This window comes from Rutidosis leptorrhynchoides, chromosome 4 (assembly GCF_046630445.1).
Source record: "Rutidosis leptorrhynchoides isolate AG116_Rl617_1_P2 chromosome 4, CSIRO_AGI_Rlap_v1, whole genome shotgun sequence".
Lineage (NCBI taxonomy): Eukaryota > Viridiplantae > Streptophyta > Magnoliopsida > Asterales > Asteraceae > Rutidosis > Rutidosis leptorrhynchoides.
The window spans coordinates 498023419-498095507 of record NC_092336.1 but is presented as its reverse complement, the minus strand read 5'-3'; the positions used below and the strand labels follow the sequence as shown (position 1 = coordinate 498095507).

Here is a 72089-nt window from a genome sequence, read left to right as displayed (position 1 = left end):
GGTTATGCTAAAGGTATCACCTTGTAAAGGTGTAATACGATTCGGAAAAAGAGGTAAACTGAATCCAAGGTACGTAGGCCCGTTCAAGATCATCGAACGCATTGGACCGGTAGCTTATCGACTCGAGTTACCACAACAACTCGCCGGAGTACATAATACCTTTCACGTCTCAAACCTTAAGAAGTGTCTTGCAAAGGAAGACCTCACCATTCCTCTTGAAGAAATCCATGTCGACGAGAAACTATAATTCGTCGAAGAACCAATCGAAATCATGGACCGTGAAGTTAAACAGCTCAAGCAGAGCAACATACCGATAGTTAAGGTTCGTTGGAGTGCTAGAAGAGGTCCCGAGTTTACTTGGGAACGAGAGGATCAGATGAAGCAAAAGTATCCACACTTGTTTCTCGATGACGCAAAATAGGTACAATTTTAAAATTTCGGGACGAAATTTATTTAACGGGGAGGTAATGTAACGACCCGCACTTTTTCGATCATACTATACTTATAAGATTAATATTTACATAAATTAAACCTTGCCAACATGATAAGCAATCCAAATTGTTGAGACTTATGTTTTCGAAAAGAGTTTTACACAACGTTTGACCGTCTAGTTTGACCGATGATATCACGAACTATACAATATATGATAATTATACGTTTGTGTATATATATGTATATATACATATTTAACATGATCTAAGAATGTTTTAATATCTCATTTTGTATTAATAACAACAAGTTATAAGTATATTTTGAAACTACTAACTTAAGTTTTCAAAACGATAACTATACGTAACGTTATTTGACATAAATACTTATAACCTATAATGTTTATACATATATCGTATAAGTAATGTATTTAATCACTTTTAAAGATTTAAATACATAAAACCATATAAGTGTATTCACAAAAGATAGCTATATTTGAATCCTCATTCCATTTTTCACAAAATTTCTATACGTATACCTAGAGTATTTGTACTCGTATCATACCAAGCTCCTATACGTATTTACTAATAGTAAATACACATCAAAATCACCACCTAACCAGCCATTATTCATGCCATGAGGGCTAGGTAATTGAATTTGGAAGCAATTAGGACTAGATACATAAAATTATAACTTGGAATTTTTGTCCATATACACCATGGAACACGTTTTTGGTGTATATATATACATGATCATTTTGCTTCATTTACTACTTCAATTTCCTAGCTAAAACACACACTCTTTCTTACTCTCTAAACTCCATAACAACCCAGCAAAATTCCATAAAGATCTAGCTTCAAAAACCTTACTTAATTACCATAAGAAAACCATACAAAAACACTTCAAGAAATCCCTCCAAGAACACCAACTTACTTCCAATCTTTCATCCACTTCCAACACCCTTTTGATTCTAGCTTCTTACTTCTCTCTTACAGCAACTTCATCCAAGGAACTTGAGGTAGAATCTATGTTCATAACCTTATTCGATTCATATATATATAGCTATCATATTTTGTGGTATACAAGTTTAACAACAAGAACATAGTTTGAATGTTTTCAAACTTGTTTGCAAACTAAATAGATCCTTCTAACTTAACTTTTAAAATACTTCAAGACCTGTAATATAACTTATGTATATGCTAATTTAACAAGGTAAAACTTGGTATTTCAAAGTATAAGTATTTTTAGAAAAATGGTCATTAAATGATTTTGTTGTAACAAAAATGTTTAACTTCATATGTTTCACTAATGTTTCACTTATGCCGTATGATTTTGAATACAAACCAAGGTATTTACAGTTCATAGTCTTAAAGAAGAACTCGATCCAAGAAGATGGCAATTTGAATCAACGAAAACGGATTTGTAACGAAGAAACTATGACCGAAACAAAATTGGTTATCCTAGATCATTTCAACTACGGGATCAATTGGAAAAAAAAGACATAAAATCACATCTTTATAAGATAACATGATATTTTATATATATGTACTCATAATTCAATTTCATATGGTTCAGGATCACCCGTAAGCAACACGAGAAGATTAATCATAAGATCCCATGATTGTACGCAACACGTCATTTGACAACACCGGTACTTTATGTACGCAACACGTCATTTGACAACACCGGTACCATGGGTCAAGATTAATCTCGACCAATACACATACGATGGGGTTTTATTTATTTCGTTGGGGGTTTTATTTATTTCATTGCGGGTATATTAAACATCTAAAAATGAACCATTAAAATTGAATTACTAACATCGGACTGCTAACTACGGACTAAGGAATTATTCAAAGTATTAAAAGTATAACAAGTATATATTTATAACGTTTGTTTAAAAATGAAAACATATTGATATATTATATATGGATAGGTTCGTGATATCAACCGGAAGACCGAGTCAAATTATTTATATCATCAAGACAAGAGTGAGTATATAGTCCCATTTTTAAACTCTAAATATTTCGGGATGAGAATACATGTATTTTATGTTTTACGATATGGACACAAGTAACTGAAAAATATGTTCTACGTTGAGTTGTACCACTGGCATACTTCCCTGTAGCTTGGTAACTATTATTTACAGCGGTATTGTAAACGCGAATCCTGTTGATAGATCTATCGGGCCTGACAACCCCAACCGGACTGGACGACCAGTATTCAACGGTTGCACAGTACTTCGTTTTGTGACTACACTTGGTACGGTGTAGTAAGATTTCATATTAAAGGGAATATGCGACGTGAAAATGTTAAGTATGGTTACCAAGTGCTCAACCACTTAGAATACTTTTATTAAACTGTTTATATACGAAATCTTGTGGTCTATATATATATTGCTGCCGGCATTAAACCTATATCTCACCAACTTTATGTTGACCTTTTAAAACATGTCTATTCTCAGGTGATTTCTAAAGCTTCCGCTGCATCATGTTGGATCTAACCAGGATCTTGCGTACGCATGTTTGTGTCAAAAATAAAACTGCATATCCGAGATGTTGTATTGTAAAATATGCTAGAAACCGTGTTGTTGTCATCATTTGTAAAGTTTGTAAGTCGAAGATTATCGCTAAACGTTAATCTTCTTTTTATTGTCTTAAGCTTGTAACAAAAATAATGGTTATGGTTTGTAATGTATAATATATGCAGTTTTCTTTCAAAAATGTCTCATATAGAGGTCAATACCTCGCAATGAAATCATACGTTATCTAACGCGTTCTTATGGTTAAGGACGGGTTATGACAAGTGAAGTTGTAAGTTTGAAGAATATTTGTATGTGATATATTATTATAATCAGTTTTTCATATGGAATTGTAGTAGTTGAATTGTATATTAGCTACTAAGTATGAACTTAACGGGTAGGTAGTACCCGAATCTAAACTTATAAAATGCTAATATGAATAAAAAGCTTTTATAAATGAGTTCATATTATGCTACGAGATACTATTGACTACTCTTAATATTCTGTATGATTAACTTGTTTCATTTGACTATTTTGAAGGAAATGGCACCGACTACTCGACACACCTTGAATATGAGCGAAGAGGAATTTCGTGCCTTTCTTGCTTCAAACATAGCCGCAGTACAGGCCGCGCTACATACCAACAATAACTCTGAATCTAGTAATACAGCTAACGGCGCAAGAAATCGTGTAGGATGCTCCTACAAGGAATTCACTGCCTGCAAACCTTCAGAATTTGATGGGACCGAAGGACCAATCGGATTGAAATGGTGGACCGAGAAAGTTGAATCGGTGTTTGCCATAAGTAAGTGTGCTGAAGGAGACAAAGTGAAGTATGCTACGCATACCTTCACAGGTATTGCGTTAACATGGTGGAATACCTATCTAGAGTAAGTGGGACAAGATGCTGCTTACGCGCTACCGTGGTCAGCATTCAAGCACTTGATGAACGAGAAGTACCGTCCCAGAACCGAGGTCAATAAGCTCAAGTCAGAACTTAGTGGGTTACGAACACAGGGATTCGATATTACTTCGTACGAAAGACGATTCATAGAATTGTGACTATTGTGTCCGAGAGCGTTCGAAGATGAGGAAGAGAAGATCGACGCGTTTGTGAAAGGGTTACCGGAGAGAATCCAAGAAGATATAAGTTCACACGAGCCTGCCTCCATACAAAAGGCATGTAGAATGGCTCACAAACTAGTGAACCAGATTGAGGGAAGAATTAAAGAACAGGCGGTCGAAGAGGCCAACGTGAAGCTAGTCAAAAGAAAGTGGGAGGAAAACGGTGATAAGAGTCACCAATACAACTACAACTATCCCAACAATCGCAACATCAATCGCAACTACAACAAACGGCACAACAACAACAACAACAACAACTACAACAATCATCTCAACAACAATAACAACCGCAACAACAACAACAACAATCAGAAGCAGCTATGCCAAAGGTGTGAAAAGTATCACTCGGGGTTCTGCACCAAATTTTGCAACAAGTGTAAAAGAAATGGTCATAGCGCGGTGAAGTGTGAGGTCTACGGACCAGGGGTTAACAGAACGAAAGGAACAAATGGTGTCGGAACGAGTAATGGTAGAGCAAGTAGTGTCGGAGCAAGTTATGCCAATGTAGTTTATTATAAATGTGGAAAACCGGGCCACATTATTAGAAATTGCCCGAACCAGGAGAATACAAATGGACAAGGTCACGGAAGAGTTTTCAATATTAATGCGGCAGAGGCACGGGAAGACCCGGAACTTGTTACGGGTACGTTTCTTATTGATAATAAATCTGCTTACGTTTTATTTGATTCGGGTGCGGATAGAAGCTATATGAGTAGAGATTTTTGTGCTAAATTAAGTTTTCCATTGACGCCATTGGATAGTAAATTTTTACTCGAATTAGCAAACGGTAAATTAATTTCAGCAGATTATATATGCCAGAATCGAGAAATTAAACTGGGTAGCGAAATATTTAAGATTGATTTGATACCAGTAGAGTTAGGGAGTTTTGATGTAATAGTTGGCATGGACTGGCTGAAGGAGATGAAAGCAGAGATCGTATGTTACAAAAATGCAATTCGCATTGTATGAGAAGAAGGAGAACCCTTAATGGTGTACGGAGAAAAGGGCAACACGAAGCTACATCTTATTAGTAATTTGAAGGCACAAAAACTAATAAGAAAAGGTTGCTATGCTGTTCTAGCACACGTCGAGAAAGTACAAACTGAATAAAAGAGCATCAATGATGTTCCCGTCGCAAAAGAATTTTCCGATGTATTTCCGAAAGAATTACCGGGACTACCTCCACATCGATCTGTTGAATTTCAAATAGATCTTGTACCAGGAGCTGCACCAATAGCTCGTGCTCCTTACAGACTCGCACCCAGCGAGATGAAAGAACTGCAAAGCCAACTACAAGAACTATTAGAACGTGGTTTCATTCGACCAAGCACATCACCATGGGGAGCTCCTGTTTTGTTTGTTAAGAAGAAGGATGGTACATTTAGGTTGTGTATTGACTACAGAGAGTTGAATAAACTTACCATCAAAAACCGTTATCCACTGCCGAGAATTGACGACTTATTTGATCAACTACAAGGCACGTCAGTTTATTCGAAAATCGATTTACGTTCTGGATATCATCAAATGTGAGTAAAGGAGGATGATATTCCAAAAACTGCTTTTAGGACGCGTTATGGTCATTACGAGTTTATGGTTATGCTGTTTGGATTGACTAACGCACCAGCTATGTTCATGGACCTTATGAACCGAGTGTGTGGGCCATATCTTGACAAGTTTGTCATTGTTTTCATCGATGACATACTTATTTACTCAAAGAATGATCAAGAGCACGAAGAACATTTGAGAAAAGTGCTAGAAGTATTGAGGAAAGAAAAACTGTACGCTAAGTTTTCAAAGTGTGCATTTTGGTTGGAAGAAGTTCAATTCCTCGGTCACATAGTGAACAAAGAAGGTATCCAGGTGGACCCGACAAAGATCGAAACCGTTGAAAAGTGGGAAACCCCAAAAACTCCGAAGCATATGCGTCAATTTTTAGGATTAGCTGGTTACTACAGAAGATTCATCCAAGATTTCTCCAAAATAGCAAAACTCTTGACTGCATTAACGCATAAAGGGAAGAAATTTGAATGGAAAGATGAACAAGAGAAGGCGTTTCAGTTATTGAAGAAAAATCTAACTACGGCACCTATATTGTCATTGCCTGAAGGGAATGATGATTTTGTGATTTATTGTGAAGCATCAAAGCAAGGTCTCGGTTCTGTATTAATGCAACGAACGAAGGTGATTGCTTATGCGTCTAGACAATTGAAGATTCACGAGCAAAATTATACGACTCACGATTTGGAATTGGGTGCTTTTGTTTTTGCATTAAAGACTTGGAGGAATTATTTATATGGGGTCCAAAGTATTATATATACCGACCACAAAAGTCTCCAACATATATTTAATCAGAAGCAACTGAATATGAGACAACGCAGGTGGATTGAACTGTTGAATGATTATGATTTTGAGATTTGATACCACCCAGGAAAGGCGAATGTGGTAGCTGACGCTTTGAGTAGAAAGGACAGAGAACCTATACGGGTAAAAGCTATAAATATAATTATTCGTACTAACTTTACTACTCAAATAAAGGAGGCGCAACAGGGGGTTGTAAAAGAAGGAAAGTTGAAGAATGAGATACCCAAAGGATCAGAGAAACATCTTAATATTCGGGAAGATGGAACCCGATATAGGGCTGATAGAATTTGGGTACCAAGGTTTGGAGATGTGAGAGAAATGGTACTTAAGGAAGCACATAAAACCAGATATTCAATACATTCCGGAGCGGGGAAGATGTATAAAGATCTCAAGAAACACTTTTGGTGGCCGGGTATGAAAGCCGATATTGCTAAATATGTAGGAGAATGTTTGACGTGTTCTAAGGTCAAAGCTGAACATCAGAAACCATCAGGTCTACTACAATAACCTGAAATCCTGGAATGGAAATGGGAAAACATTACCATGGATTTCATTACTAAATTGCCAAGGACTGCAAGTGGTTATGATACTATTTGGGTAATAGTTGATTGTCTCACCAAGTCAGTACACTTCCTGCCAATGAGAGAAGATGACAAAATGGAGAAGTTGGGGCAATTGTATTTGAAGGAGGTTGTCTCCAGACATGAAATACCCGTCTCTATTATTTCTGATAGGGATGGTAGATTTGTTTCAAGGTTCTGGCAGACGTTGCAACAAGCATTGGGGACTCGTCTAGACATGAGTACTGCCTATCATCCACAAACTGATGGGCAGAGCGAAAGGACGATACAAATGCTTGAAGACATGCTATGAGCATGTGTTATTGATTTCGGAAACAGTTGGGATCGACACTGTGATGACCCGGGAAATTTTGACCAAATTTAAACTTAATCTTTATATGAATTCGACACGATAAGCAAAGTTTATAAAGTTGAGTCTCAAAATCTTTGGAAATTGTTTATATGAATTCAGTTAACCTTTGACAATGCCAATGATTCACGAACAACTGTGTGTAAATAATTATGTAAATAAAAATATAAGTGTATATATTAATTCGAATGAATATTATATCATGTAATCATTTGAATTGAATGAGTAAAGTAATATACAGAATAAATACGTTGTTATTAAATAAATATATATAAATATTATATATAAATCCTGTACACAATTAATATTACATATATGTTCTAATGTGTATATATATATATATATATATATATATATATATATATATATATATATATATATATATATATATATATATATATATAAAATATATACTAATATTAAATATGTTATCATGTAATAATAAGTATTACATAATTAATAATATGTAATATTATTATGTTAAATTTAATTACAAGTTAAAATATAGTTATTATATTTCTGTTATTATTATTATTGATTCTAAAATTATTGATATTATCAATTCAATATATATATATACCTATATACATTGGATTTGATAAGCATAATTAGTTATATCAACCTCATTATTATTATTAATAGCAATATTAATTTTTATAGATATAAAAATTTAAACAGGTAAATCGATATTACTAGTATTATTATTAAGTATTATCTTTGAGAATCAATATTGTACATTATCATTATATTAATATTATCATTAATAATATCCTTATAAACATTATTATAATTATTAGTATTATTATTATATTATTAGGATGATTATTATGAATAGAATTATTATTATTTTTGTTAATATAATTATTATTATCATTATCATTATTAGAATTATTATTAATATTAATATATTATTTAATTATTTACAATAACTGAATATAATCTATAAAAATAGGAAAACAAATCGTACCAGTTGTTATCTGTCTCGATCAGATTATATACTCCTGTCTGTAATACAACAAAATTTGATATATTGCAGATACCAACTCAACTTAATTTCACTTTCAAATATATCTCTTTTCTTTTCTTTCTGTTTCTGATTTAAAAAGTCTGTTGGAGTAGGTTACTATAAAACAAACCATTCCAGCTGTTAATACGACTTCACATTATCTATTACAAATCACAAGTGTCTTTTACAGCATTTAATATAATCAAAATTATTTAAGAAATACAAGAATATGTCGACTTCCGCCTCTGTTCTTGATTTTTTTTCTCAAATCTCGAATTCAAACGAAATTTTAAAAACTATAAGTGCAGTCTTGTTAGGATTTTGATACTAAAACTTTATGCGAAAGCTAAACTTCCAATTCCTTCCATTGAACTCGAATTTCGGAGTCAAAGTTTTTGATTTTAAAAGTCAACTATAGTTCATCGATGAAATTCGAATGTTCTGTTGCAATTTAAGTCAAATTAATGATCGAGATAGTTTCTAGGAATGATTTACGAAATTTTTTGTGTAGAAACCATTAGTTAAAACGGCCCAGAAACTTAAATTTGATCTGGGTGTTCTTCGTTTCATCAGGGTGCTACTGCTACTGTATTTTTTTTTTTTTTTAATTTCTTTTGTTTTAACAGCTTTTGATTAACACCATCGAGGGATTTAAATTCTTTTTCACCTTTTGATTCAGGTTTTAAAACGTATTATTATTTATTGAGTGAAACTTGGTCGATTCAGTTATGGGAAGAAGAAGAAGCAAACAGAAAACATTTTAAATGTAATTAGATTGGATAATAAAATAGAAAAATAAGACCGGCTGGATGGTTTGTGAATGTTTCGGGTTTTCGAGAGGTCATGGGTTCGAGTCTCGTAGTGGGCAAATCTTTTTAGGCAAGGCTATAAGGGTATACACCATAACTCTTATGTTTATTATTATCATTATTTGTTATTATTATTATTTGTTATTATTATTATTATTGTTATGTTAATTGTTATAATTGCTATTATAAATATAAATTATTATTATTAATAGGGTTAATATCATTATAACTATTAATATCATTGTTATTAGTATTATTATGAATATTATTATAATTAGTATTAATGTGATTAATAAGATTATTGTTATTATTATCATTTTAGTTATTATTATGTAATATCACTAAGTAATACTATTATTATTATTATTATTATTATTATTATTATTATTATTATTATTATTATTATTATTATTATTATTATTATTATTATTATTATTATTATTTTCATTAATATAAGTAAGATTATGATCATTACTATATTTATCAACGACAAATATAGGTATAATCATTATAATTATGTAGACATAACTATTAAGACTAATGTTATTATTGATTTGTTAATAAGTAATATCATTAAGTATTATTAATGTTATTATTAGTATTATTAATATGGACGTAAGTATTAATATTAATATTAGCACTTTCGTTAACAAGAATATCATTAACAAGTACTATTATTATTGAAAATTTATATAATTACTAAGTGTATCATTACTTTAAATCTATATTTTTATAAAAACTATTAATAATACTATCATTAATATTATTAGTACTATGAAAATTATTATTATTATCAGTATAATTATTCTAGTATTATTATAACTAGTATTTTGTAAACAAAAGAGTAAATTACATAAAAGTATATTAATATACATAACTTAACTATATTAATATCTTTATATACAAAAAGAATACCTTTAATTAAATAATGAAATATATATAAAAATTATAACACTAATAATAATATATATATTTATTTATTCAATTACGATTACATGTATTGATATATATACAAATGATATAGGTTCGTGAATCCGAGGCCAACCCTGCATTGTTCAGTTTCGTCGTATGAATATTTTTACTACAAAATATTGGATTGTGAGTTTTATTACTCCCTTTTTAAATGCTTTTGCAATATATATTTTTGGGACTGAGAATACATGCGCTGCTTTTATAAATGATTTACAAAATAGACACAAGTACGTGAAACTACATTCTATGGTTGAATTATCGAAATCGAATATGCCCCTTTTTATTAAGTCTGGTAATCTAAGAATTAGGGAACAGACACCCTAATTGACGCGAATCCTAAAGATAGATCTATCGGGCTCAACAAGCCCCATCCAAAGTACCGGATGCTTTAGTACTTCGAAATTTATATCATGTCCGAAGGAGGATCCCGGAATGATAGGGATATTCTTATATGTATATTGTGAATGTCGGTTACCAGGTGTTCAATCCATATGAATGATATTTTTGTCTCTATGCATGGGACGTTTATTTATGAGAACTGAAAATAAAAATCTTGTGGTCTATTAAAATGATAGAAATGTTTATTTATGTTAAACTAATGAACTCACCAACCTTTTGGTTGACACTTGAAAGCATGTTTATTCTCAGGTACAAAAGAAATCTTCTGCTGTGTATTTGCTCATTTTAGAGATATTACTTGGAGTCATTCATAACATATTTCAAAGGACGTTGCATTCGAGTCATTGAGTTCATCAAGATTATTATTAAGTCAATTATAGTTAGATATATTATAATTGGTATGCATGCCGTCAAATTTCAATGTAATGAAAGATTTTCTTTTCAAAAACGAATGCAATGTTTGTAAAATGTATCATATAGAGGTCAAGTACCTCGTGATGTAACCAACTGTTGTGAATCGTTTATAATCGATATGGACTTCGTCTGGATGGATTAGGACGGGTCTTCACAGACACCTACCGTTAGCAGAATTTTCCTACAATAACAGTTATCATTCTAGTATTGAGATGGCGCCGTTTGAGACACTTTATGGTAGAAAGTGCAGGTCTCCGATTTGTTGGAATGAAGTGGGGGATAGACAGATTACGGGTCCGGAGATAATACAAGAAACTACCGAGAAAATCATTCAAATTCAACAACGATTGAAAACCGCCCAGAGTCGACAAAAGAGCTACGCGGACAGTAAAAGAAAAGATATAGAGTTTGAAATTGGAGAAATGGTAATGCTTAAGGTTTCACCTTGGAAAGGCGTTGTTCGATTTGGTAAACGGGGGAAACTAAATCCAAGGTACATTGGACCATTCAAGATTATAGATCGTGTCGGACCAGTAGCTTACCAACTGGAGCTACCTCAACAACTCGTGGCTGTATATAACACTTTCCACGTCTCGAATTTGAAGAAATGTTTTGCTAAAGAAGATCTCACTATTCCGTTGGACGAAATCCAAATCAATGAAAAACTTCAATTCATTGAAGAACCCGTCGAAATAATGGATCGTGGGGTTAAGAGACTTAAGCAAAACAAGATACCGATTGTTAACATCATAATATCATGATAACATAATAATTTAACATCTCATTTGATATAATAAACATTGGGTTAACAACATTAATTGAGATCGTTAACTTAAAGGTTTCAAAACAACACTTACATGTAACGACTAACGAAGACTTAACGACTCCATTAGAATGTATATACATGTTGTGTTTTGATATGTATTCTTACACTTTTGAAAGACTTCAAGACACATATCAAATTACTTCTACTTAACAAAAATACTTACAATTACATCCTCGTTCAGTTTCATCAACAATTCTACTCGTATGCAGCCGTATTCGTACTTGTACAATACACAGCTTTTAGATGTATGTACTATTGGTATATACACTCCAATGATCAGCTCTTAGCAGCCCATGTGAGTCACCTAACACATGTGGGAACCATCATTTGACAACTAGCATGAAATATCTCATAAAATTACAAAAATATTAGTAATCATTCATGACTTATTTACATGAAAACAAAATTACATATCCTTTATATCTAATCCATATACCAACGACCAAAAACACCTACAAACACTTTAATTCTTCAATTTTCTTCATCTAATTGATCTCTCTCAAGTTCCATCTTCAAGTTCTAAGTGTTCTTCATAAATTCCATAAGTATAGTTTCATAAAAATCAAGAATACTTCCAAGTTTGTAAGTCTACTTTCAAGCTTTCTAATCCATTCCAAATAATCATCTAAGATCAAGGAACCTTTGTTATTTACAGTAGGTTATCTTTCTAATTCAAGGTAATATTCATATTCAAACTTTGATTCAATTTCTACAACTATAACAATCTTATTTCGAGTAAAAATCTTACTTGAACTGTTTTCGTGTCATGATTCTGCTTCAAGAACTTTCAAGCCATCCAAGGATTCTTTGAAGCTAGATTCATTTTTCTCATTTCCAGTAGTTTTATCCAGAAAACTTGAGGTAGTAATGATGTTCATAACATCATTCGATTCATACATATAAAGCTATCTTATTCGAAGGTTTAAACTTGTAATCACTAGAACATAGTTTAGTTAATTCTGAACTTGTTCGCAAAAAAAGTTAATCCTTATAACTTGACTTTTAAAATCAACTAAACACATGTTATATATCTATATGATATGCTAACTTAATGATTTAAAACTCGAAAACACGATGAACACCATAAAATCGGATATACGCTGTCGTAGTGAAACCGGGGGCTGTTTTGGTTTGGATAATTAAAAACTATGATAAACTTTGATTTAAAAGTTGTTCTTCTAGGAAAATGATTTTTCATATGAACATGAAACTATATCCAAAAATCTTGGTTAAACTCAAAGTGAAAGTATGTTTTTCAAAATGGTCATCAAGATGTCGTTCTTTCGATGGAAATGACTACCTCTTTAGTAATTGACATGTAACTTTAATTTCCGACTATAAACCTATACTTTTTTTGTTTGGATTCTTAAATTAGAGTTCAATATAAAACCATTGCAATTTGATTCACTTAAAAAGGATTTAAAATGAAGAAGTTATGGGTAAAACAAGATTGGATATTTTTGATCTTTTTTAGCTACGGAAAATGTTTAACAAATCTATACAAATCATATCCTAGCTAACTTATATTGTATTATACATGTATTCTAATATATTATGTAATCTTGGGATACCATAGACACGTATGCAAATGTTTTGACATATCATATCGACCCCTGTATATATATTATTTGGAACAACCATAGACACTCTATATGCAGTAATGTTGGAGTTAGCTATACAGGGTTGAGGTTGATTCCAAAACTATATATATACTTTGAGTTGTGATCTAGCCTGAGACGTGTATACACTGGGTCGTGGATTGATTCAAGATAATATATATCGATTTATTTCTGTACATCTAACTGTGAACAACTAGTTGTAGGTTATTAACGAGGACAGCTGACTTAATACACTCAAATCTTTAAAACATAATAAAAATGGTTGTAATTATATACTGATCATACTTTGATATATATGTACATATTTGTATAGGTTCGTGAATCGATCCGTGGCCAAGTCTTATTTCCGAGGAAGGAAATATCTGTGAAAGTGAGTTATAGTCCCACTTTTAAAATCTAATATTTTTGGGATGAGAATACATGCAGGTTTTATAAATGATTTACAAAATAGACACAAGTACGTGAAACTACATTCTATGGTTGAATTATCGAAATTGAATATGCCCCTTTTTATTAAGTATGGTAATCTAAGAATTAGGGAACAGACACCCTAATTGACGCGAATCCTAAAGATAGATCTATTGGGCCTAACAAACCCCATCCAAAGTACCGGATGCTTTATTACTTCAAAATTTATATCATATCCGAAGGGTGTCCCGGAATGATGGGGATATTCTTATATATGCATCTTGTTAATGTCGGTTACCAGGTGTTCACCATATGAATGATTTTTATCTCTATGTATGGGATGTGTATTGAAATATGAAATCTTGTGGTCTATTGTTACGATTTGATATATATAGATTAAACCTATAACTCACCAACATTTTTGTTGACGTTTAAAGCATGTTTATTCTTAGGTGAATACTAAGAGCTTCCGCTGTTGCATACTAAAATAAGGACAAGATTTGGAGTCCATGTTTATATGATATTGTGTAAAAACTGCATTCAAGAAACATATGTCGATGTAATATATTTCTATTGTAAACCATTATATAATGGTCATGTGTAAACAGTATATTTTAGATTATTATTATTTGATAATCTACGTAATGCTTTTAAAACCTTTATTGATAAAATAAAGGTTATGGTTGTTTTAGAAATGAATGCAGTCTTTGAAAAACGTCTCATATAGAGGTCAAAACCTAGCAACGAAATCAATTAATATGGAACGTTTATAATCAATATGAACGGGACATTTCATTAAGTGTTTTGACGGGGCCATCACAACAGGTGCTGATGTTGGTGGTACTGTTGGTGTCGGTGATGCTGCTGGTGCTTGTAAGTTGTGCACCATATTCTCCAAAGTCACTACTCGAGCGCGAAGCTCGTTGACTTCTTCCATTACTCCAGGATGGTTGACGGTTGAAACGAGTGGATGAATAAAGTTCTGAATTTGAGATAGTATATAATCATGGCGAGATATTCGAGAAATGAGGGTGAAAATGGTATTTCGGACTGGTTCGCCGGTAAGTGCTTCAGGTTCTTCGCCAAGAGGTGAATTTGGTTGATGGAAAGGATCGCCTTCTTCTCGTTTTCATTAATTTAAGTCGACTACGAACTCAACCCCAATTCATCCAGAATTGATGATGGTTGATTGGTTGATCCATTCCGGTTACACTGCTTTCGGAGCTCGAGTGGAAATCCATATCGGAATAGCTATCTAAATCAGAGGAACTTGAACTAGTTAAGAGTTCCATCTTGTGCGGTAGGATAAAGGATTTTTGATATGAATTGATTTTCGAATATCAGATGATAATCTACTTACATAGAATACCTATATATAGTACAAAAGATCCCGTAGATTACGAAGGGAATTAAGGAAACATGTCAGACAAGGTCTAATGTGATGGAATATGAATTAGTATGTACACCATCTATGCAATAATTGCAATAAGACGTGTCGAGACTGAAAATGATAAGTAGACATTTTTCGACAAGGAATGATATGCAAAACTTTTGACATGCAGACAAGGTCCAAGTCTAGACTCATTAATGTATCTTAACAATTACTAGGTCAAAGTCCAGACTCACTAATGCAAGACCTGGTTCGCTAAGACCACCGCTCTGATACCACCTATAACGACCCGTCCTAATCCACCTGGACAGAGTCTTCAACAGATGGTCCCATTGCGAGGTTCTGACCTCTATATGCCATGAACGACTCCATGTAATATCTTTAAAATGAGCAATTGCACAGCGGAAGATTTCTTTCAAACCTGAGAATAAACATGTTTTAAAAGTGTCAACCAAAAGGTTGGTGAGTTCATAGGTTTATCATAAACAATAAAATTCATAATTTTGATAGACCACAAGATTTAAATGTGCATGGTACAAATGGGCCCGAATCCTATACCCACCTGTAATGTACACGCGATATCTTTTAAATACAGTACACCTTTCTCGTGTACGAAACCATTTTTCATAAATCTTAGTAACCATACACATATCTCGTGTACAAAATAACACACAGATAATATGTGTATAAAATCATTCTCTCGATATATAACATTCACTTTGCTTTCTTTGCTTGGCTTGGTAACCGTCCTTAACATATAATGTGCATCAATAATATACCCAAAATAAACAGAACTTTCAGTCTGTAATAAATATATAAACCTTGAAGTACTAAACACCACGCCCACTAGCTCTTCCGTCTAGTGAACATTCTGGGTGGGGGTGTTAAACTCGGTAGCTACCTTTTGGATTCGCGTGAATTAGGGCCATATCCGTTTTCTAATTCTTAGGTTACCAAGCTATAATAATCAAGGGGAAATATTCACATCAATTAGTGGCAATTATCATGTCCAACTAATTCAATAATAATCAACAGAACATATGTCTGTATAATAATTTATTCGAGGAATGTTTTGCTTGTGTCTATCTCGTCAAACATTTATAAAAGCAGTTCAAGTATTCTCAGTTCAAAAATATATCTTAAACGAATTTAATAAAGCAGTTATAAAAACAGCGCATGTATTCTCAGTCCCAAAAATGTAAAGCGTAAAAGGGAATCAAATGAACTCACGATATGATATTTTGTAGTAAAAATATGCATACGACGGAACTGAACAATGCAAGGTTGGGCTCAGATTCATGAACCTATATCAATTGTATATATATATATATATATATATTAACACATTTCCCATTAAATCAACTAAGTTTACTTATACTTTGTAATTTATAGTTTTACTTATTTTCATACCTATATATATACATATATATATATATATATATATATATATATATATATATATATATACACATATATATATATATATATATATATATATATTATCATAATATAAATAGTAATAATACTTAATAATTATATATTAATAATAACGTAACAATAAAGTAATATTGATGATTATAATAATAATAATTAATAATTAATACTAATAATAATAATGTTAAAAAATAATAATAATGATGATAGTTTTATTAATAATACTAATAATCTTAATGATATTAATAATAATACTTATAATGATATTAGTAGTAGTAGTAGTAGTAGTAGTAGTAGTAGTAGTAGTAGTAGTAGTAGTAGTAGTAGTAGTAGTAGTAGTAGTAGTAGTAGTAGTAGTAGTAGTAGTAGTAGTAGTACTAATAATAATAATAATAATAATAATAATAATAATAATAATAATAATATTAATAATAATAATAATAATAATAGTAGTAGTAATAATAATAATAATAATAATAATAATAATAATAATAATAATAATAATATAAATGATAAAATGAGACTACCTCAAAGTAAAGGCTTGTAAAAAAAATATAATGCCTCATCCTAGGCTCGAACCCGCAATCTCTCGCTCACCCACAAACACCTTTAACCATTCGTCTGCCTTGTGTCTTTCTGTTTTATTATTGATTTTAACTTCTTTTGTCTCTTTTTCTGTTTCCACCTTTTTCATTTATCATTTAATCTATATCATTGTTACCTTAACAGACATCATTATCTATTTAACCTAATAGTTATCCTCTAACCTCGACTATAATCCCCATGGCCATCGTTAAACATCCCAGTTCGATATCATTATCACCTTCCATCATCATCATGATTCATCATTGCCGTCACCATGTTATTATAGTAACAGAAAGAAGATCCGAATAACAGGAAATAATTAGAATCAAACGGTAGTTGTAGGGGATAGTAAACAGCAACAAACGAGGTGATTGGGTTGGTGAATTTACGAATGAAGTGGAAACAGATTGGCAAGCAACAACCATTTGGCAGGTGGGTTTATCTCAGCCCAATTAAATAAATAGTTCACGGCTCAAAGACACATTCGCTGGCCCATTACAAGCTGTCTTAGCAAGCCCAAGCCTACATGTTGAAGCAACCCAGCTTGTTTGGAAGTAAATCTGTCGGTGGTATTCGTTTGGTAACAGGAATCGGATCAAGCAACATAAACCGTAATAATTTAAACAACTTTATCAACTTGCCAAATATTTATTTAATACCTTGCATAAGTGTGTTATCATTGATAGAGTGTGTCGGCCACAAAAAGGAATACTCATCATTGCATTTATTATGCTTTTATATACTTATTTCCTTGAGCAAGATTGAGAAGAGAAAAAAATAATAATACGCATATTCACCACTTGTAACAGAAGTTGGTTGAACGCGTTATAGGAAGAAGCTTGCAGCATTAAACAAAATGGTGGAAAGCAAGGGGTTCAAGGTGGTGTTTGATTCGTATGACAGGCTTCAACAACAGCAACCATACAACAATTATTGTGGTGTTTTTGGGTTGTCGAAAAAAAATAAGAAGGCAATTTGTGGTTCATGATCAATATTAGGATAGAGAGAGAGAATGGTGGTGTAGTTGTTTGCTTTAGAATGGAAACAGAAAGAGTAGGTGTCGTGTCGCAGACCTTCAGGGATGATAGGTTAAAGATGGTGATCAAAGTGAAGGTGATTATACGTGGTGAAGGTGGTTCTTGACGATAGTGAAGGTGTTTGGTTTATTGATTAATCAAAGTAATAAACAAGGTTTGGTGTTATGGCGGTAACCAGAAGGTATGTAAATGTATATATATCTAGTATGTATGTGTATGTGTTTGTATATATAGAGAGAAAATGATTTCATCGTGTGAAGGTGATGGTAGGGTTTTAATTGATAATGGTGATGGATAAATGACTGACTCCTTCATATCATTATGTAACTTGTTTCATTTATAGCTAAAAGGGTCGACAAGGAGAATCAATCCGAAGGGATACCAACAAAATAGAAGAAGATTGAGAAGGTTGACAGAAGTATTCGAGCCAGGAAGTAACAAACAAAAATATATAAAGCAGAAAGTGAAGTGTAAAAAATTCGTACGATATATACAACACAAGATTCGATTACAGTTTGTTTTGTAGCTTTGATTGGGTCGACAGAAGAATCAATCGGGTACAGATAAAAATATATACAAGTTGAATAAATTTGATTGTTTGATATCGATATGTAACAAAATTTTGTTTTGTAATGTGAATTGATCTCGACGTGTAACAAATTTCAGTTATATGTATCTGTGATTCTTGCCATCGACTCTTATATTCAATGTAAGTGAGATATTATTACAGTACTAGATTCGTTGGAATTTGTTATGTAGTTAAGATTGTGTCGACAAGCAATATTCGTTCAGGAATTTAACAGAATATGATCAATTGATTAAATTCAACAGAGTGGTACGAATTGATAAAGATGGGTAACAGATTAGAGACAGAAACAAAATCAGATAAAGACTGAATATGATCTCTAACTGATTTGTACTATATTTTCTGTTTTTATAATTTATAAATAATATAAATATATTAATAATAATAATAATAATACTAATTAATAATAATTATAATTATAATAACAATCATAATATTATTTATATGATAATAATAATAATACATTTAAAAATAATGATAATAATAATAATATGATGATAGTAATAATATCCATGTAATGATAATTTCAATAAGTTTAATAATAATGTTAATAAAAATGATAATAATATTATCAATAATCAATAATACTAATAATAATATAACAAATTACATGTAACAAATTTCATATTATAATTTTAATGATACTAATAATACTAATAATACTAATAATAATAATTAATGTAATAATATAACAACTATAATTCAACTTGTAATTACATTTAATATATTAATATTACAATTTACTAATTAGAAAATATTATATTATATGATAACATTTATTGAATATTGAATATTTATATTTTTTTATATTGTAATATATTAATAATTATTAATAGAAATCATATATATATATATATATATATATATATATATATATACATATATATATATATATATATATATATATATTTATTTTAATAGTAACTTAATTATTCTATTTATTATTTTACATTTTTAATTCCTATTTATTAAAGTATACTTATTAGTTCAAAGTAGTATATATATATACACACTTATATATATATATATATATATATATATATATATATATATATATATATATATATATATATATATATATATATATATATATATACATACATATTTATTTACACATAATTGTTCGTGAATCGTTGGGAGTAGTCAAAGGGTAATTGCATACATGAAAATAGTTCAAAATTTTGACTCTCAACCTAACAGACTTTGCATATTGTGTCAGGAATATTAAATCGTATCGAGAGTTTGGTTCAAAATTAGTCGAAATTTTTTGGGTCGTTACACAATGACGATGAGAGCGAATTTCGTTATTGTAATTAACCGATGTGAGAAGTGTAAGAGTTGAGAGATACGTGACAGTGTTCAAGAGTGTTGTAAGTAGTGTTCATTTTTATAATATTGTTCATATATAGTGAAATTTAAGTGGCCGTTGGTCCCGTGGTGTTTACTCTCTCTGAGAGGTTTTTCACGTAAAATGTTGTGGCCGTGTTGCTTTTATGTTTTGTCGAACTAATATTGACTTATACATGATTGTGTGGTTTTTATTGTGCTGGTGATCGATTTAAGAGTGGTATGTGGGTGGGGTTGATCCCAACAATACGTTCAATAATTATTGGCTGTTAAGAGCATCATAAAAGAAATTATACGAAGTATACATATTAGCCTTCTAGGCTTTAATAATTACAAATCTTACCTTTCATATTTTTTTTAAAAGACGTTTCAGTTATTTCATTTCATATCACAATTAATTCCTTTAAGCTTAATCACGCCAACAAATAAATCATAATTTAACTAATGAATTAAAAAGGAAAAAACCAACATAAACGTTGATATTCGTATCAATTTTTATATCATGTGTAGAAAATTAGCTTAGCAGATAAATTTGTAACGCACTTTCAAAATTTTCTAGGAAAAAAGGATATATGTAAGTCTGTTGAGGAATTGAGGGATATTTTTACAGGCAGATTAAGTACAGAAGAAGCTGAAAAGATTGTTAACCCGTAACTGATGATGAGATCAAGGAAGCAATGTTTGATATAGATGATAACTAAGCATCTGGCCCAAATGGGTACTCATTTATTTTCTTCAAAAATCCTGGAATATAGTTGGTCAAGAAATATGTGAAGTCGTGGAAGAATTTTCCAGCTCAGGTAAACCGTTAAAGGAAATAAATACCACTTTGATTGATCTTATCCCCAAGTTAGATACCCCCTGTAAAGTATCTAACTTCAGACCAATTGCATGCTGCAATGTTTTGTACAAATGTATAAGCAAGTTACTCACTAACAGAGTAAAGAATGGGCTCAACAAGTTAGTGAATTGCAATCAGAGTGTTTTTTTCTAGATAGATCTTTTCTTCATGATAACATTCAAAGTGGCTCAAGAAAACCTGAAGCAGTATAATAAAACTAGAGGTGCAAAAAGGTGTGCTGTGAAGACTGATGTCAAAAAAGCTTACGATACAGTTGATTGGATTTTTCTGAAAGACATTCTGGTGAAGTTTGGTTTTCATGATAAAATGGTTAAATGGAACAAAGCTTGTGTTACTAGTTCATCTTTTTCAATATGTGTCAATGGTGAATTAAAGGATTCTTTCAAGGTGGAAGGGAGATTTAGACAAGGAGATCTAATGTCACCTTATCTCATTACATTAGTACTGGAAGTGTTCTCTTTGATCATGAACAAAAAGATCATTGACGACCCTGGATTTAAATGTCACTATAAGTGCAAACAAATGAAGCTTTCTCACATCTATTTTGCGGGTGACCTTTAGTATTTTGTCACGACATGACAATTACTGGGTGTTATCAAAGAGGTTATGGAAGAATTTGGTTAGGTTTCTCGATTAATGTCAAATTTAAGTAAAAGTTTGGAAGTGTTCCTAGTAATATTAAAGATAAAATTGTTCAGATATTGCCTTTTTCTGTGGGTTTCCCTATGAAGTACCTGGGAGTGCCCCTGCTGTCCAAGAGATTGGGGATTAAAGACTGTAAATGCTTTGCTAATAAAGTGAAAAAGAAGGTAAACAATTGGAAAAACAGGAAGCTTTCATATGTCGGAAAACTTAAGTTAGTAGTTTTTGTGTTGAAATCAATGAATATCTATTGGGCTTCAATATATGCTTTACCTCAAGGGGTTATAGATGATATTGACAAAGTGTTGAAAGGTTTTTTATGGTGTCAATCTGATAATTCTAAAGGTAAAGCAAAGGTAGCTTGAAAGGATGTTTGTGTGCCAAAGGATCAAGGTGGTACGGGTATGAAATATTTTGTTGAATGAAATGATGCTCTTCTGGTGAAACATTTGTGAAAAATCATTGCCCAAGTAGTAACATGGTAATTTCAATTGACACATAGTAACCTGGTAATTTCAATTGACGATACTTACAATAATCTGAGAGCAATTTCAGACGTTCAGAATCCTGAACAACCACACAACGATGGCAGTTTTCGATTTTTGAGGTTGAATATGAAGATTTCCATAGGGTATTGAGGCGAGTGTAGTATCCCGATTGAAATTGTGATTTGGTTTTAGGAGTGATTGTATTTTGCTCCGTGTTTTTTAGGTAAAAATGGAAGATTAACGTTATATTAATTTTTATTGCTTAATAATTAAATTTTAAGATAATAGATGGTTAGATCATGAGGTTAATGAGATTAATTTTTCTAATTATCCTCTAATATTAAATCCTAGGAGGATTTACTGTTCACATAGTTATTAGAGTCATTTTACACATTTTGTTTATTTATTCGGTTCTTGACATGTTACAATTTTGATTGTTGACATACTACCCTGGACCTGAATTAGAATATGGACCGGAGCCATTAACTACATGCCCAACATCAATCATGTTATTACAATTAAACGGCCCAATTGATACTTTAAGCCCATTAGCATCTAGAATTTTTGTCTCATCCTGATTTTATATACAGTACTACTTTTCATGTATGGGCATTTATTCTCACAAACTACTTTTTGATCCATATACACTTAATTATCTATTTTATCCTTAATTATACTTACAATAATAATGTACGTTCAACTCTCTAGGGATATAACTGTGATTTTATGAGACAAAAGTGTAGATGAATCAAAAAGCGGTGTGTGAGAATCACCTCCCTTCATGTATAGATATTTAACTATTACAATATTATAACATATAATAATATATTTAATTGATATTTGATCATACATATAGATTCTTATATGTTATATATAATACTCCTATCAAATCGTTCAAAATTAATATATAAAAATAAAAATTAATGTCATAAAAATTTCAAGATATATAATCACAAGTTACATATAATTGTTTTTTTTAGATCTACGATTTATTTTTATATATACCAAGTGTGGTGAGATTTTGTTAATGTTCACGATGACAACTTTGTAATTACTCCTAACTTCGAGAGTAATTTGGTTTTTTTACCATTTCTTTTTAACTACTTTTTTACATTTCCTTTGTTCACCTTTGTTTTTCATTTCCCTATTTTTTTAAACGTTCAACTAACTATCAGTTAAACCTTTTTTTTTAAAAAACAATCAACGTTCAACTAACCAACTGTCAACTTTTTTTTTAACCGTTCAACTAACCGACCGTTAACCGATCAAACTTTTTTCACTTCCTTTTTTCACCTTCTTTTTTCATTCCTTAATTTTTTAAACGTTCAATTAACCAGCATTTAACCGTTTATTAATGTTTAGTTAATCGATCGCTAAACATACAAATCTAACCCGCGGTGAAACGCGGGCCTTTTTATCCTCGTCAATATTACAAAAGTGCCTTTCTTTTAATTTACAGGAGGGAAGGAGAGACTATACAAAATTATTGGGCCATAATTGAAAAATTAAGTATATGGTAAATGAGAGTCCTTTATATACTGTAGCAAAGCAAAGAAGTAGAGCCACTTGAAGAATCTACCGTAGCAGCCTGCACCTGATCAAACTATTCGGGATCTTCCTGTTTGGTATCCTTACCTCCTTTCCCCTTTACCCTTTTCATTTTATTTTTCAAACCTTTATTCGATTCGATTGACTTTTGTTTTTTATTTATATATAATTAATTATTATAGTTTAATTATGTTTCTTTGGGTCAGTGTAGCTGGGCAGCTCCGGTTGCAGATCCGATCCGATCCGATATGGGTTCAGAGAACAAACTTCTTTCACTTGCGGAGGTTTCAAAGCACGATAACAAAAACGATTGTTGGCTTATTATTTCTGGAAAGGTATTAACTTATTTTACATTTTTCTTCTTTTTTTTATATGATTTTTTTTTATGTGGTTCCCAGATCTGTCTCATCAGTAGTTATTTTATTTTTTTATTTTTTTTTTTTCTGATATCTAAGTCTTCAATTATTACAATTTCTTTGTTACTGTATTTTACTTTGTTAGCAATATGATGGTGGTAATGAGTAGAGTTAGGTTTTAACTTTTAGCTCATATTCATCAATCAAAGTGTCCCAATTTAGGGTTATCTTTATGGCTGTGTGTTTTTTTGTAGTAGCTCATTGTTTTGGATTGGATCCATCTATGAATTCTAATTTCAATGTCGCACCTAACGCCATCTTTATAGTTCTGGACAATCGCAAGAAATTAGTATCATTAAACGGAGTATTATCCAGAATCGTACCAGGATTATCTATTTATCTGAACCAATAATGTGTAACGGACTGTGAATCGAATTTATCGTATTTGATTCTGTAAATGTTTGACTGGATTCTGGTTTTGCATTCGACATCAAATTAGGTCGTTTGAAACTCCTGAATCTGAAATGATCTTGAATTTTATTAGATCATGGTTAATCAAACCCTAGTTGAACAGAAGTTTGATCAGTTTGATTAATTGATGAACAAACATGAAGTAATCCTGATATTACACATTGCGAAAACAATTAAGCCTGTAGCTCTGATACCATATGAAATGCAGAAATTAATTCATCAATTCGACCATAACTGAACAGTATGAACAAACTTTATTCATCTTATGAATCGGAATTACAAAGAGACATAGAATATGTACGATTCTTTTATACAACCTAAACATAATTCACAGTGATTAACAACCTGACTAATTTGCAACAACTTTTACATATTTTACACTTTACACTCTTATAGTTTAGGTATTTACAGTTCAAGTTGAACTTATATTTACTTTGTATAGCTGCTAATGAACTTAATATTGTGGATATGAGGTTGTTTGTGGGGTCAATCTTACCTGATCAACCCGTTTTGAATAATTGAGCTTGTGTCATAGTAATACTTCTAAGTAATACAACTATAGTACAATTATAGCAGTATAGTGCATACCAAAAAGTGTTCCTTGATGCATATCCTAGTTAGGAAATGGTATCGTTTTAATTTTATTATATGCTGCAATTACAGCCCTGTAATTTTGCTGAAAAACTTGTGTAACTACTGACATAATGTAATTTTGACTTCAAATGACTATAGCTTTCATAGTGAAAACAGTCACGAAGATGAAGATTTAAAGGAACATTAGTTTTTGACTGTAGTTTATATTAAAGGAAGCATTAATGTATTTCTTGAAATGATTTTCTCACCGCCCATTTGTCATAACTACCTTAGCTCTCCTTTAATACAATTTATACTTTATAAAGAAATAGGGTACATCTTGAATATATTACAGTTTTTAGACTTTCTATATTTAAACTCGTGTTATTGTGTAACCACCTAACGGCTCTAGTTATTGAGTCGACAGCAAGCGTCGATTTATTAGCGACTTGACTGACTCTTAGAGCTTAAATTAAAAATCTGGCAGGATTTAAAACCCGTGGAAATTTGATTTTAAAATTTTCATGGCGTCTCAATTTTATTTTATTTTTAAATTTTTTTTTCCTACTTATTGGCCGGAGGTCCACTGGGAAGCAATCTCTCTATCCGTCGAATAGAAAGAGGGATGACTTTATCTACTTTTGAGAGTGTTTTCACTCGGTGGAGAAATGACTTGTTTTTATACTCGGATAGGGGAAGGATTGCCTATATCTCACCTCCCCCATACACTACTTATGTGGTATTGGGTTTTGTTGTTGTTGTTGTTGTATTGTGTAACCACCTACTATTCCATTACGTATAGCTAAGGTTTTATAAGTCGCAAGTTGGGTCGAGTCGGTCGGGACCTTGGAGGGAGTCATGAACGATTCGGGCGTTGACCAACGTTGACCTTTAGTAATAAATAAATTGAACACATATATATTACACATAAATGTATCTCACATAAAACATAAATATTTCAAATATAGATATAGGACACAAAATCTAATCTTAAAAATAAAATTTTGACCAACCTTGACTGACTATGACCGACTCATACCCGACTCGGTGCGGCGCAACCCGCCTCATATCAACCTACTTTGACCCGACTTTTTAGCATTGACCGACTTTTTAGGCGTGGTTGGTGAACAGGACGGGTTAGTCCCCAAACTGACGCGTTGGCCGACGTTTACAACAATGCGTATAGCTCCTACTCATCTTCTTCACCACCATTGACCATACCCTAGACAACAACGCGTTGGCCGACGTTTACAACAATGCGTATAGCTCCTACTCATCTTCTTCACCACCATTGACCATACCCTAGACAAGCCAGAAGAGTATATCGACATTACTGATTCACCGCTTGAATAAAATTTTGTATTTTTCTGCATTGTAACGGTAACCCGCCAGGGTAGACAAACTGACTTTTATTTTGTTGGCTGGAGGTCCTCACGGAAGCAATCTCTCTACTATGGAGTAGAGAGGGGATGACTTTCTCTTCCGGTGGGTGGAGAATTTTTCTCAACTCGTGGTTAGAGAGACTACTTCTCTTCTAGTCTAGGGTAGAGGAAGGATTGTCTACATCTCACCTCCCCATACCTCGCATGTGCGGGATTGGGTATTGTTGTTGTTGTTATTCTGTATATAAATTTATTTATAACCAATGGAACTCTACCAATATAATTGTAAAGTGGATGTTGCATTGCTAGTGTCAGTATACCAATTTTGTTCTCAGTTGAAAGTAAAGAAAAACGATTCTTAATATCCATTTGGTTTAAATATATACTCCACTAAGTTGCAAAGTTATGTAGAGATTTTGAGGATTTAACCCCTAAGGACAATTAATTAAAATTATGAAAGATAACAATAAAATTATAAGCTATCACAATCAGGTTTTGTTTTACTCTAAAAGGTTTTTCAATGTATTTTGGTTACTAGGATTAAGGGATATATAATGTGTGCCTATCGTGCACTTGAGGTTTGGTTTTGCATTGATACTCGGCTATCTAGAGTTGGTACAAAAGGGTGTCCGGAACTGACTAGCGATTGGTTCGATGTCCACGATTAACGAGTTTAAGTGAGGTCATTTTTCTCTATAATCCTTGCTAGGGTTGTAATCAAGCCAAACATCTACTATTAGCAAGTTATAGTGAGCTTGTTTTTCTCTACGTTTAGCAAGGCACACCGTACAATGATATATTATTTCACCTTATTTTAAATTCGGAGTAGCACACAACGAGACGTTCTTTCAAATTTGTCCTAATTGAATCTTAAAAGAAATTTTAGGTAGTTAATATTGTTTTCGACAACCCAATAGAAAGCATAGAGGTAAGTGGTGAGCCCACCTAGGACTATGGCACATAGTCATATCATAAGTGCATATCTTACTTGCGTTAACATGTTATGGATATTATCTTGTTTTTGTCTATGTTGGGACTTGGGTTTTTGTTTATGAACGTTCAATATTGATCGTTTCTATTCAAACCCGGTCCGCCTGCCCCTCGGGATGGTTTAAGGATCGGGTTCCTGCAATGCGATTCGGGTTTCCTCCCGAAAGTGCGTGTCTGCATGGCAAATGATCGTAAAGGTGGTTAAGTCTCTCTGGGTGGTGCCGACAACTTGCCTTTAAAAAAAAATAAAAAATAATATAGATATGTTGGACCAATGTATTTTGGTTACTAGGTCGTGTAAATATGTTGGACCAAATGATATTGTGAGAATATAACTTCATATTTTTGACATATTTTTTTTACTGTGATATATATATAGGTGTACGACATCACTCCATTTTTGGATGATCATCCAGGAGGTGATGAAGTCCTAACTCAGGCCACCAGTAAGACCACCAATATCTTCCTTCCCTCTATTTCCTGTTTAAAATCCATTGTCTATACATTTATACGTCGTCGTTTTTGCAGAGAAAGACGCAACTGAGGATTTTGAAGATGTGGGCCATAGTCAGAATGCAAGAGACATGTTGAAAGATTTTTACGTTGGCGATATTGATGTCAGCACCATGCCACAAAAAGGACAATACAAGCCATCTTCAAGCTCGGGTTCGGGATCTAAAGAAGCTTCTGAGAGCTCATCCAACACCACGGCCATGGTGGTTTTACCCATAATCATTTTGGTGTTGGCGTATGCCCTTTATTATTATGCCACAAAAGATAAGGTCATTAGTCAGGCCTAAATGGAGGAAGATTTGGGTACTTAAAAACTATAATATCGTTCTTGTAATTCTGTAGCTAGAAGGATCTCTGTCTAGCTGCTCATATTATGGGATTTGATGTTTATGTTTACTTTGGTTTATCATTGAAGTACCTATGAACAAGATATTTATTGTTTATGTTGGACCTAAATGCCTTTTTGATAAGTGCCCGTATAGCTTGGTTTATCTGGGTTGAGACCTCCATCTATTCTATTCTACTCTAATATTTAGCTAAAAGTATGATGTCATAAACAAGGCTTTACATAGCTTAAAAAAAATCAAAATAAAAAAAGAAAAAAAGATAGGGCCTTTGATGATGTCATTAAGGAGGGATTAATTTTTAATTAAATTAATTAAACAAATACAGGAAAAAAGAAAAAGAAAAGAAATAGCGTGGCATGCTGCCTTTCAAAAAAAAAAAAAAAAAAAAAAAATAGCACGCATGCTTTTGAAAATCGGCTTTTTACGTTACCAAGGGCTTCACCAAATTACTCCTGCTCAATAAAATTGGTACCCTCATTTTTCCCAATGAGCTTGCAGAGATTAAATATGCTTCTTCACAAACAAAAATTACATCTTTCAAATCTCCAATTCAAAAAAAAAAAAAAAAAACTACTCAGATCTTCGCCTACTCGATAGTTCTGAATGAATTAATTGATTCCACTACTTGCGATTATGTAAAATAATTAGGGTTTTTGAATTGTTGCTTTTATGTTCTTCAACCTGCGATTTTGGAGGCAGATAATGGTTCTTTATGTTAGGATTAATACTATTTCTTCTTCATCTTCTCAAAGGTTATCTTAATCTTCCTTTCTATGAGCTTCAACAAGTAATCAATCTTTTGAGTTTATGGTTTTTGCAGGTTTGAAGAATGATACTTTGGAAGCTGTGGTTTTTGAGTGGGGGTGTTCAAGAATGGAATGTCATTCTTAATAAGTTTCAGATATGAGAAGGGTAAGGAAGCAAGAATTACTATAAATTTTGTCTATGATTTTACAGACATGACAAAATGGGCGGGTTGCGTTGAGTTTTGTAAGTATGAGCTAGGAGCTATTGAACATAAAACATGTTCAATCAACTTCATTTTATTATGATTACTACGTTCTTTTATCAGGTACACCTCAATGTAGTTCTTCCTTACTTATTTTAAGAGGCTCAAATTTCAAAAGCTTCGGTGCAGGTAAACCTTTTCTAGAGGTTCAAGGGTTCATGTGGTTTTATGTTCATGGGTTTCCTATCTTCATGTCAATAGTCAATTTTCGTTACTGTTGCTTAGTACTCTAGAGCCTTTTGGATATGTCTTATAATTATAAGGTTCAAGTAATGGGTTATAAAGTTGAATTCAATGATGGAGAGACATTTCTATATAGGATTGAGTTTTAGCTATTCAAGTCTTTTGCAATGCATATGAATGGAGGCTGCATTTTGGTTTTTATGCATAGGGTTCTTTAGTGGAATATTTAGCATTTTAACCCATAAGATGTTTTAGATTTAAGTTTGAGAGCAACATTTTGTTGGAGTATGATACATACATAAGGCTAGCGGAAGCAATTTAAAACTTACAAAATCATACTCTTCCAAAGGATCATTGTACAAAATTTTAACAAACGAAACATAAAATTAATAAAGAGAAAGATAAAGATTACAACCTTTGTAGTCTTTGTTGAAGATCCTAGCTTGGAAAGAACCCAAATGAGAGCTCCTCTAAACGATTAACACCCAAAGTTCCAACCTTGTTTACATTTACACCTTTTAATTCACCAACACCCTTTTTCCCTTATGTTTTCAAAACCACCGAAAAGAACACACACTTGTGTGAAGTATTTTAGATCTTTTTTTTTGTTAAGCTACTGCCTTTTCTATTTTTAAAATTGACAGAAACTTAAAAAAGGAATCTTAGAAACCGATACTTATCAAGTGTGCTCAATTCTTTTCTTGGTCAAAAAACCCTTTTTTGTAAAAGGAAAAGGAGAGTGGGGTATTTAAGATGCCAAGTATCGGCTCTTTTCAAGACAAGCATGCACATTTTGTTGCTTTTGAGATAAGCATGCTTAGAATTAATTAATTAATCAATTATTAATTAATTAATATCAAAAATACATTTAATTTATTAAACCAATTAATAAATTAACTCCCGATTAGAAGGTGTATCAAACAATTTACGATTAGCCTTTGTGTGTGACCGAATAGGATAAAATGGACTTTATATTATTTAATGTCATGGGCATACCTTCGGAATATATGTACCACGGTCAAATTACAGTTGAAATGTAACCAACCCGAGAACATATTTCCAACAGACTCCCACTTGCACTGACATTAATAATATTGGTTAGTCTTAAAAGACACACCATGTGTAACAACTAGTCAGTTAAGTTACACTCCTATATTTTGATTTATATCAATCATCCTTTTGTTCTAGATATCTATATGAACGTGTGACATGGTTAAGTGTCAATCATCATCGTTCAAGATTATGTTTCCCGATTGAGATTTGTGGTGATCAAATAGACTGCAATTGCATTAATTCAGTCGTAGCATGGCCATGCATTTAATTTAGCACAAATCAACGAGGGGCCCAGAGATATCGCTTCAACTCGCTAAAAGAAGAAGGAACAAATTGCTTCAACTGTATAGACATCCACCACATTCCATAATGTACCCGATCTATTCCCTTATGACTGGCATTTACGCACAGCGTTAGAAACAGGTCAAAGTGCAACACAGTTTGTGTCAGGATTCCTCATACATATCCACTCTAGGATAAATGATGTTGCCATCTTAGAGCTTACTTGTGACTTAAAACCATGAAGTAGCATCTAAGTGTGGTCATTCCAGAACCTTGAATTAACTATCAAGTTCCTCATGAATGTAGTTTCATATAAACCTATATTACTACACTTCATAACAGCCTTAATTCAATTCTCTCTTCCTTAGAGAATGACCGACTGTGGAGGTTTATGAAATAATATTCATTGGAAGTTAAAACATGCAAAATGAAACATGGTAATATACAATGAAATGATCGCATCGTGCGTATAATATAATCTCAATATATTAATCATCAGATCAATTGCGACATATATTATTACCCAATGTTTAAAGTTTCAAACTTAATATAAATACAATCAAACTTTATCATTAATGACACGAATGCCAATAGACATGCTGTGAGCATCATGCTTAGTCTGTGGCAAAGGTTTGGTGAAAGGATCAGCCAAGTTATTAGTCGTGTCTACTCTACTTAATAATATGTCATTTTCTGCTACAAGTTGACGGATGTAATGGTACTTTCTGAGTATGTGCCGTGTGCGCTTTTGTGACCTCGGTTCTTGTGCCAAGACAACCGCACTCACATTGTCGCAGAAAATCTCAACAGGATCATGGATTGTAGGAACCACACCTAGATCCCCGATGAATTTCTTTATCCACATGGCCTCTTTACCAGCTTCATTTACCGCTATATACTCGGCTTCTGTCGTAGAATCAGCAATAGTACTTTGCTTAGAGCTTTTCCAAGTGACGGCTCCACCGTTCAACATAAATACAAATCCTGATTGTGAAGAGCAATCATCTCTATCTGATTGGAAACTAGCGTCAGAGTATCCTTTGACGCTCAGCTCGTCATTCCCACCATAGACCAAGAACATCTCTTTAGTTCTCCTAAGATACTTTAGAATGTTCTTGACTGCTTTCCAATGAGCTTCACCAGGGTTGGCCTGATAACGACTAGTCATGCTTAATGCATACGATACGTCAGGCCTAGTGCATATCATGGCATACATGATCGACCCTATAGCCGAAGCATATGGAGTTCGACTCATGGTAGCTGATTCCAAGTCAGAATTAGGACATTGAGACTTGCTCAATATCATTCCAGGGCTCATAGGAACACACCCTTTCTTGGAGTTGTACATACCGAATTTCTTCAGTATCTTATCTATATATGCACTTTGGCTTAGCCCAATCAATCTCCTTGACCTATCTCGATAGATCTTAATTCCCAAAATATATGATGCATCTTCCAAATCTTTCATGGCGAAACATTTCCCTAGCCAAGCTTTGACATCTTTCAATGTCGGGACATCGTTTCCAATGAGTAATATGTCATCGACATATAGTACAAGGAAGACTACAACACTCCCACTAGACCTAACATAGACACATGGCTCATCTTCGCTTCTGATAAAACCAAATTCTTTGATTTTCTCATTAAAGCAAAGATTCCAGCTACGAGAAGCTTGTTTAAGTCCGTAAATGGACCTTTGAAGCTTGCACACACTTTTAGGATACTTAGGATGTACAAAACCCTCAGGTTGTGTCATAAACACATCCTCTGTTAGCTTACCATGAAGGAAAGCTGTTTTTACATCCATTTGCCATATTTCGTAGTCATAAAATGCAGCTATGGCAAGAAGTATTCTAATGGATTTCAACATCGCCACTGGTGAAAAAGTTTCATCGTAGTCTACACCATGTTGTTGTGTGTAACCCTTAGCCACTAGTCTGGCTTTGAATGTGTGTACATTTCCATCCTTGTCGGTCTTCTTCTTGAAGACCCACTTACACCCAATGGTTTTAATTCCTGGTGTATGATCAATCAAGGTCCAGACTTGATTATCATGCATGGATTGAATCTCATTGTCCATAGCCTCCTTCCATTTGGCAGACTCGGGGCCTGTTATCGCTTCCTGATAGGTAATAGGTTCATCAGAATCTATATTTTCGTCATCACCCTCAAATACGTGTAAACTATATTTCTTTGGTGTTTGACGTACTCTATCAGATCTACGTAGGGGTGGTGGCTGTAGGTCAGTTTCTCTCTCAACAGCAGGCTCGTCGACCTCTTGAAGAGAATCAGTTCTAATATCGGTTTCCATGTCTGTTGATTCTTGAATTTCTTCAAGGTCAATTTTGCTCCCACTGGTTCCTTTTGATATGAGATCCTTTTCAAGGAAGACTCCCCTTCGAGACACAAAGACTTTGTTCTCCTTAGGGTTGTAAAACAAATATCCAAAAGAATCAGTCGGGTATCCAACAAATAAACACTTTTCGGATCTGGGTTCAAGTTTATCTTGAGCTTCACGACGAACGTAAGCCTCACAACCCCAGATTCTTAGATATGAGAGAGACACAGTTTTACCATGCCATATCTCATAAGGTGTTTTGGAAACTTTCTTGGTTGGGATGAGGTTAAGGATCCTTGCGGCAGTTTGTAGGGCATAACCCCAAAAACTGATTGGAAGCATTGTACGGCTCATCATGGATCGAACCATATCAAGTAATGTTCGATTCCTCCTTTCAGCCACACCATTATGTTGTGGTGTTCTAGGAGGAGCTAATTGTGAGATTATCCCACAACCCCGTAGATGATCACGAAATTCATCATTAAGATATTCACCACCTCTATCAGATCGGAGAATCTTAATTCTTTTGTTCAGTTGATTTTCTACTTCGTTTTGGTATGCCTTGAACACTCCCAAAGTTTCAGACTTTTGTTTAATTAAATAAACGTAACCATATCTACTGAAGTCATCAGTAAATGTAACGAAGTATCGTTCATTGTGTCTAGTAGGCGATCTGAACGGACCACACACATCAGTGTGTACCAACCCCAACAGATCCTTAGCCCGTTCACAGTTTCCTGTGAAAGGTGCCTTTGTCATTTTTCCTGACAAGCAAGATTCGCATTCATCATATGATGCTATATCAAATGATTCTAGAATTCCATCTGACTGGAGTTTAGCTATGCGTTTCTTGTTTATGTGGCCTAAACGACAATGCCATAGATACGTTTTATCCAAACCATCTTTGGAATAATCAACATTATTGATTGAACTATCATTTAGCTTTGCTGTGGTTTCCAAGATGCCTTTACAAGGACTAGCCTTGAAATAAAACATCCCGTTTTTGTGAACAAGTATTGATCCATTATCAAAACTAAAATTAAAACCATCATTAAATAAAGCATCAAAAGATATAATGTTTCTTGCCATTTCGGCACTGTAGCAAACATTAGATAAAACAATACATAAACCAGAATCAAAAGAAAGCTTGTATTCTCCAATCATGTCAACAGAGGCAACGTTCTTATTCCCCATGATTAGATTGAGCTCTCCGGTCTTCAGTTTCCTACTTCTTGTGAGTCCCTGCACATTAGTACAAATGTGAGTACCACATCCTGTGTCCAATACCCAGGAATTAGAAATAGTAGTATTGTTTAGTTCAATCATGAACATACCTGAAGGTACGGCGACTCCCTTAGCCCGTAGTTCATTAAGTCCCTTCAAGTACTTGGTACAATTGCGCCTCCAATGTCCTTTATCCCCGCAAAAGAAGCATATTGCTTCTTCAGGAGACTTGGTTTGTGGGATCTTTGAAGTAGAAGAGTTAGCAATGCCCTTAGGTTTAGGTTTGAAGTTGGACGTGCCAACCTTACCCTTGCCCTTGTCTTTGCCCTTTGCTTTGTTTTTCTTCTTCTTAATCCCACCTTCACGAATGGCTAAGACGGTAGTTGCGGGTTTAGCTTTGGCCATGTTAGCCTCAGCGGTTTTCAACATGCCATGGATTTCCATGACTGTTTTCTCCATATTGTTCATATTATAGTTCATAATGAACACTTCATATGCACTAGTCAGCGAGTTCAGGATAAAATCTATTGCAAGCTCCTGACCTATGGAAAAACCAAGACGCTCTAATCGGTCTATGTACCCTTTCATCTTTAGTACATGGACACTAACGCTACTTCCCATTGCCATTTTGCAAGATACGAGAGCTTTCACGGTGTCAAACCTTTCTTGCTTTGCTTGTTGTTGGAACATGTCTTTGAGTTGGTTAAGCATGTCATACGACCCTAAGCTCTCCATGCCCTTTTGGAGCTCTGGAGACATGGTCGCCAACATCAAGCATGCTACCTCATTAGACTCGGAACGACGTTTTTCGAACTCATCCCTAGCCGCTTGAGTAGCTCTCGATCCGGGTTCTGCCGGTAAGGGTTCCTCAATTGCCCTGATCTTTCCTTCCATCCTAAGAACAATTCTTAGGTTGCGAAGCCAGTCCATGTAGTTCAAGCCCGTAAGCTTGTCCTTTTCGAGGAGCCCTTTAAGGCAGAAATTAGTGATTGATGACGGAGTAGGATTTGTGTTTGTTGCAGACATCTGTCATATTTTTAAAGTAAGTTGTATTAGTTAGTTTGATATGTTTAATCCTTGTTAAAATAATTACCCTAGTGTTCAATATTTTTAACAATTATAATTAACAAGGCTAAGATCCATATTTCACTTATGGTAACGACGGGTTTACCGCGGATCGCCAACCATAAGCTATTTAGGTAGGTAACTATATTACCAATTTCATCCATTATGAAATTCTTAGGTTCTGCGGGATTTAGTGATAATCAATTATTTCACTTGGCATGTTTAATCCCTTCTATGCTAATCCTTTCTCGTGGCGGGTTTGCCTCGAACCACAAGTTTAGATTGTAAACCGTCCGTGATAGATACACGTGAAATCCGGCCCAAGACTCTCGGGTATCGCGAAATTCACCTCACCCTTCCCAACACCCAATTAAAGTCCGGCCCAAGACTCTCGGGTATCGCGAACTCTAACAGGTAGTAGGTTCGGATGTGTGTACTACTCATGGATAGCATAAAGTTTACATTTAAAACGGGTTTTTGTTTTTCTTTTAGCAAAAGTAGTTTATACAATTTTAAAACATTTGCTAATTATGTATTGCGTGTTGCGTTTGTTAAACCAATTTTAACCAAACCGTTTAATATGATTATTGTCCTTTTGTTTTTATACTAATTTTCTAACTAGCATGGCATCAACAAATAAGAACACAATAATAATCATGACACGCAATTATCGGTAGTATGCCTCAAATCCTATGTGTTTTTTTCGGTGAGCCAACACACGAAAAACGGGGTCAACTAGGGACATAAACCTTGTGTGAGAATAGGCTCCCACTAAAACCGCTATCTCCATTATATGCTCGGATGGGCCGCCTTGTGAACATCATCTTCGTGATTCCAATCTTGGTTGCATTATCTTACAAAATAACTATTCTATTTTCTATGCTATTACAAATACAATATGAAAATGAAATACGACATGCAAGTCGTTTAATAAATATTACATTCATCCCGAATAAATAATAAGAAAGACGACATGCAAGTCGTTTAATAAATTATTACATTCATCCCGAATAAATAATAAATTAAATCACACAACCAAACATTCACACAAGGGTCTAATAGAGGCAATACTACCGAATACATTCAATAACCACACATAACAAATGGAGTGACAACCGTCCATTTTATAAAACACGTTTCAATAAGGATTGATTTTATACAACACTTAATGGCACACAAAATAATCAATCCTTGTTTACATAACTTATGTATGTAAACTCACTTCATATTTTGTAAGTATGATTTTCATGCCAAAATCATCCAAACAAACATATTAAGTGAATCAAAAACATGTTGGAGATTTATTCATTTTAACAAGGCATAAAGTCTAAAATTAACAATTTTAATTTTATCATTTCATGTAAAACATGAATATATTTTATGTACTTTATTTTCCTAAACATTGAATCCTTTTAGTCAACATGCATGTCATTTTTTTTCAAATTTTCGGAATTCTGGCAGATTCATATATGCTACTTTAAATGGTCATATCTTACTCATTTCTAATCCGTTTTCGATGAATTTTTTTTTCAAATTTAAGTTTAATCAGTTAGCTTTCAAATGCAATTGGCCTCATACGAAAATACTGAGTTTTGAAACTCGAAACAGTCCATTAAAGACGGACTGTCCAAGCTGAAAAAAAAACTTTTAAAATGAGATTAACCATTTAACATATTGCCAAAAAACCCAAGATTCAAATATTATTTAGGAAACATAAAAACACAAATTATGATAATAGTTTTGCATGTTTGTTATGTATAATCATCTCCAAGAATCATGCATAACACATTCATCAAAACCGATTATCTTAAGAAAAAGTTTGCTAAAACGTGTACAAGATGGCTCGGATACCACTTGTTGGAGTATGATACATACATAAGGCTAGCGGAAGCAATTTAAAACTTACAAAATCATACTCTTCCAAAGGATCATTGTACAAAATTTTAACAAACGAAACATAAAATTAATAAAGAGAAAGATAAAGATTACAACCTTTGTAGTCTTTGTTGAAGATCCTAGCTTGGAAAGAACCCAAATGAGAGCTCCTCTAAACGATTAACACCCAAAGTTCCAACCTTGTTTACATTTACACCTTTTAATTCACCAACACCCTTTTTCCCTTATGTTTTCAAAACCACCGAAAAGAACACACACTTGTGTGAAGTATTTTAGATCTTTTTTTTTGTTAAGCTACTGCCTTTTCTATTTTTAAAATTGACAGAAACTTAAAAAGGAATCTTAGAAACCGATACTTATCAAGTGTGCTCAATTCTTTTCTTGGTCAAAAAACCCTTTTTTGTAAAAGGAAAAGGAGAGTGGGGTATTTAAGATGCCAAGTATCGGCTCTTTTCAAGACAAGCATGCACATTTTGTTGCTTTTGAGATAAGCATGCTTAGAATTAATTAATTAATCAATTATTAATTAATTAATATCAAAAATACATTTAATTTATTAAACCAATTAATAAATTAACTCCCGATTAGAAGGTGTATCAAACAATTTACGATTAGCCTTTGTGTGTGACCGAATAGGATAAAATGGACTTTATATTATTTAATGTCATGGGCATACCTTCGGAATATATGTACCACGGTCAAATTACAGTTGAAATGTAACCAACCCGAGAACATATTTCCAACACATTTTGTTTCTGTTTCTTTCTCCATTGTATTTTGGTTGGCAAGAGCTCATCTTTTGTCCAATGTATTGTTCTCTTTACTTTGTAATCTTTTGGATGACAAGTCTCATTTCTAATTTAAGTTTGGTTATTGTTAAATCTTCTTTTTGTCTTAATGACGTGTTTGGTTTATTATGGATGTACATCTCTCAATTTGGCCAGGCCATTCTGCGTGCATCTAAGTAATGATTTTTTGAATGTGTTATCATGTACCTAATGGTTAATAAAATATAATTCAACAATTTTTCTTATACAATCCCGTGAAACCACGGGTCCCTTCACTAGTTTATAAATAAATGGGTAAACTCATAATATTTTTCCCCTTCAGCTACCAGAGGAAGGAGTGTGTTTATCATTGAAGTACCTATGAACAAAATATTTATTGTTTGTCGGACCCAAATGCTTTAATAAGTGTCCATTTAGCTTGGTTTATCCTGTTTGACATTGTCAATATAAATAAACAGGTGAATGGATAAGATTTTCTTGTTCAGCCTACCAAAAGAACCAGGAGAGAGTCTTTTTAATCATATGTGGTCAAACTTGGTTATTTTGTGACCGTTTTTGACCCTTTACGTGGCCATCTAAATGTTAGTGAGGTTTGAACATGAGATCTCTTGTGATGATATCAAGGCTCTAATGACTATGCTAACTTGGTTAAAGTGAGGAACTTGCATCGCCTGAAATTCTGAAAACTTGGTGTAAGATGCTATTAGTGTTGTTAATACTTAATATTAGGCAGATGTAATGTAATAAAAAATATAGCATTCAGGTCATATAATCAAGAATTATGTATGCATCTCCTATGTATTGCAAGTCTTATTTTATTGGACTTTTATTGTGCGTGCACCCATTGTGTATGAGGTCTTGTTACCTAAGACCATGTGACCAAACTTAGATTTTGGGGATCGAAACATTGGCGCATTGCTAAGAAGCCACAACACGTTTAGCATCGTGATCAACCTAAGTGAATCGAATGGAGAGATCTGATTTCATACATCTCATATGTGGTGTCCCTAATGCTTAACAATGATGATAACAATGTATAATCTAATTGCAATATCCCCGACTTAACTCCCTGTATACATATGTTGCAAATCCCATACAATAAACCAGAATACTAGATTCATTATGTTGAATACCCACCAAACCATATTCACATTGGTGTTAATAAACGTGAAACATTATAACTCTAAATTTTAGGGGGTCATGACCCTCTCCTGCTCCCTTAAGATCCGTCCTTGCATCCAAGCCAAGTAACATCGGTCCATGAAGTCGATGACGGTAGAGGTACTCAGTTACTGCAAGAAGGGCTAATGATGATTGTCACATTGCAAGTATTGTATGCATTTTCTATAGATGCAAATGAAAATAAACATTGCCATGAATACATTTAGATGTGTTTAATATCCTCAAGTACCGGAAGTTACCTTCAGTTTTACTTTAGAATGAAAATACATAAACAAATTATCGTCATACCTGAGAATGATATGAGGTCATATTTTAAAATTAGCAAGGGTATAATAGTCCATATCAAATGGTTAAAGGAACCTGTGACATCATGAAATGAAAGGAAGGATAGACTATTTGTGATGATGTGCAGTTGTAGAGGAAATTGTATTTACGTGTTAATATTTATGTTAATATTGTGGGTAAAATGGGTTATTATGAGAAAGGTTGTGCAAGAATTATTGGAAGGTTGTTCGTAATATGATAAAATATGACTTGTAATTAAGTTAAAGAAAAGAAAATATAAAAATTAATTAATATCAACCAATCAAGATTTAACGAAGTACGTTGTTATGACTTATGCTCCACATCTCAAAACTACACCTCAATAACCCCCCTCACAATAGGCGTTGTGGGCATTTTTGAGCTGTCATTTCACGCCAAATATCAAAAACAATGCTTAAATTACATTGTAACGTGTAGTGTAAGATTCAAATTTTGACTACCCATTCAAAGGTTGGGATGATCCTATTTTGTTTAAGTTTAAGAAGCCAACGTATTGTGATTTTCTTATTATATACAAGAAGTAGATTGATGAACTATTTATGTTATTCAATTTTTTTTTCTGATCTTTATTACAAAATAATTTCTTTTTTTTTTCAATGGCGGTAAAATAGTTTTGTCGGTTTTCGTTTTTCTTACCTTTCTTGTTTCATTAAATTGAATGACAATGCTTTATTTTTCAATGATAATAATCTATTTAATCATCAAGAAAATGGAAATTAAAATATAAATACTCGTAAATAACAATAACACTAGGCACCCTTTGGTTGGAACTGGAGTATAAGTGGTAGAGAGGTATACAAGAGGGAACTTGTGGTTGAAAATTCATAAAAGGAACAAGGGTGGGTTTGCATCAAAGGGCAATAGAAGCCACACAAGCCATTGCTGCCCTGTCTGCCCCAAATTTTTTTACATTAAATTAAATTAAAAATTAAAACTAAAAAATACGTATAAAAAGTGCACGGGGTGTGGCCTTTCCGGTTACACTCCCCCATTAAAATTCAGCCACGTGTCCATCACTCTAACTCCCTTTGTGAGCCAAAATCGTTTCTAGCCTCATAATTTTAATTTTATTTTTATTTATCCGAAATCCCCAAAAATAGTAGTGGCTCAGATTTGTTCTCACAAAACAAAACTCTTCTCTCTCGTCTTCGTAATCAAAACTCCCATTCTGCTTCTACGTTTGTTTCTTAGATTTGGAGCAAATCGCTAAACCATTTTTTACTTCACTGAATCCTTAATTTTGTGATGGAATGATTCGTTCTTTGTGTTGATGCAAATCAATTTTAAGATCATTAGTTTCTTCATCTTATCATTTATCATCGCAATCATCTTCATCCATGACGAGTATCTTCGAAGGTATCTGTTTCTGTTTCCGCTTCTTCTAGATCCTAATTAGGGCTTTTGATTGCTTATGTTCACTTATGAGCTTTAATTTCGTGTTTTTTGTTTTTTGTTGCATAAGGTTTTGGCATCTTCCGGCTTATTTTGGTGAGGATTTTAATAAGGAATTTGTCCTCTCTATCTCTGTTACTGCTCATCACTCCGTATATATTTTAGGTTATTAATCAAAAGAAGTGTATGTTTGTGTATATCTAATGATTGATTACTGTTAATTTCAGCTTAATATTAGTAAAAGAGTTATTAATTGAACTGTATAAGATTGAACTGTTATCCTAGCAGTCAGTTAATCAGTTAGTGAACTGGATATTGAAATTGAAATATTAATTAGATACTATTACTTGTGCTTGTGCTAGCTGTTGTTACATTTATGGTCTTTTGCAGTAGTGTTACCTTATCAGGTGCTTTTGTTGAAGAATACGAAAACGTCAACCGTTAACCAGCGTGCGGAATCGGCTGCTTCGGACTGGGATGAAAGAAACTTGTTACTTGTTCCTGAGGATCTGAAGCGGCTGCTGCTTCCTTTAGATGGACTCCTACTCTTACTCCTCTGGAGACAAAATCAACATTAAGGTTTCTGTTTATCTATCTGTTTAATCAACGCCGTTTATGTATCTTATCCCTTTAGTGTAAAATTTTACTTTTACTTATCCTTATATTGCAGACGAGAAAACCTTATACGATAACAAAACAACGTGAACGGTGGACAGAGGACGAGCATAATAGTTTTTTAGAAGCCTTGAAACTTTATGGGCGAGCTTGGCAACGTATTGAAGGTACCTAGCCTTTTTCATCTGCCTGCTATTTTACAATCGTTGCCTAATATATTTCTAAAACCCTTATTCTTGGTTCCTTTAAGTGCTAATCACATGACATATATATGTATATTTCTTATGTTGGACAACTTTGTTGATGTTAACCTATACCTAACCTTTAATTGGAGACGAACTTTTGGTGTTAATGCAGAACACATAGGTACGAAGACTGCAGTGCAAATCAGAAGTCATGCCCAGAAATTCTTTACAAAGGTCATAATAGTTTTTGTTTCATATGTGTGTGTTTTATCACCATCACATCACCTAATCATGAGATTTATCTCAAGTACACCATAACCAGAATTCACCCTTTTTTATATAATAACAAAATATATTTCTCAAAAATGAGAGACACGTTCTCTGTTTATCCAACGATACACATATGACATGTCTTTTATAGTTTTTTACAAACTTGTTGGGGTTAGGCTCAAATACAAGTACACTAAACACTAGAAGGATGTGATGCCATAGAAAGTATGTAAAGGTGAACCTTTGGGCATGAAAAACTATAAGTCAATCTTCTATAATCAAACTAGCTGAATACCCGTCCAAATGGGAAGTAAACTTAAGTTTAACATACACCAACTTACATGTATAGATCGAACTGTGTTTTTTTAATGTTCATTAATTAAAGTTGTTCATTTAACAACTATAAAAAAATCCCTAAAAGTAAAGACTCATATATGCTTAATATGATATGAAAGGTTTGTATTAGTTATATCTAGTATGTCTTTGATTATGAAGAATGGTGAAATGAAAATACACAATATAGTAGTTTAAATGGTATTAAGTTTACAAATAAATTTATCATTCAATTCAATAAATTGGAATATGGAGGATCATAGATGAAAGTACAATTTCACTGTGTACATCGTGGATATGTATAGTTTGATAATGGTTTTTGCCATCTTCGCCTGATCACAGTTAATTAACATGAAAAACAATATATCTCATCTTAAAGAGTAATACATATACGCATTCACTTTCTTAAGTGTTCCTTTTGTAAACCAATGTCTGCAAAAAGATTCAAAGACCTGTCATACATATAAGAATGATGAAATGTAATCTTAAATCATTAATGATTAACCTTTGTATTAGACTACATGAGTCAAAGGCTTTCATTAAGTCTTCCAATAGTCAAATTACAAATCGTTTGGGATGCGGGAAATAAAGTATTACCTATCACCCATTGACATTAATCAATCTGTGAAGGGAATTCAAAACATTAGAATCACCTTTGGAAAGAAACAGTGACGTTACGTTGGGAGGACTGCTTGAGTTGCAACATCGACTAGGCCGACTGGTCCCCGACTACTCGGGATTTTGAAGTAGCCCGACTAGTCTTGGACTCGTCCGATTCATTTGGTCAAAGTTGTCAAAAGTCCAATTTAGTCGGTCAAAGTAGGATTTATTAGTTCATAGTCGGTATTATTTGGTCAAAGTAGGTCAAATGCAATTAAAGTCAAAGTTGGTCAACGTCTGACTAGTTTCCGATTAGTGTACGACTTGGCCGATTAGTCCCTACAAGGTCCCAACCGACTAACTCCCCGACTAGTGACTTTTACAACCTTGAACATCAGAACTAAATAAGTAAACAAAAAAATCGATTATAGGTCTTCACTGAGTTGTTCATAAAGTTTCGAATTATTCTATATTCAAAAGTGACAAAATTAACATTTAGTTTGTCGGTGTGATACCTCAAAGCTCTATCAAACACTGTAATGGATTTATGTAATTGTAATACTGTTTTTTTATATGATTTCTATTCTAAATTATGATTAGTTTACATATGGTTTTTACCAATATTCGAGTTCGTATTTGCTCCCGATTCTATCTGTATAACATGTGAATATATAGTAAAAGTTGAATACTGTTTTTTCTTTTCATGTTCGCATATAGATTTAGGTGGTGTTTGTTTTCCTGTCTGCAGACCTTATTATGTCTTATTTCTGCGCGCCCGCAGACGTTGTTACACCGTTTGTTTTTCTGAAGACATAAGATAAAATAATGTCTTATTATGTCTGCAACCTTGCAGACTTAGAAATGTGCTTCTAAGTGTTGCAGACAGAATTATGTTGCAGACATAAAAACAAACAATCTTCATTATTTAGCATACAGACCGTCAGACCACATCTTCTTAACAGACATGGTCCGCAGATCTTCAGACAAAAACATCTTGAAAAATAAACAGCACCTTAGTATTATCATTTGCAGATCTGTGTAGGATGTCTCTTACCACTACCAGCTATTCTTTATATTGTGTAAAATCAAATAAAAGACTAAAAGGTCAACATGCTAAGTTTTTTTTTAATTGAATGGAAAATTGACATGCTAAGTTACTGAATCTGAAGCTTGAAAATAGTCACAGACTCACAGCCCTCTCATACCACTACCGGCTTTCTTTTTCTTTTCAGACCTGACATAATTTAAAAATCAGTTAGCTGTGTTTCATTTTTTCTATAATAATTCTAGCACGTTTTTATGCATTTTTCATTTTATTGTAAAAATATATAGTTGGAGAAAGAGGCTGTTGCTAAAGGAGTTCCGTTAAAACAAACTCTTGACATAGAGATTCCCCCTCCACGTCCTAAAAGAAAACCGAATTATCCCTATCCTAGGAAGACAGATAATTCACAGGTGGCAGCAGATAAGGATGTTGTGAAGGAACCAACTCTAGTTTCCTCTCTGCAATCGGGTATAAAAAAACTGGACCTCGAGAAAAAACCCCATTCAGAGGTATACATTTTCTAGCTGTTTTCCTTTTTGGAATTGTGTGTATTATGTGTGCTCACTTCATTTTGTTTCTTTTCATTACAGACAACTAACGGAAAAGAGAAGCTAGAAAATATAAATACGAATGACGAAGTGGGAAATGGTACTGATACTCCCTCAGATTATGAAACTTCCATCCCTAGAATAACAGCTGAATCCGTTAATCCAAAAGTTTTTAGAGAGTTCATACCTACATTGGAAAAGGAGGCGATTAATCATGATGAAATAGATGAAACTTACATCACCATTGAAACCAGAAAGGATCAGAAATTGGATCAAGATGACATTAGCCACACAAATAATACATCTAATGACTCCTCTTTTGAACCACATGAAAATATCATTCAAAGTCAATATTCTGCTAAGCTGAGCCTGTCAATAAATGATACACGGTGCGTTCAAAACTGCCCTAGACATGTTCCTGTACAAGTTGTAGATGTAAATCTGAAAACTAGTACAAAACTCAATGTTCCCCTCGAATCATCAACACTTAATAATCCTGGAGAAGTTGATGAACATGTTAACATAGCAACAGCATCTGCAACTAGCGGCCATCATAACAACAACGCTTCAACATCTTCCAGTTATCCGACCTTCAATCCTCTTTTTACCCCGTACACCACTAATCAAGAAAATTCCCAATCGTTTCTTCATGCTTCATCCACAATCTCGAGCCTCATCGTGTCATCACTACTACAAAATCCCGCAGCCCATGCTGCAGCAACCTTTGCAGCTAAGTTCTGGCATCAAACAAACACACAAGCTTTTTCTGGAGATATTGAAAACCCTAGCATGGCCGCCATTGCAGCCGCCACGGTAGCCGCTGCAACTGCATGGTGGGCCGCCGAGGGTTTACTTCCCGTTTGCACTCCTTTTTACCCGGGTTATTCTTACACTTATCCATATCCACCAATAAATGGTAACCAAACAGTAGTAGCCAACAATGAAATAGAGAAGGGTCCTGAGTTGGTAAAAGAGAAGATGGATGCAGTTAAGAGTAATGATCATGTGTCTTCTTCTTCTTCAGAAGAAGAGTCTGACAACCAGGGAGATGTAAAGTTGAATGATGAATCGAGTCCAGTGGATGATGATGTTAATGAAACGAATATGCCAGTGGCTGCTGAGGTTCAAGATTTGAATAAGACGAGTGGTCAGAAACAAGTTGACCGGTCTTCTTGCGGGTCTAACACTACTTCCAGCAGTGAAATTGAGACGGATGCTTTAGAGAAACATGTTAAAGATAAGGATGATACAAAAGGATCAGATTTGAATCTTCCATACAATGACTCTATTTCCCGTAGAAGTAGAGCCACTTTCACTCCCAATGATTCATGGAAGGAGGTCTCCGAAGAGGCAAGTAAATCCGATTTTATATTTTATACCTCATTTAATAGATTTATATAGATATAGATAGATAGATAGATATAGATATACAGACAAGAGCTTTGCTACCAGAAAACTGAGAACGAAAGATAATCATTATTTTTACTTTACACAATCCCATGAAAGTGGGGTATAGGGATGTGAGATGTAGACAATCATTATCATTACTTTACCCTAGAATAAAGGGAGTCGTTTCTCAACCCCAAGGGCAATTAAGTCATTTGATTTCACATACAGGGACGACTTGCTTTTCAAGCACTTTTCTCCAGAGAAGTACTGCCTCAAAGCTTCTCGAAGGATCAACAGAACATAGTGAAGAGCACTGAAGCTGTCTCACAGTTAGACCTTAACATGATGAGTTGCTCAGGTCAAGAATCAGGAAGTTTTACAGTCTCGAGAGGTGAAAAAACCTTGGGCGATGAAGGGCTGCTGAGAATGGGATTAGGGAATGTGAAGCTGAATGTTCATCATACAGGATTCAAACCTTACAAGAGGTGTTCAATAGAGGCTAAAGAAAGCAAGATGGTGAACGGATCGACGACCGGCAGTCAGCACAATGATGAGAAAAGTGCAAAGCGAATGCGTTTGGAAACAGAGGCATCGACGTGATTCTAATTATACAGGAAGTTTGTGTTGTATATTATGTTTTTTTAGTCTAGTCCTAAAGCTCACCACGAAACTGTTTGTTTAGTTAGTGGGTGCTATATGTTTGTACGTTTTTCTGCTCATAGAATGGACACACAATTACGATTAATGTATTGGATTTAATTGTCATCGTTTTCCTAATAACTCTGGAAAATAAGAATTTAAGTTGTGAAAATGCATATTCTGAGCATCACCTTACAATCATAATCATGACCTGATAACGTTTATTGCATTAGAACTTTCTAATCTGTTAGCAGGTTACAGCACAGGGTTGGTGTTACTAATCTGCATAGTTTTTCTAATTGCTGATAATTTGTACTATTAAGATTACCGACAAATCTTCGGACCTGAGGTATACACCTTCCTTGGCTGTATGATAGTTCTTGAAGTTCATTCAATAGGCAAAGAACTGTTGACGGACATGAATTTGATATTTGTGAAATGTAGTAAATCGTCATCTTCAGTTATATTGCAATCGGATATAAAGAAAATGTTTTTAGTTCTACAGTTGCTATGTGTCTGTATGAACCCAATTGCATCCTCCATTTTCTCTAGACATCAAAGGGTTCGACTCTACGAGTTCCCTCAAATCCAACATATTTAGCAAGTTTTCTGCTTCATTATGTTGAAGAACTTAGTTGCTTATCATGGGTTCTGATTTCTAACACCATCTATTGTGCATTGTGCATGCAAGTAAAAGACCATCAATATTGCGGAAAAAGTGATGGGTTTGTGCAACTAATCTAAACTGAATGTTTATGCTTTCAGTGACACTCTTAGGACCGAACATTTGTGTTGTGCAGGTAATGACAATATGAATGAGTTAGATGACGATTCAAGACAATAAGGTTGGGTTTTGATTACCTCTAATGGAACGATTCTGTGCGGAATGGAATGAATCGTTTAGCATTCAACACGTTTATTTGTAACTTTTGAATGACACCGAATGAAATAAAAATATTCATTTATTCGGAGTTGAAATTATCTCTTAAAGACTAAGTACCATAATCTTCATTTTAATATTTTAATATATTTCTTATATATTATATTATATATTATATCAAGAACATTTATCAAACAATTATGTATTGTTTATTTATTTATGTAAGTGGTTAATACGATAATTTTACATCACATTTTAAATGATTATCAAACGGGTTATTGTCATCTAAAATCAAGTTCCGTTTTATCATTTTAATCATTTTGTTTTATTAAACGAAATCCGGACATACTCAAATAAAAGTAGGAACTGAATATGTAAATTTTAAATACCTAAGGGTCAGAAAGTATAAAATGTAATGATTTACTGTATTTGGCAAATTAAACCCCAGACGGGGAAGGAAGAACAAAGTTAATAAGTCTGAATTCAGGTTAAATCAAATAAAAAAGCTATCTTACTTTTTAATCTGAAGTATGGAAAGTAGTAGCGGTAGTATAATAGTGTCATCAAAAGGTGGGATGATGAAGAATCCATTTACTTTGAAGGTGGGTCAAGTATTTACCGGATTTGGCGTCGGATGTGGTCTTGGTATCGGTGTTGGCAGGCCTTTAAATCTCGGTAACTAACTAACTAACTACTCTTATCTTTTCTACATAAATTAAAGATGAAATTTGGGGGAATTTTCAAACCTAAAGATGAAAAAACTCATCATGCCTGTACGTTGTTTCTTCAACCATTTTATATAGCTATTTCTATCTGGATGATGCTTTTGTGGTTTATGAGTTGTTTACATGATGTTTTTGATTAATGTGGGGTTTTTTTTTTTTTTTTCTTTCTTTTTTTTCTTTTTCAAATGGTGGTTATTTTGTTATTGGAATGCAACATGTTATATACAAGTTGAATTGAATTAGGTACAAATAGTAGAGGTGTTTTTTTATACTTGATATTGTTGGATGGCAACGCGTTGTATATTCTAATTTTGGGTTGAATAAAATCTGTAATTTAATTTAGTGCAACAAGTGTTGGAAATTGGTTTGCAGCCAGTGAAACTCAATTAAAATGTTAGATTTGAACTAATTCTCGATAGTTTTCTTTTTATACGTTTTATCTTGTTCCCGGCATTGCACTCCTACTCCACCGATCGATATATTAGTTCATATATACAATATCAAATATGTAAAAAATTGTGGTTATTCTATTTTAAATTTTGCAGGTTTTGTGTGTTGATTTTATGTGTTTTTATATATCAGGTGCAATACCGGTATTAAATCAAGTTATGGTTGCTGCTAGAGGAGCATCAGATGTTTTTTCAGGAGTTGGAAGACATGTTAACAGCTCTGTAAGCTAACTTCTTGTTGTTTCATTTGGTTCTGTTTTGGATCATATGTATGATAATGATTCTAAACATTCAGTTGAAAATGGTTGGAGCTAAAAACGTCGAAGCAGGCATCGGATGCGGAGTTGGTTTTGGTCACGGTTTTGGAGTTGGTATGCATGTTAAATACTGCAAAACTAGTAGTATTAGTTGTTATTTGTTATGTTCTCTTGATATTTAGCAATTGAAATTTGAGAAGTTTCAGTGTTTTTTATACTCTCGATTGACAAAAAAAATTAATATTTGTGTGGCAGGTATTGCTTTAAAGCCTGGAGTCATGCATCAAATACAAACTAGTCTTATAGTAGGTGAATTATTTTGATCATTTAGTCATATGTCCTCTGAATGTACAAAGCGGTTTTGCATCATTAATTACTCTAAATGTTCCAGCAAACTGCAACAAAGTTGATGATGAGATTTGGAGTGACACCCAGTTTGCCAAGTGTTGCTGGAGACATATTACCCAAATCATTACAAAGTGGTGATAATAATACCGTAAATCCACTTGGAAATATGATGAACTTAGCAACAGGATCTATACCTCCAGTTGCAGACTTAAGTACTACTGATAAATCAAGTTCGTTGTACGCAAGTCATACGCAGAAGGTTATCAGCAATTTCTTGCAAACTCCTCTTCTGGAAACTGAAACCGTTGAAGCAAAAAGTCAGGTATGTAACAATGTGACTTTTTTATATTTTTTTTTATTTTGTTTTGTAGCTTGAAGCTTGTTTTTACCCTAACACATTTTACAGTCGCTTTTTAGTGGATAATGAACATCATCTGCACTATCTTGTTAGGGCTGACGCAATTTTTATACAGTGGAAAAGTTTTTATACATCCAGTTGCAGACTTGAGTACCGCTGCACTATCAAAAGTGTTGTTGAACACGCCTACACTACTCACACGAGCACTAAGTGAATAGCCTATGTGTGAACTTTGTTATACGGTTTGTTACGATTTTTAATGAAATGACTCTTACTATCTTGTTTTGTTAGGTTGGGAGCTTGCAGTCTGAAAAAGATGTGATTCAATTGGTATGGTTACATAACTTCCGTACATTTCTACCATAGTTTCCGTGTCGTGTTAATCCTTCATACTATACCGCCTGTAAAATTTCACTAGAGAGATCACTCAGTTATATTTGTTTGAAGACAAACTATCAAATCTATAGCCGGATAACTTATTTAAATATTTGGAAAGTTGTAATCATGAATGTTAGTTATGAAGTTGAGACGTAGAAGTTGTATCTTTTTTTTTTTTTTTTTTTTTTTTTTTTTTAAGATTTTTATTCTTTGTTATTACTATGTAAGGTCCTGAAACAACAACTTGCTCTTGAGAAGCTAAAAGAAGAAAATGAGAAGCTAAAGCAAATATTAGTTGAAGACTTGAAAATTTCGCCTGGCAAGTTCAAAGTCAACAATTACTCAGGGTATACATGTACTGATTGTTTCGAGTGTCGAAGGAGACAAAGAAGAGATAGGAGAAAGTAAGTAAAGATTGTCGCTAGCTGATTTTTTTTTCTTTATCCTTGTTTGTTGTTATCGGGGTCTTAAACGTAATGCACGGTGAGTGAGAATATAAAAGTATCTTCAAGGAAACCTTGTTGTAGTTTGCCGTTGCCTTGATAAGAAACTCGTGCTAAAATGTGAAATAGCTGTCGTAAGTTGTTGCAATATAGAAAAGGGGCTCACGAAAAGTTTTATTAATGCCAATGTATTACGGAGTATGTTTTTCTATTAGCTCATTCTACTTTTCAACTATTGAAGTCATTTCTGTTGCAGGCAGAACAAATCATCTAGATTTTAGTAAGCATTTAACAAACATTAAGCTACCTAACCAACAGAACCTCAAGTTTGTTTGACTGTAAAAATCTTACAAGAATTGCAAATTAGTGGATCTAAAACCAGCAACCTCAACTTATTAAAATGTAAATGCCAATTCTAACAAACATTAAGCTACCTTATTCTACCCTAACAAGTGCTTATCAGAAAGAAAAGAAAAAAAACAGAAGAAAAAAATAATAATATCAAGAGTTAATGTCAACAAAATAAGGTGGGTTTGTTTAAAGATAACATTATTGGTCAAAGAACTTTAATTGGTTATCCGGGGCTACACTATGTTTTCTCGCTATTTCTTTCTATTTCTTGCTATAGTGATATACAATGGTGCATATGTGTAAGGTACTAACATGAAGCGTGTGAAAAAATGAACAATTTTTTAACATCAAATCTGTGCAGCTCTACATTCACAATGAAGTGCATAAAATGGCCGCAAAAAACTTGTACGTACTGGTCGTGCCCGCCAGGGTGATAATGTACAAGTTGGTAGTATTATCATTTATCACCAACGTGAGGGAGAGATGATGTCACCCAAAATGAAAACCTGTAGGTTTGTAAGAAGTGTTGGAGAGACTTGGAAGCTTTATAGCCGCAAACACACCAGCAGCGAGGGCGCTTATAGAAGCAAGAACAAATGCAGGTACATTCCCTCCCCCAAATAACGCATCCCATGGGCCCGCACCAAGTGATACCACCATCTGCACATAAAAAAGATGAAACATTTTGATGACACAGGAGCTCATACAATCTTTGTGGAAGGTGATAATTCCACTTCCTTTTCCTATAAATCCACTACAATTTCATTCAATGTTCCATAAATACCCTTCGATAAATACTAATGGTAGATTTTTACAAGGTATCGTTTAAGGACAGATTAGTAAATTTGAGTGTATCTATCAAAATCAAACTTGGAAATATCATCTCCCTTTGTGGAATGGCCATTAACAGTTTATATGTTAGTGTCCGGAAAAGAGCAACTCCTAATTAAAGAGGACGTTTAAAATTCATACGAGTACTAAGCATCTAAGATGCAAAAAAATGAAGCAATTAAATTACCTGAGGTACGACAATTGCAAGATTTAGTACTCCAATTGCCAATCCTGACAACAACAACAAACAAATATAAATGTGAGCATATTAACTTGTCTTATATGACATGAGGCCCGTATTATATATTCTAAAAATACAAACCTTGACCACCTCCAGAATCAGCAGTCAATTCTGCTGTGACAGAGAAGGGAACACTGTATGTGATCTGTAACAGATTAATTTAATCGCATAGCAGAAATTAATCACAAATATAAAGCATAATGATAAAGAAAAATGGCTTAAGAGGTATAGATTTAGTACTTACTGCAAGAGGAAGGCCGAGAATGGCAAAAATAACCAATGATGCATTCTTGATTGCCTCGTTTTCTCCAACAACCGAATTCTCAGATTGTCGGACTGATATTATGGTAATGATAGCAGTGCCTGCCATGCAGGCAAACACCACAAAGTTGCTCAATGCCCACACCAGTCTTGAACCCATCCGTTGACACATGGGTTCAATTAAAAATGAAGTTATACCAAGAACAACCTGTCCCAACAAATTTTAACATTCTAGGGAGACTAATAATGAAACGATGAGATTCACAGAAATATTGAAATCAGATGCATAATCAAACGTATGTCTAACACTGTAAGTCCTTCATCCCCTCCGTCCCAGAATAATTGTCTCATTTGACTTTTTTAAGTTGTTTGTTTGACTTTAAATTTCACTGTTTGTACTTGATGAAAGTATAAAAAAGCACATTTTAAACACAATTCATGCATACATATTTCATCAAAAAACAAAAACAAAATTATTTAGAGTCAGAACATTTAAAAAAAAATAAAAAATCAACAGTGAAAATGGCACAGTTATTTTGGGACGGAGGTATCTAAGAAAGTAAGACACTGAATGCTCAATTTGTGTTCTTACTGAATTCAATAGCAAACCAAATGCACCTTCTCTGACACCTTGATCATATGCGCGCATTTCAGCAGCATCCCCTTTTGGATTGCCATGGTAAACCTCCCTGCCCATCCAATCCGTATCAAAAAGAAAAAAGGGGAACCACGACAACTGCATATGTGAGCGTGAACGTGAATAACAGCATAAAAACTATATTGTGTAGTTTGAATGCATGATTTTAACTTACCCATGTAAGAGCCATTACAATAAGTACCGAGTGCATCCCTACTGGTAAATGCCGTAAGCTGGTCAGCAAGTTAACCAAGACTGCTCCGGGACTGTCATTAAAGGTTTCAACTCGATCATCCTCAACATTTGCGTGTACAGTTGTCGTACCGCCATTTATTGCAAGAGTACCACCCTCGACTGATTTTCCAACTTTGTGATCAATCAAATTCATGTGATCTTTAGATTCTGAATTGTCAAGCCCGGCCTGTTGAAGATCATCCAAAAGTGGAGCAGAATCCACCAATCTGTGATGTTGTTTTGGTGCTAATGGAATCTCTTTTGCAAAGTAGAGTGTCACCAACGTGCAGAAAGTAAGAAAAAGCTGTCAACACACCAGCAATGTGTTAAGAAAAAGGCATCCAAAAAGATATCACGAATCAAGACAGGCCAATAACAGCATTCTCAGAACATGTTACTATATCAACATTTCCAGGTCTGTTCATTTGTAAGGATGTTGACATTTAGAAAGTTCAATACTATATTACATTTCAACCAATTATATAAGCATAATATAAAAGGGTCACAGGTATCAACATATTCAATTTCTAACAGATGGTAACATAAATCAGGTACTTTGTCAGATAATTTGTCCGCTCTAAAATACAGATAGATAGAGCAATACTCAAAATAAATGGCATGTGAAGGATTGTAATTCAATATTATAATCTTCTCACATAAAATTATTGCTATTAACTATTATATATACAGTAACTATGAACTCACCACTGCAACTAAAAAAGCTGCCTTCAGATTTCCACATGCCTCACAGCAAGCTCTGGTAGTCAAAAAAGGAAACCACCTACCATAGAGAGAATCCAGAGGAGTATGTAAGAAAATTCTGACCAGGTAAATCGGTAGATAACCTTAAAGATATATAAGGTTTGAGTTGAAAAGAAACTTATAGTTGTGTATCAATGTATGTATGATTTACCTGTGCCAATTCCCACTAGAGCCAGATAAAAACCCTAAAATGTTTCCAATCGCCATCCATGAGCAGAATATAGCATTTGCGGAATTTCTCTGATCAGGGCCTATTCAATAGAATACTAGTTTTAGCATTTTTGAAGTAATTAGCATCATAAGGTGATACTAACTCAACTGGCGTAAGATATTCTATCAAGATCTCACAAAGAGGAAACTTAAGTACAAACCTGCTAAATCAGCCAAGAGAGCTCGAGCAGGGCCCTACATGTACTAAAATCATTATTTGGATATATATTTGATACTTAAAAGCATTTTACTTAAGTTATAAAAGCCAGAAAAAGTATTGGAAATCCATACCTGAACAGTGTTATTAGCAAGATCCAGCATCCAGAAACCTATAATGAATACAAATGCTGCTCTTGTCCTTGTACCTTTAAACGTGCTGCAATATGTAAAGAGGTTATAAAAGTAACCAGCATGATCATAATAAAATATATTGATGCAAGTAGAAACCTGCAATTTTCTTTCGTATCTCCAAACAAGTATCCGATGTCTGCAGAAAACCCGATAATTATCACCTAAAGTGCACAAAAAACTTTAGTGGATCCAGAAGACGGTAAATAAATTTAGCTAAAATCATGGGTTCTTGTAGTGAAATTGTGTAAAACTCACAGCAATTGATATCATGAGAGATCCAACCAAAATAAATGGCCGTCTTCTCCCATATTTTGAAGAGCATCGATCACTCCAGATACCAACACAAGGTTGAACCTGAAGAAATACATAACATGAGGTTGATATACAAAAATTCAATAGCCAGTAGCCACCAGCTACTCTTACATGCAACCAAAAAAAAAAATAATAATAATAATTAAAAAAAAAACAGAGGAATGCCTTAAATAACCCATGGAATCTGATTAAGATTGCATAAAAGGCTCTTTGCGAAAAAGCAAGCCATAATAAATATTTACAATCTTCATAAATCTATTCAACCGCATCAAGGCCATCACCTACATCATAGTTTTCTTTTGGATGTAGTATTCTTTTGTCATATCTAATATCTGATACATTAGAAATGTCACATAAGTTTGGTTTTGAAAAGCTATTCGACCGCATCTAAGTTTTCACCTACACCTTAGTTTTTTATAGCATATATATACCACATCAATTACTTCAAAATATGCCAAACCGCATAAAAATGTCAATGTATCATCCCAGTCTGACCCAACCTGTTTTGCTTGTATTACGAAGTAGCCCGTTTAACCATCACAAGTAGGCTATAGCCTACTGGATAATATCCTCACAAGAGGTCTTAGGTTCAAACTCACTAGCAGCACGTCTTGGGGTGGCCAGGGAAATGGTCGGAAACGGTCATGGGTTAACCCGGTTAGGCTATGTACATCTAATGGAAAACCTCATCCGTTTACCGGTTTATGAAGTAACCCGTTTTACCCCTATGCTGGAACCTATTTATGCAGTAACTATGTAAGTAAACAAAATGCAACTATAATGGTCATATGCATCATAAATGTAATAAATGTAAATCATTTATACAAAAAAGGAATTTGGTTGATTGATATAGAGCAGAGTGATTCTTAATTCAACGCAGATTAATACCAGGACATACCACAAGACCAGTAATAGGACCACAAAGCCAAATAAAGGAAGAAAACACATGCCCTATTCCCAGAGTCTGCATCCAACAAAAAAGCAAGAGTAAATAGAACAGTTTAATCCACTTAATACTTTGACAGATATAATTAAGATGTAAGGGCAATTTAATAAGTATCCAAATATTAATGTAGCCATATATACTAGCAGGGTGCTTGAGCAAAACAACGGGTGGTTATACAACTGACATGCTTTGAATCTATAGATGTTTCTCGATTCAAGCAACAATTTTTTCAGATTTCCTGGTTCAGGTGGGTCCACAAACGGTGCCATTAAATGCTATGTATTAAGTTGACAGACCATTGAGCGTCGAACAATCTTCATAACAATGATGGAAAACACGTATAGACCCTAATAATAGTGCCCAGTCAATGAGCATGATGAGCCTGGGAGAGCCATTTGTTAGTCTCCGACTACCTAATTAGTTTAAATAGAATAGTTGTGATGATACCTCCATAAGAAGTATACAGTCGATGGTAGTGTGCAAATGAAGAGACCGACATGGGGGTTTTGTGTGGAAAAAATACAAGAGTGGTTATGTTGTCCAAGTGTGAGAAGAAGGCTAAACCAATACACCTCTCAAAGAATGCTCTTAGCTTATCTAAAAGCCTGCATGGAGGCTTCCCTATAGAGAGCCTCGTGCAGGTAGCTCCGCTTAGGAAGCTTTTGAACTAGATGGTCTCGTCAACTCTAGAAGAACCCTACCCTGCTATGGAAGATTCAAGAATAAATTTAGTTCTTCTCTAAAGCCCAAGATACATGTGTACATCATCAACTAAAAGCGTAAAAGACCACTCAACAACCCAAAGTTGTAGTCATGCCATTTCTTCTTTGAAAAGCTTTATAATTATGTGCCATGCTTATAAATATGCTAACCGTGTTTCATTTACTAATGCACAATGTTCTAACAAGGGCATAAGCTCAGAGCATCATAATGTTAAAATGCATGACATATGAAAAATCAATTAACAGGATAGGTACACAAAATAACTACCATATACAAAAGAGGCATATATAACCGAAATACTGAAGCATAGCCAAAAAGAAAAATCTGCATTTAATCTATAGACATCCTAAAATGGAAACAAAATGTGTTTGTACTATCGGCACCAACAAACAGTCAATTACTTAGATGAACAAGGTTGTCATTAACCTTCCATTCACATAATAGCCACTAAAATTAATCTCAAACATCCCACCTACACTTTACTAACCTCAAACATATAATAAAATCACCAAGAGAGCAATGGAAAAGGTACCGAATATTGATCATTCTTTAAACAAGCTTACAATATTTTCAGCATTCAGGATACTTTTGTCATTTAAAGTAACGCATCAAAATATCTAATTTTACTCATACATGATGTATATATATATATATGTATATATAAAAACCTGGATATAAGGAGTGAGAAGAGAGAGTTGCAAAGCCCAACCAAATTGCACACCGGCGGCAACAGTACAACTCAAAATCAACGTCATCAAACTACAATCCTCGGTAGGCAAACTAGAGGCGTCACCATTCGAAAACCTACTCGAATTTTGGGCTTCGTTGACGCGTCGATTAGATTCTTCTTCAAAATTCGTCAATTCAACCTCCGCATCGGCATTATGCTGCTTGAGGTTTTTGTACGGCACGCGGATCGACACCGAATCCATCGGTTCAGTTCAATTTTATGAATCGTAAACAAGAATTACACATTACAATTGAGATCTAGTTATCGGTTAGAAATGAGAATATTTTGTTGAGTTAAAAAAAGCGTCAATGAAGACGTGGAGTTTACACAAGTGACCGACACTGTTACAAGGTCAAATCGGGGCGATATTTGGGTAAGTTATGTTTATTCGGATTCGGATAGGCGGAAAGTGCAGGTGTGAACGTGTGATGTTGGTATTCTGCCGTTGATTAGTCTTTGTTCAACCGGTCCACCTCGGAATACAATATTCGTTTTCTATTTTTCAATGACTGAAAATGAAGCTGCTAAAAGGAGGTGTCTCAGGTAGTTCCATAAAATAAAAGCTTTATTATATAAGAAGATCTGAATCTGAATGATCTCTGACCGATTCAAAGGTGTTGTAAGGATTATTTTGGTCAATATATGTTTTGTTTACTTAGAAACTTTATTATTTTTTTACATCATTTTAGGATTATTTCAGTAGTACTTAACCACGCACGTGTTCATCTCTCGTAATTGTATAACACCGCCCTCAATGGAGGAAACCCGAACCAATTCGAGGGCATGACCTATACAAAAAAAACCCCTCCCCGCTACCCCCCGCACTAAGCGAAAGACGAACTAAGTAGATACTTCAGGTAAGTGAAAGACGAACTGGGTGGATACTTCAGGTCAGGGTCAACATCAGTTTTGGTAGAAACTTTATTATTGAGCCAAACTTTTAATAAAAATAGCTTATTCGGTAATCCAAAAACTAATGTCCCACCAAAGGTCATTTGGCTTAGCATTATGGAGGTGACTCCTACAACTTTGGGGATGTGTGTTCGAGTTCAATTGTGGACTAAAATGTATATATTTTTGGAAATAATCGTGTAGGGTGTGTGAGTTTACTTTAAGAAAAGAAGAAGAAGAAGAAGATGTCCCCATATTCGTATCTTTCAGGTGACTGCATAGAAAATTTACGGTTGTAACATCAAGTTTCTGATATCCTTTAAATGCATAAACCCATAACCTCCATCGGGGCAAAAACATTTCCCTCATTTCTCCTCCTACAACATTGCTTTAAAATAAACCAGATTACTATAATCTTGTGTTCCAAGTGTTTCAGTTCCACGCACTTTCCTGAAGATTTTTCTTTTCTCTTATTGAGACGTATACTAGATTGTGTTGCGCACAGAGCTACTGGATTTTGTTGATCACATGAAGAATGGAGATATATTTGCGCTATCTCAGTTTGAGAACAAATCAATTACCAAAAATGGAGGTGATCCGGAAAAATTCAAGTATCCAGGGAACGAGATGAAACATTGATATTGATATTACCTATTGATTAATGATAGTATTGGTGTTACTATTGATCCAAATCATTTCCAGTATGTACGTACCACTCTGTTAGAACTAGCCAATAAAATGTAAAATCTTCAACTTGAATTGAACCATATATATACTTGTATATTGTACTTATTATCCAGTAAGTTTTTAACATACAACAGATTGCAATATATTTTTGTAATAAATAAAATCATTTTCAAGTCATGACTCAGAAGTGGTGGCAATCATTCCTGAACTCCGCACTGCTATTTTCACAGCACCCACAACGCTCAGTTGCCTGATTTCCGGGCTCAGATTCCGATTCTCATGATTCACTTCTTTTTGTACCTCAACAAAGTACGCTATCTGTCACAAAATTTAAAATTAAGTAAACTACTTAATAATCCCAATAAACTAGAGATGGCAATTGCGACCCATATATGAGGTTATAAGTAATTCTAAGAGCTTATCTAAAGATAAAACATATCAATTAGTGAAGTTTGAATTGTAAAGTCATTGTAGATGATGACTATAAATTACCTTTCCAGAAGCATTCCGCACAGGTGACATGTACAAAAAGTTCCAAAACGAACTCCCGTCTTTTCTGGGGAAAAAAAAAATCAAGTAACCAATAAAAGTTTCATACTTGTATCATGTAATTACTTATAGACAGACCACGTTTAATGATTGGGGCCAACCTGTAATTTAGGATGCACATAGTGCGGGATTTTCCAGTTTGAATGCTATTAGTAGTAATCTGCAAATCAACATAACCAGCTCATTGTTTATGTACACAAATCCCTTTATGATTTTGAGAAGTAATAATTTGACAAGACTATTTTTGAATTTTAAACCTGTAATTGAGTTGAGACATCTGTTTGCTGCCCACTTAAAAATCTGCAACTTCGTCCCAATACTTCATGCCTGGTGTATCCTAGTATATACCAAAAAGGAAAAGTTTACACAAGTAAGCAATACTCCAAGAGTCGTAGATAAATAGCATCATATTCAAACAAAGAAAGTAAAAAATTGTAACTTAAATGGATCCAATCACACAAGTTAACAAAACAATGCAACTGTAAGTGGTGTTAAGTTGGCAATTATGTAGTAGCTTAAGAATGAATTGGCGGTCTTAGAAGTTTGATATCTTCGACTACTACCAAATCCAAAATTAACTAGGAGGCGGTTAGAAATTAAATGTGTTTTGAAAGTCATTATTGAGAACTGAAGGGGTGTTTGGATATAGGTAATTATAAATCTATCTAAAATACTCAATCTTTTTACAGCAACTTTTTCTTTGAATATGATTATTTTTAGATTTTTACTCTAGATATTAATAATATATATATATATATATATATATATATATATTATCATTTTTACCTAAACAGTTAAAACTAATAGTTCAACTTCAACTTGTAACAACCACTTTAACCGCACATTTCTATAAGATGTTGACAGCAAAATTTGTACAAGTCTTATATGGTATCATTTTACCTGTCAATTCTAGGAAGGCATCACTAGCATACACAATCGGGATATCGGGTTTATGTGGGTCCGTCCTACAAGGCAACAAGAATGACTATCATTCAGTAACATTTGAATATGTAATAAGATGTACAAAACAGTAAGGTAAGGAAATTGAAAAAACTCACAAGACAAAGCTTTGTTTTATTCTAGCAAGAGATATATTTAAGGAAGCACCAACACGACTCATGTAACTTGAGCAGCATCTCTTATCAGAAACCAATCTGCCCGTTAACTGGCTGTAGTGAGTCAGCATACAAAGTATGTTGCGCATTGCATTACTTGCTTCTTGGTTTTCCAAATCACTCACCTTGCACGTGTTGTCCGTTAATTCTGTACAATAAACAAGGTTGAAAAACATTTGAGACGGAGACGAGTCGTATAGGACCTTGAAAGGTTGAGTCGGTCGATACGGGGTCAAGACGGACGTTGACCAAATAGAAATATATTAATATAAATATTTCAAACATAAATATTTTTAAATAAATGATCTACAAATAAGATGATGTGGTGTTAATTTATATATAGGTTTTTTTAAAATGTTTTCTATAATTATAGTGTATGCATTTATTAATTTATCAAAAAGGATACTATGCAAGTCGGTGTCTTTCCCAGCTAATTTTTAAATGGGATGGGATTTTCGTTTGCACTAGAACAAGACTTATTAAACGTTTTTCTTTGGACCGTGACGGGCTAGTCATCAAACCGCCACATCGGCCGCCGCTACCGCCGTTTGCAACCATGAAAATATATATATACACCTGATGTTTAACAGAGAACCGTATCTACAAGACTCGCGTAAAAAGATTTATTACCATACAACTATACAAGGATACTATATTTTGTATTAATGCTTGGAAAAACTTGTACAATTTTTCAGTTTTGCAAAATACATGGTATGCAGATGGACTGAACAATAAAAAGTGTTTACACGGTTAAGCAATTAGGAGGTGGTTGGGTGTGATCTACGCTGATGATTATATCAGTCTTGAGTGTTTAACAAGAACTTAACATCAAAATACCCGGACTTGAATAAAAATGTAAAGGATTGATGCAAGTAAACTTGGTTTTTTTCTAAACTTGTTTATATAACACACTTTAGTCTATATTCACGCATGTTGCTAGAAATATATTATACTTTGCACATGCTGTAGCATTTCAATAGAGTAACTACCCTACTTATTATATTTACACAAGAAGAAAAACAACAAGTTGACTGTTGACCCATGACCCTCTTCAACCCATAACTATTTTGACCTGTTACCCAAACCGACCCAACCTGACCCGTTTGTCAGGTTTAACAACAACAAAGGATAGGATAGGATATGAAAATGTCATATTGACTGTTGCCTGATGCAAAATGATGTACAATCTGTGTCATATTGTTAATAAAAATAATGTAATTCAAATTAAGAAATTGTTAGGTTTAACCTAATTATAGTCAAAATGATGCATATCATCATTCATCATGGTTATTAATTAATTTCCATAACAAAATACTCGATAACATTAAACTTGATTATCAACGCAACAGAATAAAGGAAGCCCAAACCTGTATCATCCGCTAAAACTGAATCCAAATTTGGACTAATTCGTCCCAACTCTGCCACTGTATCAGACCACACCTCTCTCCTACAGAAACCAAGAACAGCTCTATTTTCGCTACACAAATTCACCCGAATCCTCGAAAACTCACTACCCGAGCGCCTCGGTTTCTGCATTATTGGGACTTGAATACCAACAAAGTGGATAACTCTACCATCTTCTTTACTAAAAACAGGAAACATATGAAATAATATCCAAAAGGGGGTCCCGTTTTTCCGATAGTTTAATAAACAAACTTGTACACTCTTTTCTTCTCTAACGGCGTATCGAATCTCCATAACTGATCTCCTATTAGTCCTAATCCCTTGAAACATCCTCCCATTTCGCCCAATAACCTCTTCTCGTGAATACCCGAATACTTTCAAAAACTCCTTTGAAGCAAAAACGATAGGGTGACCCGAAATCGACGGGTCTGTTATTGTGAAACAGTGTGGCAATTCATCAAGAGCTTCTCTTACCCAAATTGAGTACCTACTGTTGATAGATTCTTCAATACACATACCACCCAATGATAATGATTCTTGTTGTTGTTGTTGTTGTTGTTGTTGTTGGTGCTCCATATGAATTTATGAAGATCAAACTCGATTTCACTAATTAATCCCAATCCCATGTGGTAAAGCTGGATAATTTTTGGGCTTATTCAGCTTTCAATTAATTACTTACTGCTGTACTAATAGCAATTGATATCTAAAACCTCATATTCATGAGATAAAAAGACATGGTTTTGGGTATTAAAATGAAAACTTATTGCTATCAAAAGCTATGGACGTGGGGAATTAAGGCATAAACTAAAGACTGATAAAGAATAAAGATAGTTGTATATGAAGTGATGAATGATAGATGAAAGTGTAATTAAAGAAGGAATCAAAGGAATAAAGTTACTTGGTTTGAATGAAAATAATAAGGAGAAGGAGATGTATCAACCGTTCAAAGGAGATGAAAATAATAAAGTTACTTGGCAGCAGCAGCAGCAGCAGGCATCACAAGTGTGAAGTGAGGATGATGTATCAACCGTTCAAAGGGGAAACTGAGTTTGTGGAAACAGAAAGATTGGGCGATGAGGTCACACCCGAGGCAAGACGAATCACCAAATAAACAAAAGCAAAATAGTAATCGTACCATCTCTATCATTTTTATTTTATTTTATTATTTATTGAATTGAAAATGAAAATCCAAAAACTATGGTACACAAATTATATCGTGCCTTGCACGGCAGCTCTAAATTTTTTTTTTTCGTAATTATTACTATTTGTACAACATTGTTTGTTATTATTAGCAGTTTAATGACGAAACACTTTAGTAGTATATGTATTGAAATAAAAAAATTGTTACAATGAGTTTCGTAAACAATATGAATCATTAGCACAGGAATGCAACAATGAATTACTGATAGTAGTTCAAAACTAAAATAGTCGAAAACAGAGTGATATAATTTTGTGTCAAGATCTTTAGCAAAGTGGAAGTTTCAAGTCTAGTTCTATTTGCTGTACAAAATATGGTAACGAATGTTGAGTTATGATCTTGTATTTCGTTGATAATATTTGTATTGAAAGCAAATGTATTGAAAAATATTATTACTGTAAACGCCATTAATGATACCATTACAATGCTACATAATAATGGTGAATACCGAAGAATAAAGTTAAAAAATTGATTACTTTGAATGGATTTGACAAAGAAAGTATGTGTTTAAAGGTGCGTTATAAATGCAATCAGTTCAATAGTGTGTGAAATTTCTAATACCCTTGAGTATTTGTTGTAAAGCTGGTTTATAAGGTGTTTATTCTTCTATCTTATATAATAAACATATTGGTGACGAAATGCTATTGAAATCAAACACATTAGATAGTTTGGTGATTGATTAGCAGAAGGTAGATAATTGTTGTGTGTAGATAGTGCAAAGCATGTAAAGCATGTATTTAGCCCGTGATCAGAATGTTTGGTAAAAATAATCATTGAATATATAGTTGTATTTATTTAAATTTACATAAGTAATATTCTAACATTGTAATGTGCAAGTATCGATTAAATTCAAAAGAATTACTCATAACGTTCAGAACTCGGTCTATCTCAACATGTTAGAGGTTTAGCCCGTGATTAGAATGATAAAAGTACAAACTTTCGTGTGAAATTACAAACTTTCGTGTGTAAGATAATATAGACTCCTGTAACGACCCTACAAATTCGTCATTTACGGCGCCGTCTACTTAGGTCCCGTTACGTGGTCATAAGTCTTTAAAACAACGTTTGACCAAAATATGTCGCAATCATTTCAATTATAAAGATGTTTTAAGGTTTACAAAGTAGGTTCGACGACCAAACATGTTACAACGTTTTAAGTACAATTGAAACATATGCGACACAAATCAAGTTAAGTCAAAAGACGCTTCACGTATGCATGTATACTCGACATCCAAGCAAGTATCAAAAGTAATGAGCGGAAGCATGTATCACAAAACGTTCAAGGACCTGAGAAAAACATAGAAATCTGTCAACGAAAACGTTGGTAAAATCATAGGTTTAAGTAAGTAAGTACAATTGAACCACAAGATTTATATCATTGAAATAATAGTAAACCATTCTAAAATTTGTTATCACGAGCACCCAATTATCATGACTTAACTTTCCATCCATAGAACCCCATCACAATAGTGTTAGAACATGCACTGTTTCTCAAAAATATATTTCATCCGAATAACGGTAGCGAGCCGTCCGAATGAGGGTTTGTCAAACCCATATGGCCATATAACATAAGTTCTCGCTTACACCCGGCAAGTGTAACTAATGATAATCGAATTGAGGATTTTTGTTCAAACTCGTATATAGAATGTTTGTTTTCCTGTACTTGTGTTCACTTAGTAAAAAGAAACGTTTATCTTTTCTCATCCCAAATGTGAGTTCAAAAGAGTAAAAGTGGGACTATGATCTCACCTTGAGTGCAAGCGTAGAAAAGTACTTCGCAAGTAAACGTGCACAAGAACGAATGCTAGTCTTGACCTAAACAAGTAGGTCGTATCAATAACGGTAAACACGATTGGACAAAGTGTTCAATTAGTCATATGGCTCGTTTCGACTCGATTATTATAGCATGTGAATCAAATTGTCAAGTTTCATGCGAGGTACAAGTATAAAAACATGTTAGAATGGTTGCATAAGTATTTGGTTAAGTTTGATTAAAAGTCAACTTTGGTCGGGTCAAAGTCAACGAAAAAGTCAACACGTTCGGGTCGGGTCCCGAACTATTTTTCTGAGGTTTTTAATCATATATAAGCATGTTAGAACAAGTTACATGTGAATTGGAGGTCCATAGCATAGCAAACATTTTTCGTAAAAACGACCAACCAAAACAGTCCCTGGCAGTTCATCTGGACGGCGTCCAGATTTGCTGGACGGCGTCCAGATGTGAAGGCCTGGACGGCGTCCAAGAATCTGGACGGCGTCCAGATCAGTATGCAGGTCCTGTTTTGCTGCAACACACAAATGCACGAACCAAGCTTTATACATTCACAATTTATGATCCGCAAACAATCAAAACATGTATCTTATATCATCGGAAAGTTATTTTGACGAAGAAAACGACTAAACACTTTTCATCAATCACCTTGACACTTACAACAACTAAAATCACATTAAATGCTCAACATTTATTACATTCAAGTTCATAAATGCGGTTTGGTGATTCGGGAACTTACTACCTACATACAATATGCCGTTTCGTAGGTAATCAAGCATACAATCCAACTAACCACTTACCAACAGCAATTTATGGCATTCAATACATCAAATGTTCACATTTAGGTCTATCAAACCCTAACTAACATCATCAAAATTAATAATCAAGTTTATGAAGTTTTCTAAAGCAACCTACACATCAAATTGAAGCTGGTGATACTAGTAACACAATTAAAACATGAACTTTTAACATCTAACAACTTTTAAGCAACTAAATCTCAAGAACAACACACCAAAATTCAAGTTCATGCTAGTTACTTCAAAACAACAAGATCGAGCATGCAAATCATATATTCATGTTAGACTTGAGCCATAGACACTAATTAACACTTTTATAAGTTAAAAACATCAAGAACACATAATCTAGTGATTTTAGAAAGTTACCCAAATGTAATGAAATCGGTATGGAATCGAAGAGGAAGATGCAAGGATTCCAAATATGTAATTTGTTTTGTAAAACACTAGCTAAATCGGGTTTAGATGATGATTCTTTGGATTGAATGTTTGAGAGAAAGTTGAAGTAGTAAAAAAAGAAAGAGGAGAAATGAATGAATGGATGAGAGTGAAGGGTTGACCCTTTGACCTAGTCAAAGGTTTTGTCCCTTGGCGAGTTTGGTCCCTCAACTTTCATTCGAGTACGTGAATTACCTAAACGAGTTAATTTAAAACGCGATATTATAAATATATAACGAACTTTAAAATAGTTAAACAGAAATTAAACGGAAAAAGGCGGGATGTTACATTACCTACTCCTTAAAAGAAATTTCGTCCCGAAATTTATGTAGGCGTAGTAGTCGTTGTTTCTTCCTCGAGACCTTGCGTTTCCGCATCCGCGAATAGATGAGGGTACTTCCTTTGCATTTGGTCTTGTCTTTCCCAAGTAAACTCGGGTCCCCTCTTGGCGTTCCAACGGACCTTGACAATTGGAATTCGGCTTTGTTTTAACGTTTTGACGGAGGTGTCCACAATTTCAACCGGTTCCTCCACGAAATGAAGTTTGTCATCAATGGTAAGCTCCTTAAGAGGGATGATGATATCGGGTTCGGCAAGGCACTTTTTCAAGTTGGATACATTGAAAGTAGGATGAACGGAGCTCAATTGAGGCGGAAGATCTAAACGATAAGCAACGGTTCCAACACGCTCCAAGATTTCAAAAGGACCAATACATCGCGGATTTAGCTTCCTGTGTTTCCCGAAACGGATTACACCTTTCCAAGGCACGACTTTTAACATTACGCGGTCATCGACTTGAAATTCGAGGTCGTTGCGTCTTTTGTCGGTATAGCTCTTTTGACGACTTCGGGCCGTCCTAAGTCTATCTCGGATTTAAACGATCTTCTCGGTTGTTTCATGAATGAGTTCGGGTCCGGTGATTTGTGTGTCGCCTACTTCGGCCCAACAAAGAGGTGAACGACATTTTCGGCCATATAATGGTGCGGCGTTAATACTCGCGTGATAACTATTGTTGTAGGAGAATTTGGCGAGAGGCAAGTGCTTATCCCAGGCTTTTCCAAAGTCGATAACACAAGCTCGTAGCATGTCTTTCAAAGTTTGAATAATGCGTTCGCTTTGTCAGTCGGTTTGTGGATGATATACGGTGCTCATGTCTAAACGCGTTCCCAACGCTTCTTGTAAAGTACACCAAAATCTAGAAACAAAACGGCCATCTCGGTCGAAAATAATCGATAAAGGCACACCGTGACGGGCTACGATCTCCTTAATGTAAAGTTGTGCAAGTTTTTCCGTGTTGTCGGTTTCCTTCATAGCTAGGAAGTGTGCGAATTTGGTGAGTCGGTCAACAATAACCCAAATAGTGTCATAGCCGCCAACCGTCTTTGGTAGTTTGGTGATAAAATCCATCGTTATCCTTTCCTACTTCCATTGCGGGATTTCAGGTTGTTGAAGTAGTCCAGACAGTCTTTGATGTTCGACTTTGACTTTGGAACAAGTTAGGCATTTTCCAACATAAGTAGCGACGTCCCTTTTAATGTTCGGCCACCAATATTGTTCCCTAAGGTCGTGGTACATCTTATTGGCACTGGGGTGAATCGAATACCTTGACTTATGGGCTTCATCTAAAATAAGGCTTCGTAGGTCCCCATAACTAGGTACCCAAATTCTTCCGGCGAAATATCGGAGTTCGGTTTCTTTAACTTCAAATCGAGAGGTGAGGACGTTCAAGTGTTCGAGAGAGATCTTTTCATCCTTGAGAGCCTTGTCTTGGGCTACACGAATTTGACTATTGAGATTGGTGTGGATGGTGATGTTTAAAGCTCGGACATGAAGAGGCACCGTTCTTTCTTTTCGACTTAAGGCATCGGCTACTACGTTTGCCTTCCCGGGATTGTAACGAAGCTCACAATCATAATCGTTTAAAGTTTCAATCCACCGTCGTTGTCTCATGTTTAGTTGTTTTTGATCGAAGATGTGTTGAAGGCTTTTGTGATCAGTAAAGATGGTACTTTTGGTCCCATAAAGATAGTGTCTCCACATTTTAAGTGCAAAGACAACGGCTCCGAGTTCAAGATCATGTGTCGTATAGTTTCGTTCATGAATTTTCAATTGTCGAGAAGCATAAGCAATGACTTTATTTCGTTGCATCAATACACACCCAAAACCTTGTTTCGAGGCATCGCAATATACAACAAAATCATCATTGCCTTCGGGAAGTGACAAGATAGGAGCGGTGGTTAGCTTTGTCTTCAAGATTTGAAACGCGGATTCTTGCTCAGTCGCCCAAATGAATTTCTTTCCCTTGTTAGTTAACGCGGTTAGAGGACGAGCAACCAAGGAGAAGTTTTCGATGAATCTACGATAGTATCCTGCGAGACCCAAAAATTGACGAATGTGAGTAGGAGTAGTAGGAGTCTCCCATTTACTAATGGCTTCGATCTTTGCGGGATCGACTTTAATACCTTGATCACTTACAACATGACCAAGAAATTGAACTTCCTTCAACCAAAATTCACACTTGGAGAATTTGGCATAGAGTCGTTCTTGTCTTAAAAGTTCAAGCACAAGTCGGAGATGTTGTTCGTGCTCTTCTTCGCTTTTAGAATAGACCAAAATATCATCGATGAACACGATAACGAATTTGTCGATGTATGGTTTGCACACGCGGTTCATGAGGTCCATGAACACCACCGGTGCGTTAGTGAGACCAAATGGCATAACAAGAAATTCATAACTACCATAACGAGTCAGGAAAGCGGTTTTGGAGACATCTTCCCCCTTAACCCTTAATTGATGATAACCCGAGCGGAGATAGATTTTCGAATATACACGAGATCCTTGTAGTTGATCAAAGAGGTCATCGATGCGAGGAAGAGGATATCGGTTCTTAACCGTCAATTTGTTTAGTTCACGATAATCGATACACATTCGTAGGGATCCATCTTTCTTTTTAACAAACAAAATCGGAGCGCCCCACGGTGAATGGCTAGGTTGGATAAAACTACGGTCAAGTAGTTATTGGATTTGACTTTGTGATAATGCTAAAAACGAACATATATTTTATAGCATTATCCCTCAAGAAAGACAAGCTTTTAGTTGCAATTGTTCTATTTACAAGTGATATTCGTTTAAATAATAAAAGGTGAAGACAAAAGATAGATTCGACGATTTGAAGATGCAAACGACCAAAAAGCTAAAAAGTACAAAGTACAATCAAAGTGGTTTAAATTATTGATGAGAAACGTCTCAAAATTACAAGAGTACAAGCCGCAAAACGCAAAGTACAAGATATTAAATAGTACGCAAGGACGTTCGAAAATCCGGAACCGGGACCAGAGTCAACTCTCAACGCTCGACGCAATGGACTAAAAATTACAAGTCAACTATGCACATAAATATAATATAATATATAAATAATTCTTAAAATTATATATATATTATATTATATATATAAACCGTCGGCAAACTAGGAGACAAAGAATTGTGAGCTGGATCCTACCTCCATGCGATCGCATGGCCTGAAGGCCTAAATCCCATGCGATCGCATGGCCTACTTTTTCTGGCTACATTCCTATAAAAAGCAGTTGGTGCTCGAGCTCAAAACACATCTTTCTCTACTCTCTATCTCTCACAGATATATATATATATATATATATATATATATATATATATATATATATATATATATATATATATATATATATATTATAATTTTAATTTTAATTTTAATTTTAATTTAATAATAATAAGGGTATGTTAGCGAATGTTGTAAGTGTGTAAGTCGAAATTCTGTCCGTGTACCGCTACGCTATTATTAATCATTCTAAGTTATGTTCAACTTTTTTAAATTAATGTCTCGTAGCTAAGTTATTATTATGCTTATTTAAATCGAAGTAATCGTGATGTTGGGCTAAAATATTAAAGACGGGGTAAGTGGGCTTTGTACCATAATTGGGGTTTGGACAAAAGAACGACACTTGTAGAAATTAGACTATGGGATATTAATGGGCTTTATATTTGTTTAATTGAATGATAGTTCGTTAATTTAATATAAAGATTTACAATTGGACGTACCTATAAATAACCACATACACTCGATCGGACACGATGAGTGGGATATTTATAAGTACTAATAATCGTTCATTTGACCGGACAGGGAAATGGATTAATAGTCAATAGACTCATTAAAACAGGGGTGAATTATGTACAAGGACACTTGGCGTAATTGTTAACAAAGTATTAAAACCTTGTTATAGTTTAAGTCTCCAATTAGTTGGAATATTTGACTTCGGATATAAGGATAATTTGACGAGGACACTCGCACTTTATATTTATGACTGATGGACTGTTATGGACAAAAACCAGATGGACATATTGAATAATCTAGGACAAAGGACAATTAACCCATGGTAATAAACTAAAATCAACACGTCAAACATCATGATTATGGAAGTTTAAATAAGCATAATTTCTTTATTTCATATTTCATCGCACTTTTATTTACTGTCATTTTATTTAATTGCACTTTTAATTATCGTACTTTTTAATTATCACAATTTTATTTATTGTCATTTTATTTATCGCAATTTCATTTATCGCAATTTCATTTATCGTTATTTACTTTACGCTTTAAATTAAGTTATATTTATTTTTAATATTTTACATTAGGTTTTAACTGCGACTAAAGTTTTAAAATCCACAAACCGGTCATTAAACGGTAAAAATCCCCTTTTATAATAATAATACTACTTATATATATGTATATTTATATACAAATATAGTTTTAAAAATATAGCGTTAAACTTGGCTAGCTCCCTGTGGAACGAACCGGACTTACTAAAAACTACACTACTGTATGATTAGGTACACTGCCTATAAGTGTTGTAGCAAGGTTTAGGTATATCCACTCTATAAATAAATAAATAACTTGTGTAAACCTGTATCGTATTTAATAGTATTTTATAACAAATATATAACTATTTCGTATACACCTCTACGCACATCAAGTATTTTTGGCGCCGCTGCCGGGGAAAAACAACGCCGAAAGCGCAACGCTATATATATATAAAAAAGATTTTTATTAAGTTTTAATACGTTTTAAATTTAGAAAATAACAAAAATATAAAAAGAAAAAGAAAATATATATATTTTTAAGAGTTTGTTAAATATATATATAAAATTATAAAGTTTCTTTATTTTTATTTTAGTTTGTAAAATATAAGTTTTTATTTGTTTATATAAATATTTTATAAAAACAGAAAAATTAAAAATTTTCGGGCCTGGTACAGTAGCAGCCCATAATCTGGCCTGGAAACCCATGCGACCGCATGAAAATATAACACGATATCCATGCGATCGCATGGCCTGATATGACACGCCAGATTTGACCTACTCCTGCATTAATTACGGAGTATAATTTAATTATTATTATTATAAACCCTAATTAGGGTTAATTATTTAATTAATTAGTTTTAGTTTTATTATTTTTGTATTTTTAGTTTTAATTAGCCTTATTAAATATATAAACTTAATACTTTTATAAAATAAATAATATAAAAATAATATTTTTATAAAAAAATTGTTTTTTTATAACTTTAGTTTTATTTTTATATTTTCGTATCTTTTTATTAGTTTTTATTCGTAATATTTATATTTTTCCCTCGTAATTAGTTTTAAGTTATAGTTTTTGCCGTAGTTATTTATATTTTTAGATTTTTAAGATTTGCCGTAAAATCCCTTAAGTGCTTTTTCTTTAGACTAAGATATAGGTGCTTTAGAATTTTGCGACGCCATTTTAAGATTTTAGTACCTTTTTAAGTTATTATCGTTTTGGATATAGTATTCCTTTTAAGCTTTAATACTTTTAGACGCCACTTTTAATTCTTAGTTTTTAGACTTTTAAGTTACGACGCGCTACGTTCTTTTTATTATTTTTCGACCTTTTATTTTTCGACATTTTCCGACGCGCTCTTTTTCTTTCTTATTTCTCGCCGCTCTAGTTTCTAGGACATAGAATTTTCTTTATTTTTTTTTCAACAAAAAATTATTTTAAGCGGTTAAATTGATAGACATCCAAATTTTCTGC

General features: G+C 33.8%; 6 protein-coding genes across 7 annotated transcripts; 3 read left to right on the top strand and 3 right to left on the bottom strand.

Annotated features, from left to right (window-relative positions):
• Positions 1-23722: 23722 nt before the first annotated feature.
• LOC139844726 (cytochrome b5-like) lies at positions 23723-28514 on the top strand. 2 transcript variants are annotated; one of them, XM_071834945.1, is made up of 4 exons: positions 23723-23815; positions 23950-24073; positions 27890-27956; positions 28039-28514. In XM_071834945.1, exons 2-4 carry the CDS (start codon positions 23987-23989, stop codon positions 28308-28310), a joined length of 426 nt encoding a protein of 141 aa, XP_071691046.1. In that variant the 5' UTR covers positions 23723-23815; positions 23950-23986; the 3' UTR covers positions 28311-28514. The 2 variants fall into 2 exon arrangements, with proteins under 2 accessions (XP_071691046.1, XP_071691047.1); XM_071834946.1 differs by having other exon boundaries at positions 23740-23815; positions 23945-24073.
• Positions 28515-34314: 5800 nt separating this feature from the next.
• On the bottom strand, positions 34315-34923 carry LOC139839751 (uncharacterized). The gene is made up of 2 exons (XM_071829902.1): positions 34570-34923; positions 34315-34477 (listed from the first exon to the last, which is right to left on the bottom strand). Exons 1-2 carry the CDS (start codon positions 34916-34918, stop codon positions 34461-34463), a joined length of 366 nt encoding a protein of 121 aa, XP_071686003.1. The 5' UTR covers positions 34919-34923; the 3' UTR covers positions 34315-34460.
• A 5919-nt stretch (positions 34924-40842) lies between these two features.
• On the top strand, positions 40843-46897 carry LOC139844725 (protein LATE ELONGATED HYPOCOTYL-like). The gene is made up of 8 exons (XM_071834944.1): positions 40843-41070; positions 41177-41202; positions 41497-41685; positions 41777-41888; positions 42079-42140; positions 44442-44663; positions 44745-46052; positions 46320-46897. Exons 3-8 carry the CDS (start codon positions 41641-41643, stop codon positions 46689-46691), a joined length of 2121 nt encoding a protein of 706 aa, XP_071691045.1. The 5' UTR covers positions 40843-41070; positions 41177-41202; positions 41497-41640; the 3' UTR covers positions 46692-46897.
• A 1027-nt stretch (positions 46898-47924) lies between these two features.
• On the top strand, positions 47925-50782 carry LOC139844724 (uncharacterized). The gene is made up of 7 exons (XM_071834942.1): positions 47925-48285; positions 48918-49006; positions 49080-49155; positions 49297-49346; positions 49433-49711; positions 50039-50077; positions 50354-50782. The coding sequence occupies exons 1-7, from the start codon at positions 48141-48143 to the stop codon at positions 50531-50533; spliced, it is 858 nt and encodes a 285-aa protein (XP_071691043.1). The 5' UTR covers positions 47925-48140; the 3' UTR covers positions 50534-50782.
• A 270-nt stretch (positions 50783-51052) lies between these two features.
• Positions 51053-57686, bottom strand: LOC139844723 (sucrose transport protein SUC3-like). The gene is made up of 14 exons (XM_071834941.1): positions 57096-57686; positions 55657-55722; positions 54702-54800; positions 54543-54607; positions 54387-54471; positions 54257-54290; positions 54037-54136; positions 53829-53904; positions 53065-53427; positions 52845-52988; positions 52236-52460; positions 52073-52136; positions 51938-51981; positions 51053-51579 (listed from the first exon to the last, which is right to left on the bottom strand). The coding sequence occupies exons 1-14, from the start codon at positions 57357-57359 to the stop codon at positions 51409-51411; spliced, it is 1800 nt and encodes a 599-aa protein (XP_071691042.1). The 5' UTR covers positions 57360-57686; the 3' UTR covers positions 51053-51408.
• Positions 57687-58819: 1133 nt separating this feature from the next.
• On the bottom strand, positions 58820-62917 carry LOC139844720 (protein TWIN LOV 1). The gene is made up of 7 exons (XM_071834939.1): positions 61767-62917; positions 60343-60547; positions 60185-60249; positions 59542-59621; positions 59386-59444; positions 59228-59291; positions 58820-59053 (listed from the first exon to the last, which is right to left on the bottom strand). Exons 1-7 carry the CDS (start codon positions 62377-62379, stop codon positions 58910-58912), a joined length of 1230 nt encoding a protein of 409 aa, XP_071691040.1. The 5' UTR covers positions 62380-62917; the 3' UTR covers positions 58820-58909.
• Positions 62918-72089: the final 9172 nt, after the last annotated feature.

What these genes read in the sequence shown, in the direction of transcription:
- LOC139844726 (XM_071834945.1), top strand. Translation starts at nt 23,987, where the DNA reads ATGGGTTCAGAGAACAAACTTCTTTCACTTGCGGAGGTTTCAAAGCAC. An exon ending in GGCTTATTATTTCTGGAAAG is followed by an intron (nt 24,074 to 27,889) that starts GTATTAACTTAT and finishes ATATATATATAG; the next exon opens with GTGTACGACATCACTCCATT. An exon ending in AGTCCTAACTCAGGCCACCA is followed by an intron (nt 27,957 to 28,038) that starts GTAAGACCACCA and finishes TCGTTTTTGCAG; the next exon opens with AGAAAGACGCAACTGAGGAT.
- LOC139839751 (XM_071829902.1), bottom strand. Translation starts at nt 34,918, where the DNA reads ATGGAGAAAACAGTCATGGAAATCCATGGCATGTTGAAAACCGCTGAG.
- LOC139844725 (XM_071834944.1), top strand. Translation starts at nt 41,641, where the DNA reads ATGGACTCCTACTCTTACTCCTCTGGAGACAAAATCAACATTAAG. An exon ending in AGCTTGGCAACGTATTGAAG is followed by an intron (nt 41,889 to 42,078) that starts GTACCTAGCCTT and finishes GTGTTAATGCAG; the next exon opens with AACACATAGGTACGAAGACT. An exon ending in GGAAGGAGGTCTCCGAAGAG is followed by an intron (nt 46,053 to 46,319) that starts GCAAGTAAATCC and finishes TTTCACATACAG; the next exon opens with GGACGACTTGCTTTTCAAGC.
- LOC139844724 (XM_071834942.1), top strand. Translation starts at nt 48,141, where the DNA reads ATGGAAAGTAGTAGCGGTAGTATAATAGTGTCATCAAAAGGTGGGATG. An exon ending in TGGTCACGGTTTTGGAGTTG is followed by an intron (nt 49,156 to 49,296) that starts GTATGCATGTTA and finishes TTTGTGTGGCAG; the next exon opens with GTATTGCTTTAAAGCCTGGA. An exon ending in AAATACAAACTAGTCTTATA is followed by an intron (nt 49,347 to 49,432) that starts GTAGGTGAATTA and finishes TAAATGTTCCAG; the next exon opens with CAAACTGCAACAAAGTTGAT.
- LOC139844723 (XM_071834941.1), bottom strand. Translation starts at nt 57,359, where the DNA reads ATGGATTCGGTGTCGATCCGCGTGCCGTACAAAAACCTCAAGCAGCAT. An exon ending in TTCTCACTCCTTATATCCAG is followed by an intron (nt 55,723 to 57,095) that starts GTTTTTATATAT and finishes TGTTGGATGCAG; the next exon opens with ACTCTGGGAATAGGGCATGT. An exon ending in TTCTCGGCCTTCCTCTTGCA is followed by an intron (nt 52,137 to 52,235) that starts GTAAGTACTAAA and finishes AATCTGTTACAG; the next exon opens with ATCACATACAGTGTTCCCTT.
- LOC139844720 (XM_071834939.1), bottom strand. Translation starts at nt 62,379, where the DNA reads ATGGAGCACCAACAACAACAACAACAACAACAACAACAAGAATCATTA. An exon ending in TGCCTTCCTAGAATTGACAG is followed by an intron (nt 59,622 to 60,184) that starts GTAAAATGATAC and finishes GGTATATACTAG; the next exon opens with GATACACCAGGCATGAAGTA. An exon ending in TGCGGAATGCTTCTGGAAAG is followed by an intron (nt 59,054 to 59,227) that starts GTAATTTATAGT and finishes ATTTTGTGACAG; the next exon opens with ATAGCGTACTTTGTTGAGGT.